Source organism: Catharus ustulatus, chromosome 7 (assembly GCF_009819885.2).
Source record: "Catharus ustulatus isolate bCatUst1 chromosome 7, bCatUst1.pri.v2, whole genome shotgun sequence".
Taxonomy (NCBI): Eukaryota; Metazoa; Chordata; class Aves; order Passeriformes; family Turdidae; genus Catharus; species Catharus ustulatus.
In genome coordinates, this window is record NC_046227.1 from 38,185,830 (window position 1) to 38,246,777 (window position 60,948).

The window sequence follows — 60,948 nt, forward strand, 5'->3', positions numbered from 1 at the left end:
GCCATCGCCTCACGGTGGAGCTGCTGCTCCCCTGTCCCGCCTGGGCCTCTCTGTGAAATCAAATTTACACAAATTTAGTGTACTCTGTAGAATTTGTGTGTTTATTTATTTGTAATTCTCTGGGATTATGTGTTGTATTATAATAAATATGATTTCTTTCTGTGGGAAAAAGATGTTGCCTCACGGTGGAGCTGCTGCTCACCCATCCCACCTGGACCCATCTGTGAAATCAAACTTACACAAATTTAGCATACTCTGCTGAATTTGTGTGTTTATTTATTTGTAATTCTCTGGGATTATGTGTTGTATTATAATAAATGTGGTTTCTTTTCTGTGGGAAAAAGCCATTGCCTCACGGTGGAGCTGCTGCTCACCTGTCCCAGCTAGGCCCAGCTATGAAATAAAGTGACACAAATTTAGCGCTGAATTTCTTTGTGTAGTTATTTCCTTGCAATTCTCTGGGATTACGTGTTGTATTATAAGGAATATGGTTTCCTTCTGTGTTGCAGTGTATAAAATAAAAGCCTGAGTCCCTCAGAGAGAGAACAGAATGCAGGAATTGAATTAAAGCCTTTAGAGAAGTTAAGATCCATTCAGCCATGCAGATATGAAGTAGTTTTAAGTAAGTAGGAAGAGACTTCAAGTGCCTCAAGAGAGTAAAAATTCCTAAAGCCTGGTTTAAAGTTCAGTAATTTAGCTCCAGACATAATGAAAACGTAGCAGAACATTGCTTGCATTTCTAGATAAAACAGAACCATTTCTGTGAATAGACAGAACTATATGTGTAAATTATGTGTAAGGACTACTTTCATACTTTAGAATTGAGCTCTGATAGGTGTCAGAAGAATGTTCTAGAGTCGTGTTTGTAGCTGATTGGATGATTTATGAATAAAATCTCCTGTATTGGGGTGAGAGATACAGAAGCAGGAAAGAAAAAAGCAAAAAGCATCCTGGACAGAAAGAGCCCTTGTGGATGGAGATGCACTTTATTAATTATGTATAGAAGAGTTCTGGAGAACCAAGTGTCAGCTTGTCACCAAAATGTGACCTCTGAAGATGGGAAAAATAAACCCACTTTGATTTCAGTGCTGATCATTCTGGGAAAGAGAAAGTGCTGGGAGGGAAGAGGCTGGAGAGGGACTGGGGACAAGGGATGGAGGGACAGGACCCAGGGAATGGCTTCACACTGGGAAAGGGGAGATTTGGGTGGGATATTGGGAATTCCTGGCTGGGATGGAATTCCCAGAGCAGCTGTGGCTGCCCCTGGATCCCTGGAAGTGTCCAAGGCCAGGTTGGAATAACCTGGGACGGTGGGAGGTGTCCATGCCCATGGCAGGGTTGGATTTGGGATCTTTGAGTCCCTTCCAATCCAAACCATCCCATGATTCCACATAGATAACTAAAGGAAAGAGTCCATATCCTAGACCAAGAAGAAAAATGAAGTGTATTACTTACAGGTTTCCTTTCAGACTAAGCTGAGGGATCTTTTAGCGCTCCCCTCAAAATTGCAAACAGACTTGCGCTCATTGGCCAAAAGATTTTGCATGGGTTGCAAATCAAACAACACTGAGTGTTCAAGACATTAATCCTCAAAAATTCAAAATATGCCAAATAGCTGGGGAAAGTGTAAACGCTGACTTTGTCACTTAGCAGATGTGGGCTCTGCTTTTGGAGAAAAAGCAGACAGAGCTGGATAACAGCGAAGCTCTGTGCTGGAATTGGGCTCTGTGAGCACACTCGAGGAGCTCTGTGCTGGAGCAGTCAGATTAAGGGGTTCAGAATTTTTGTTTTTCCTGGCTCCACAAAGGGAATCTTGGATTTCCCCTTGTTTGGATAGCGATCACCTCATGCCACTGAATTCACTGGGAGTTTTACCCACAGCATGGTTGTTAAGGCAGCTTCAAAAGTCCTTATCTGTTTTTCCAGATAAGTAGATGAAACTCTGACCCTGCCTTTGAGGGTTTATTATTATTATTTTTGTTATTATTTTCTGCCTTGACAATGGCTAACAATGTTTACTATTGCTTTATAAACACCAAGTTGGTTACTAATGAGTAAAAGGGAGAGGTTTGCTGGAGTAGCCAGGGAGGAGGAGGTGGTTCTGCTATGACCTAAGTCACACAGATTTTCACATTGAAATGTCAGAGTGGTGGGCTGCTCTCCAGTGACCGTGCTCATGTTGGGATCTGAAGGAGCTTTTATTTCCCCGAACTCCAGGGAACGAGCAACGTCAGCCTGGCTACACAGGCAGCTCTGGGATTTGAGCTGAACAATGTGTTTGTGCTTGTTTGGTACAGGGAATTTATTGGAGGTGCTGTCCTGGGCCAAGTTCCTTGACTTGGAAATGGGGTTCACTTGGAGTTGATGTCTTAGCGGATTTCTGGGTGAAAAGGAAAGGGGAAAGCGTGGATTTCATAACTCTGAGGAGTTTAGTTAAAGGGGAAAATCAAGGACTAAATACAGCATGGAGTATAGAAAACTTTACAACTCTCTGAGCTGCCTGCATTGATTCCAAACTTGCACTTCAGGAGCCTGAAAAACTCTGGATGAGCCCAGGAAGCTGAACTGGAACCTTGAAAAGAAAATCATGATTAGTACTCACCTACAGCAGGAAATATTCTGATTAAGCTGGAGGAAATTTCACAGCCATAAGGAACCTTTTGTTGGTACAAAAACTGTTTGGCCATAGCTCAGTTAAGAGTTTCATGACATTACCTTCAGAGAGGGAAAATTTGGGTTCTTTTAAAATTACAACAGATTCAAAGAAGGAAGTGCATAGAAATTAGATGCCTAATAGTGGTGTCTTCTCATCTCCAGGATTTCCAGAGTCTGGAAAATGGGCTGTGCTTTTGTAGTTTATTAGTACCTGAGAAAAAGGAAATAAATTTCCAGGTTCTTCTTGAAGGAGCTGCACGTTATCACACCAGCAGGACATAACCATGGTGACTGCTCCTCCCCTCCTCAGGAATCCCTACTAAATTCCTGAGGAAAAAACCCTACACACCTCAGGCAGACAAAGAAATCTTTCTGGCCTTGGTGCTGTGCCAGTACTGAGGAGCAGATTGGGATCTTACATTTATTGTTTTCTCAGGATCTCTAGGTGATAACTTAGCCTTCAAAAATCAGCCTGAAAATCCATCAGGATAAGAGTTCTGGATCTCACTGCTGAGGCACCAAAATCTGGAGTTACCAGTCCTTGGTGCCAACAAAACTCTAAGAACACGTGGATTCCTCAAGAGGTTTCCTATCCTTTAATTCCCTGACTTTCCTGAGTATTCATGCAGCCAGTCCAGGCTGGGGAATGAACCAGGTTCAAGATTAACCCAGAATAAAGCTGGGTTTAGCTGGCTCATTTGTCCTCTCCAGCTCATCCTGGGCTGTCCCAGGGGGATGATGAGCAGCAGGGTCAGCTCAGTGAGGGTGAAGGATAAATCAATTCAGGCTTCCAAATTGTGTTTTAAGGGGTCAATATCATAGGCAGCACAAACCCAATCCTTTTTTCAACTCTTTTTTTTTTTTTTCCCCAGCAAGGCAGAGGAGGAAAATAGACCTGACAAGGAACATCCAGCACCCTGAGTTTGATGCCAAATACCTGCCTCACACAAATGTGCAATTGCCCTCCCAACACAAGAGCAGGATGAATTGAATGTTCTCTATCAATCTCTGTCTTTCCCAGGAAGGATTCTGAAACGTGTCCAGCAGGAATTGGGGATGTTCCAGCTTCCCTGGGCTGTGTGTCCTGGGAAGCAGCACTATGAGGCAATGCCCTGGGCTAGGAATTAATCCCAGCACGGCTGCTGAAAGCCAACAATGCAGAAGGAATCATCTGAGATGCACATTGGCAGGCTTGAATCCCACTTCTGTTCTTTGGAAAATCACTGCATGTTAATGAAATCATGCAATTAAACTCATTGCAAATGGCACTGCTGGTGTTGCAGGGAGGATCAGCGGCTTCTTGAGGCAGAACAAATTCCAAGTGCAGCCCATTTTGTGCTGAGAAGATGGAAGTGGGAGGGCAGGGAAAGCGGGAGAGCAGGTGTGGAGATGTGCCTGACAAAAGTATTATTCTGTGGGACACAGGGAATGGCTTCTCACTGCCAGAGGGCAGGGATGGATGGGAGATTGGGAGATTGGGATGGAATTCCTGGCTGGGAGGGTGGGGAAGGGCTGGCACAGGATTCCCAGAGGAGCTGTGGCTGTCCCTGGATGCCTGAAGTGTCCAAGGCCAGGCTGGACAGGGCTTGGAGCAGCCTGGGGCAGTGGGAGGTGTCCCTGCCATGGTCTTTGATGTCCTTTCCAATCCAAACCACTCTGGAGTTCCATGATCTTATTAAAAAAACAGAACAAAACAAAACACCTTTTCTGTTTCATGCCAAACTCTGTAATCAGGATTTTGGAATGAATATAACTCCCAAGATAATCTTAAACTACCAAGATAATATTTTTGGTAATATTTTCATCAGTGCCTCAGTCTCTAGAAATTATTTTTTGAAATCAATTGTGACATTTTCCCTCTTTTTTTCTTGATTCCCCAGAATTATTTTATACAAATCCATTCTTGAAAGAAACAGTGAGTGTCAAGCCAAGAGAAAGTCTTACAAAGAAAGCCATGGTGCAGCTGAGATGAATTAAAAAGTGAATATGTGCAAATTAAAACTTCTACGTTTTGCCCACGTAGATATTTCCAGGAAGGAGAGTGATCCCAATGTTCTGGGGCTGTGGCCTTGTCACATTCCTGGGAAAACTCATGAGTGGTGAGGAAAGGTCATTTCTGAGAAGCTGTTAATGAGTGTGCTGGGCTGGGTTTATTAACACCCTGCTTTAGTTCATCCCACTCCTCAATCCTGACAAACCCTGGGATCTCATCCCTACATCCTGACACTCCAGAATTCATCTCCCAGTCCCCATCTCCCAGCCCTAAAAACCCAACAATCTCAGCCCAGCTCATTTCCAAGTGTTACCAATTACTAAAAACGGTTTAGTTTTTACAGGATTTCTTTAAACCCTGTTTTTGATGATTTACTGATTCTGGCTGAATTTACTTTGCTGTATCCTTCTAAAAGAAGTGGCTCCTAATCCTTAATTTTTAATTTTCTGGTTTAAATATGACAAGTTTCATGTTAATTCAGCATTAAATATCTACTCTGATGTTATTCACAGCCTTAAAATCACTGAATGAATTTGTGGTTTTATTATTTAATAATAATAATAATAATAAACACAAAACTAAGTTTTAGGGTGGAGAAAACTTTTTAAAAATTGGGTAAAAAGCAGTTATGGAAAGAAAGAAAATGTATTGAATTCCTCAGGAATTACCTTTCCCAGGATGAGTGTGCAGGCAGGAAGGGTCCTGCCTCAAAGCCTTGGATATTCCACAGTAAATTTTGGTAAATTTGTATCATCAGCTTTTGGGGAAAGATGATTCACTCTGCTTTCACCACCCTGCTCTAAATTCAGGATATTGATTTCTTTAATAGGATGCAGATGCTGCTTTTGAGGGATGAAGGAGAAGTTTCTGGGATGACACTGCCAGCTTGGGAGCTTTGAAAATCTGCTCAAGTTGGGCTGGGATTCCTGGAAGAGACCTGGATCGGCAAACCACTGGGTATCAAACTCCACTCATGTTTCACCAGGATGGAAGCAAGAACATGGAAAAAAAATAGGAAAACTAGAATAAAACAGAGTGAAACAAAAAAAGACTAATTTTCATTAGGGGAATCCATTGTGGCAGTGATATCAAGGAAAACTTTGGTTATCAGTTTTTCTGAGGTTGAATTTGAGTGTTTTGAGGTCATGGAATCATAGGAAGGCTTGGGTTGGAGGAGACCTTAAATCCTCTCATTCCAGGATCCTGAATTCAGGCTGAAGTTCCATCCTGCTTTTGGCTCGGATGCAAATCCCAATTTGTCACCTGAAACAGCCACGTTGGGTCTGTGACAGTGCAAAGTTTGCCTAAAATTGTAAACTCATGGATATCCATATTTAAATGCAGGAATTCTGCCCCAGTAGGGCACTTTGGTGCTCTTTAAAAACTCCTCACACTGAGAAAAAAAGTCTTTTTCACTTATTTTGTGAGAGCTGCACGAATTCTTGTTTCACCTTTTCATCTTCAAATGGCAAGAAATATAATTTTCCATTTCTTATCCCAGTGATATTTTTTTTTCCACAGTGCCTGGAGTGGTGTTTAATAATATTTACTCTTGGGCAAGATAAATATCAGAGGAATATTAATTAATTCCATTGTAAATAACAGGGAATTTGTGTTTTCCACTCACAAGCTGCTGAAGGCTCAGAGTGACTGGGAATGTTTAAGAGCAATTAGCTGGGTTATTTTGATCCATTTTTGACTCTTTGGATGTGGTGTTGATTTAAAAGGACTCGAGTTCATGGATGTATTTGTACAATGGAATTAATCTCACTGGAGGGGGTTGGTTTGCCTTTGGAATTGTTATTTAGGGGTGAAGTGTGGAAGATTAAGAGGAGCACAGGCAGAGCATGAAAAATAAAGGCAAATTAATGTTATAAAAATAAAATGTGATCAGTCACAATCTGCCAAGTGTGTGAACAAAGCAAAGGGGGATTTTAATAAATGTGTAAAGAGGAGGTTGAGGTAATGTAGAAATTACATTAATGGAGTGATGTTACCATGGGATAGGATATTCCATTTTATTTTATAATCAGAAGATTAGAGAGAAAATAGACTTTAAAAAAGAAGTAAAGGAAGGAGGGTTCCAGCTCCATAAAAAACCCACACACACCAGGATAATCTGGGAAGGAGACAGTGGCTCACAGGCACAGGAAATAAAGAAATATCCAAACCACAGGATGATTGGAAGAGGAAAGTGTGAGTTACAAATCATTTATCAGTGTTTCCATCAGGCTGGAGAGCTGGGATTGCCTCCTCTGGATACCCAGACCCCCAGCAGGACATTCCTTAGGGAAGATCCTGCTTGGGGCCACCTAGCTTTATTTCAGAAGAAATGAGATAATCCAGACTTTATAAACCCATTCCCAGACAAGTTGTGCAAGCAGGAATTTCCAGGACTGGGAGGCAACGCCAGGAGCCTGCGCTGGCACCACGCTGGGTGCTGCAATCCTGGAATTCCATGGGTGAGAAGTTGGGAAATGAGTGACAGAGATCTCACACACCCCACTAAAATAGATAAATTAACAGCACCAAAAAAAAGCTGATCAAATCTTGAGTCATTAGTAAAGACAGAAATTAATTTCCTCAGCAGCTGGAGCAGACAGTGGGAGGGAGGAGAGAAAATCCATGGGCAGGGGTAGGAAATGAGAGTTGCAGAAATGGAGGGGCATTTTAGAAAATAGTGCTGAGATAAATCCCAGGGTGTTACCACAAATCCATCTGAATTCAGGAGGAATTTAACCCAAAACTGCAAAGCAGATGAATTTGGTGCTTGGTTTCCATGAAGCCTTGTCTGACCAAGGACAGATTCCATCACCACCATATCAATGCTCAGGGTGATGAGATAATATTTGGGTTTTCCCTGTAGAAAATCCTTGGATTCAACCAGAAAATCTGGAATATCACACGAAATAAGGAGTGAAGGAACCTGGTGCTGATCTCCTGGAGGAGCAGCACATGGCACAGGGAGGGCTTTGTCCAAAACTGAGAATATTCTTTTAAATGAGAGTTGCAGACGTGAAGGGACATTTTAGAAAATACTGCTGAGTTTAATCCCAGTGTGTTATCACAAATCCATCTCACTGGGATTCAGGAGGAATTTAGCCTCAAACTGCAAAGCAGATGAATTTGGTGCTTGGTTTCCATGAAGCCTTGTCTGACCAAGAACAGATTCCACCACCACCATATCAGTGCCCACAAGGCAAAATTTGGATTTTCCCTGTAGAGAATCCTTGGATTCAATCAGAAAATTTGGAATATCACACCAAGTGAGGAGTGCAGGAACCTGGTGCTGATCTCCTGGAGGAGCAGCCCATGGCACAGGGAGGGGTTTGTCCTAAAAATCATTTTTTCCAGAGCTGGGTGCCCATCCCAGCTGGAATTGCCATGTGGGTGGACACCTCATGCCATGGGGGCACAGGAGGAGCACAGAGGTCTCAGCCTGGTTTTTGTGGAAGGAGCTGCTGGCAGAGCTGGAATTCTGCATCCCAAAGAATCCCAAGGAAAGATCCAGGACAGGCAGCTCCTGGAGATTCAGGGATTTCCCCTTTTCCCTGCACTCCAGACTCTTCCTGTGTTTTTATCATGATCCCAAAGGTCTCTTCCAGCTTTGGTGATTCTGGATTGTGCTGGAAAAAAACCACCCAAGGAGTTCAGTGCCCTCCAGCTTTTCCAAAGTGCAGAGTTTGGAGTGCTGGGCTCTCCAATTCCATCCTGGGGCTATAAATTCCTTTTTAGCTCCATCTACCAGGAATATTGATCACAGGGGACATCTGGATAATGGCTAAAAAGGTGAATTTTTCCAAATTATTTGTGAACCTGACTGAATTTTCTCAATTATCAGTCCCCAAAATATCATTTTCTCAATTTCTCATTCCCAAACTCATGGCAATATTCTCTTCTGAAAACTCCCAACCTGCCCATGCACAGCTTAGGGGATGAGAGGAATTGTGATTATTCCTTTCTCAGAATTAATTATTCCTTGCAGTTTATTTATTAATAATTATCTCTACTGTTAAATAATTATCTCTACTATTTCACACATGGGAGGATTTCTTAGAATTCCCCATTTTTAAATATTTATTCCCCCACAGAGTCTTTTTCCCCAAAATTGTCTCCACAAACTTGAATGGTCACTGGTGATTCAACTCCAACCTTCCTTTCACCACAGTGAAAATAATGAATATAAAATGCTTTAAAAATTCCTGCAGTGTAAATCCCAGATGTTTCATGTACGCCTGCCAGGCAGTAATATTTTTATTTTTAGCTATATATAAACATAATATATGTTATATAAATATATATTACATTAGGCCTGCCAAATCCCACTGGATGTTTTCATTTTGGATGTATTTTCCTGCTTAGGGCATCTTCTTGTCAAAGTCATTTTAAGTGAAAGAGGTGTTTTAAAAACCTGATTTATTTCTAAAGGACATTTCTCCAGCAGCAAATAAATATCTCTAATTTTATATCTTTATAGATAGATGATATATAAAGAAAGAAATAATATATAATAAATATTGTGAAAGGACATAATTTTTATATCTGTGATTATTTGGTGTTTATTTAACACCCAAATCTCACATTTCCTAAAGCCTAAATTCTGTAACCTTTGTATACATTCATTTTGCACTTGCACATAGGTGATATATAAAGAAATAAATAATAGATAATAATTATTGTGAAAGGACATAATTTTAAAATCTCTGATTATTTGGTATTTATTTGATACCCAAATCTCACATTTCCTACCTGTGCTCCTAAAGCCCTAAATTCTGTAACCTTTGCATACATTAATTTTGCACTTGCACATAGGTGATATATAAAGAAAGAAATAATAGATAATAAGTATTGTGAAAGGATTTTAAATATTTATAAATAATTTTAAAATCTCTGATTATTTGGTTTATTAATTAATTTAATCCCCAGGGAACATCCATTTCCTACCTGTGCTCCTAAATTCTGTACCTCTGATTTTTTCCATACATTAATTTTGCACTTTAACATTTTCACAAACCCCTCCCAGATTGTTGCAGTTGGCTTTGCCCTGGCTGGAGCTGCTGATTGTTTTTCATTTTTGGAGTTTCTGTTTGTCTTGGCACCCCCCACCCCATTACCTATTCCTCAGCACCAGGCTGAGCTCTCTGTTTATAACATTTTGTGCTTTTGTGACTGGATTTCTGTTGTTTTAAAATGGAACCACAGAAGGACCCCCCTGAGACACTTGTTAATTTTATATCTATTTTATATCCATCAATATATAAATTTTAAATGTTGATGGGTTCAACTCCTTTCTGAGAGCAACTGCCACTATAGGACTTCAAATATTTGCACTTGGCAAATGTTCAGGATTTTTATGAGTGAATCCATTCTTCTCTGCTCACATCTGCTCTTAATAATCCCAAATGTTTGGGGTTTGTTCGACTCTCACATGAAAGGTTTTGTTTGTTTTTGGTTTTTTTTTTTTAACTACACACAATGGTCGATTCTTGTCTCTCATTGATGTTGCAGATAAAAAAATGGGAATTGGTTTCAAGGAAAACTGGACTACAAGACAAAGGAGAGAAGGTTTAAAGAATATTTGGTTGGAAGAGAAAATCCTCTCTGAAAGATTAACTTAACCCTGGGACAATAAATTGTAACATCATTGGCCAAGAAGTTCTCACGTTATCAAATTCTTCTGGAATTGCATCATCTGAAGCCTATAAGGGACAGAAAAAGTTGGGAAATATAAAAAATTCTCCTGTCTTTCCTTAAGTGCAACAAAAATTAGAAATCTTGTGTGTAAACAACAAGATATCCATAAATATCCACACAGCACCACCTTTTCCAGCAAGAAATCCATAAACAGTGACTTTTCTTGTCAATCTAAACCCTAAATGTAAATATTTCACCAATTCTTTCCCCCCAAAAAACACAATTTCTGCATCACTTTTGGCTTTCACTGAGGCACAAGAGGAACAGCAGGTGAATAAACCCAAATCCCACGGGATGCTTCCACTCTGGATGTGTTTTCCTGCTCAGAGCATCTTCTTATCCAAGTGGAAAAGGTGTTTTAAACCCCCAAATTTGGTTTTTTTTAGGGGAAATTTCACCCCTAGAAACATCCCAGCATTGTCTGGAGCAGAGGTGACTCAGCCCTGCCCAGCCTGGACTTGGAGCTCCGTGGTTTTTTCTTGGCTTGGCCCTTCCAGAAGGATCAGGACACCTGGGAAAGGAGCAGGGACAGGAATGGGAATGATCCCAGAGGGTGGAAAAAATGAGCTGCAGGAAGGGTGGAAAGAGCAGGCTGCTTGTTTGTTAAAACAGGAGACAATTAAAATTGCAACATCATTTTTTCCTGCTGTGAAAAGGCACTCAAAAATTAAATTGCTAAAGAAAAACAAAAAATAAAAATAAAAAAATATAAGCTGAAGGTGCAGCAGGACAGTTAATACAAGAAGTTCTGGGGAAGGAAGGTTTATTTATTATTATTTATTATTTATTATTTATTATTTATTATTTATTATTTACTATTTACTATTTGCTATTTATTTATTACCCAGCAGGAATAATTCATGCCATGATAATTATTTCTGCCATTTGCTTGGGGTCTGAGGGTTCTGAAGTTCTCCATGGAACTCCTGGGAGAACCCTTCAATTTGTACCTCAGTTTATAGAAAAAAGTTTAAAAAACAATCAAATTGGTTTAAAATGGGAAAAAAATAAGATAGGTGGAAGTGTATTTTTTTTTAAAGAACACCAAGACCAAGTTCTTCCTCAAATATCCAGAATAAATCAGGTGTTCTTCTTGTTTGGCTGTTCTAAAACTTATCTCAACTTCTGGTTTGAAATGGTCTTCAGCTTTTCAGCCTAAATTTAAATTGGGATGGGATGGGATGGGATGGGATGGGATGGGATGGGATGGGATCAATGGGATGGGATGGGATGGGATCAATGGGATGATTTTATTGCCAGGTTTTTTCCTCTCTTTAGATTAAAAATCTCTTCCTCCGTTCCCAGGTTCCCCCCATGCAAATTCAAAAAGTAAATTCAATTCACAGCAGCTATTTTTAGTTTTTTTCTCATAAGAAAAAAACTTAATTCTCTCACTCCCTCTTTTCCTGCACTTCCCTCCAAGTAATTTTTTTCTGAATGAGATTATAGTTTCTTCAAAAAAAAAATTCCCAATGAAAGGCTTTTCCCTTCATTCCTCCCATTTAAATCCATCATTTCTGGGATTGTTCTCAGGATCATTGACTCAATTGTAATATATTCTATACCACAAATAATAAGCTAAGAATCCAAAATCCAAAAGCTAAACTTTGTCTATAAATATTCTCCTTGTGTATATAAATAGAAGAAGAAAGACAAGTTTAGGTGTTTGATATTTAAATTAATGCAAAGAGATTCATGACCCACATACACATATTTTTAAAAAATTCCTTCATCCTCAGTGGTTCATTGATTAAGCTCCTGTGTGTTTTTTTCCTCTCTTTTATCACTGTGGGTGTCACACCAGCTTGGGAATCACCAAATTTAGGGTTTACTCTGAGTGCTGGTGAAACCCAGAGAAAAACTTCCCAACTATTTCTTAATGAGGAAAGAATTAAGGAGAAAGTTAAGGAAAGAGTTAAGGAAAAAGTTAAGGAAAGAGTTAACCATTTATATAAGGTTTGTCTGGGATATATTTAAATGTGGGGAACTTGGAAGAAAGCTGAAGAATGTCAGCTGGCTGCTGTGTCAGGACTTCTGCTGGGATTTGCAGGTGGAAACTTTTCCTTTGCAGCTCCCTGGGAAGGGCAGGCCTGGGATGGGACTGCAAAACACTCATTGGTCACTGAAAACCTGTGCTGGACCTGCAGGGATTTTCCTGGGATCAACAAGGCTGGAAAATAATCCAGGATCAAATAGAAAACCTGTGCTGAACCTTGCAGGGATTTTCCTGGAGTCCTGGGATCATCAAGGCTGGAAAATAAACCAAGATCACTAAAAATCTGTGCTGAACCTTGCAGGGATTTTCCTGGGATCATCAAGGCTGGAAAATAATCCAGAATGAAATAGAAAACCAGTGCTGATTCCTTCAGGGCTTTTGATGGAGTCTCAGAATCACTGAGGCTGGAAAATCCTCCAGGATCACCCAAGCTGTGCTGAGCACTGCAGGATTTTTTTCCTGGGATCATCAAGGCTGGAAAATAATCCAGGATCAAATATAAAACCTGTGCTGAAGCCTGCAGGGTTTTTCCTGGAGTCCCATCCTCCTGCAGTGACAGATGTGGCTCAGCTGGAGCAGTGCTCCTGTACAAGGTGCAGTTTCCCTCCGGAGCTCCAGTGGTGATGTGGAGAAATCCGGTTTTCCTCTGGAGTCCAGTGGAGAAAGGGGCTCCCTTAGTGTCCCAAAACCTCTGTTTTTATCTTGGTAAGAAATGTTGGGCTCTTCCCCCTGGCTGGAGCAACTCCCAATGGGATGCAGTCATTTTATCAGTGCCACAGTGGGACTCAATGGCCATGAGCAGAAAATGACTGGCTGGAGGAAGGATGGGTTGTGAAAAGATAAAGAACACTGCCCCAGCTGGTTTATAAACCATGGCCATGAACAGGAGATATCCCATGGAGATAAAGAACACTGCCCCAGCTGGTTTATAAACCATGGCCCTGAACAGGAGATATCCCATGGAGATAAAGAACAATGCCCCAGCTGGTTTATAAACCATGGCCATGAACAGGAGATATCCCATGAGATAAAGAACACTGCCCCAGCTGGTTTATAAACCATGGCCATGAACAGGAGATATCCCATGAGATAAAGAACACTGCCCCAGCTGGTTTCAATGGATGCCCATTAGCAGAATATCTCCCACAGAGATCAGGATCACTGCCCCACCCTCAACACATCCTCTATTTTATCACATCCTCTATTTTATCACATCCTCGATTTTAACCCAAGACAGGCAGGCACAGACACCTCCACCCTCCCCTCCTGATGGATTTTGGATTTTGCACATCCCTGCCCACAGCTCCTGAGTCACACTTTCACCCCTGCTATCAGAATTCCAGGGCAGGCTTTTCCAAGGGCTGCTGCTGAGTGTGGAGCCCCAGATGATTTTTTTCCATCCCCTCCTCTTTGTCCTCTCCCACTCATCCACGAGCAGCTGCAGGGTTCACTTCCAGCCAGAAGGGAAGACAGGCAGACAGCTGTGAATCACACCTTAAATTCTGCTTTTTGGGGGAATTTTGGAGCTTGGTTCCCACTGCCAGAACAAAGAGCAGCTGCTTTGGACACTTGCAGCTTTGTGCTGATTTGCAATTACAGATCCCACGTAGGGAAACTCAAATATCAGTGCTGAATATTCTGTCCTGACTTCTTTCCATTGATCAGGTCACCCTGAAAATAAACCCACTGTGAAAATGAGTGCAGCGTGAAAATAAACCCAGATTCTCTAGAAAAGGAGAGGAGGTTTGAATGGGGATGAGAGGAGTGTGTGGGATATTTTAGGGGAATTTTTAAAGGGGGATGAGAGGAGTGTGTGGGATATTTTGAAGGAGAAGAGGTTTTAATGAGGATGAGGAGGAGTGTGTGGGATCTTTTAGAGGAAAGTTTAAATGATAATAAGAGGGAGTGTGTGGGATCTTCTGGAGGAGAGGAGGTTTAATTAAGGATGAGAGGGAGTGTGTGGAATCTTTTAGGGAGAAAATATTTAACTGAGGATGAGAAGAGTGTGGGGGATCTTTTAGAGGAATGTTTAAATGGGGATGAGAGGAGTGTGGGGGATATTTTAGGGAAATTTTTAAAGGGGGATGAGAGGGAGTGTGTGGAATCTTTTAGGGAGAAAATGTTTAACTGAGGATGAGAGGAGATATTTCAGAGGAGAATGTTTAAATGAGGATGAGAGGAGTGTGTGGGATCTTTTAGAGGAGAGTTTAAATGATGAGAGGAGTGTGTGGGACTTTTTGAAGGAGAGGAGATTTTTTAATGAGGATGAGAGGGAGTGTGTGGAATATTTCAGAGGAATGTTTAAATAAGGATGAGAGGGAGTGTGTGGGATCTTTTAGGGAGGAAAATGTTTAACTGAGGATGAGAGGAGTGTGTGGCATCTTATAGGGGAGAGTTTAAATGATAATGAGAGGAGTGTGTGGGATTTTTTGAAGGAGAGGAGATTTTAATGAGGATGAGAGGAGTGTGTGGGATCTTTTAAGGGAGAAAATGTTTAAATGGGGATGAGAGGGAGTGTGTGGGATTTTTTGAAGGAAAGGAGGTTTTAATGAGGATATGAAGGAGTGTGTGGGATCTTTTAGGGAGAAAATGCTTAACTGAGGATGAGAGGAGTGTGTGGGATATTTTAGAGGAATGTTTAAACGAGCAGGATAGGAGTGTGTGGGACCTCTTGGATGCTGCAAATGTTGTGACTGGAAGCACTCAGAGCAGATAGGCTGGCTCCTGGCTTTATTGTGAGGCTGAGGAGCGAGCAGAGCTTGGCTGGGGCAGTGTCCCTGCGCTCTGCAGCACACAGGGATGGGATGGGATGGATTCTTGGCCAGGCTGGGCAGGAGCAGAGCCAGCCATGAGTCACATGGGCCACTGCAGCCACCCCAGCAGTTGGGCAAGAAGAGCAGCAGCACCATTGGAGCAGCCCCTCTGACCTCACAGCTGAGCTCTCCATTTAAGATCTGGCTCCCAGATGTTGCAGGAGGATCGAGCCAGCTGCGGAGCCAGCCTGGAGCGGGAGCGTTCCCTCTGCGCCCTGGAGATGATTGCGCTGCTCCTCCTCTCTGCCCTGCTGTGCGAGCAGGCTGCAGCCTGGGGCTTCAGGGATGGAGTGCTGCACAACTCCATCTGGTTAGGTAAGAGATCTTTGCTTTCCTTGTCACCCTGCAGGGTCCCTGGGCTTGTCCAGCAGGGGAGGGATGAGCTCCCAGCACCCAGAGCTGAGCTCAGCCAAACTGTGCTCTGAAATTTATAGAAATCACTTCACCTGCAGATGGCTGTGCCTTTATACCAGCTTGCTGTTTGTAGAGTTTCACTGAACTGCAGGAAAAGCCATTTACTTATTTTAAAAGGTGATTATGCATTTCATCTGAATGTCTTTTCCTGCAGCAGGAGGCAAAGTGAAAACTGAGTTCATTAAAGAGCAGAGGGTTTGTTTTGAGGGAAAACGAGCCTGAAAAGAAACATTTGCCAAAGGAATGAATTACTTTCTGCATGAACATACTTCCCATGCCTGGGGTCCTGCATGTGAAACGAAATGATGTGGAAATAGCAGTGAGAATATTTCCTGGCTTTCTGGGGAAGTGCAGGAATGGGGATGTTTGGGCCATTGGTTTGTTCTCATCCTTTAGCAGCACAGAGATTTCCAAATGGCAACACAAAAATGCTGTGGGAATGTTTTTTTTTTTGTACCTCCAGTGGGTTTCAAGAGCTCTGAGGGTTCTTTTGCAGCTCGTTGTAATTATCCAATGCAACAGGGAGCTCGGGATGGAGGATGCCAAAATCAAGGCAATTTGTTTTCCAGACAAACATTTCCAAATCCTTCCTCCCCTGCTGCATTTCCCTGAGGGTTTTCAGGAGCCCCTGGAGCTGGCTGTGCTCAGGTGTCTCCTGCAAAGCTCCAGGAGCACAAACGAGGCACAGAAATTATTATTTTCCATTTGGCTGCACGTTTTTAATGACTTCTCTTTCCCCTCTCCCAAACCTGGGGCTGTGCCTCACAATTCCTGGGAGTGCTCAGGTGGGGAGAGCTCCAAGAAAGAGCAGCTTGGCAGCTCCAGGCTCCACCCCTGCTGTCCAAAAATTCGGGATGACAGCGATCATTTGAGCAGTCTCGTGAATGGAAGTCAAATGGAAGGGAAAAAAAAAAATCTTTTAAATGCTTAAAAATGGAGCAGCTGTGTGCTAATTGGGAGGCATCATAAAATTCTGTTTGGCTGCACCACTGAGCATTTACCAGGAGAGTAAATAAAAATAAACCAGGGGGTAAAAGAAACCTGATGGCTTTCTCTAAATAAACAAACCAAAGCAGAAATGCACCATCCTGTGTGAGTACAGCAATAACATTATTGAAATGAACCTCAGAGTGCAGTTAATTGAGTTTCCAATGGAATTCAGGGTATAAATGAAGATAAAATTGACAAACTTGCAGCCATCCACGTCATGCTTCTTTACATTTAAAATGAAATAACTTGAACAGTGAAAGAAGTCACCCCAATCTCAGCCTCACTGTGCTCGAGCATCTGGGGATGCACTGTGACATCTGAGCTTTGCTTTTCTGCTCTCCTGGTAAAGAACCAAACCCAAAATTCAGCAAAATAAGGAAAACACCTTCTCCTTCCACAAATCCTTAGAATATATATACATTTATAAATATATATATGTGTATTTAAAAAAACTGGAATTCTGGCTGCTGACTTTTAGCTTTTTCCTTGTCACAAACCCTCTCCTGTGCCTGTGTCACCTCCTGGTGCCCATGGAATTGTAGGGCTGCTCATTGTTGTGCCCAGGGGTTTGTTCTCAGCTGAGGAGGGGGTTTGGCACAGCCCTGCCCAGATTTGCTCCTGGGCTCGTTCCTGTGCCAGCTCTCAGTGCCCTAACCCCCTTTGTGAAATTCTCTGAGCAGCAGAGGACCCTGCCAGGAGCTCTACTCTGTGCTTAAAAGTGAAATATTCCTGTTGATGTAGAGTTCAGCACTGGTCTCATGCATATTGCAGGTGCTTGGTTTAGCCAAATTTCACGCTGCTCGTGTTTGTGCAGCAGGGCTGGGCTGGGTTTCAGCCCCTCCTGCAGCTGGGGGGGAGCTGGGGGTCGCTGTCCTTGCAGGGTCCTGCTGTGCTGGGCTCCAAGGAGGAATTTTGGGAATTGGAGCTGTGGAACCCACGGCCAGAAAAATCAACATTTCCTGCAGGTTTATCCACAGCTCAACTCCATGAATTGCAGTTGGGGTGAAGTTTGTGTGGAAATGTGTCCAGAGACACACATAAGTACATTTAGAGTAAATTTAATGCAAATGAAGAGCTCTGCTCTGCCCCAGCTCTGTGTTTGAGGATGAGTTTATCTCCCTGCACAGGAAATTGGAATTAAGAGGGAGGGGGAAAACATTGATGCCACCAGCTAATTGGGATTTTGTGTCACTAAACTGGGGCAGCCAGAGGCAGCAGCAGCTCCCAGGGCTGGGGCAGGACCTGTGTGTGCTCTGGTTTTTCCAAAAGCTGTTTTTCCATGGAGCAGGGGGAATGAAAGAGATGAGAGGGTGCTCACACCTCACAGGGTGCTGCTGGTTCCAGGCTCTGTGAAGAGCTGATATTCCCAGCAATATTCTGCAAAATCTGGTGCCTGTCCATAGTGATATTCCAGCAATAAGTGAGGATAAAACCTGAAAAATGATATTGCCAGGTGAATAAAAACCAACTAAAAGTGGTGAGTTTTCAGAGAGCTCCAGGAATTGGGTTCCAGTCCCCTCCCTGGGCCCTGCAGGATCAATAATGTGGATTCCAGGCTGTGCCCTGTGCTGCTTCCTGAGGGATTCAGGGATTTACCAGCCCTGCACTCACAGAGCTGATGGCTCTGCATTTCTCAGGAGCTTAGACTAATGAGGAACACTTCCTAGGAATAAATTCCTAATTAAAAAGGAGTTTTTGCAATAGGCCATGCCATGATTCCCCAGCTGGGGTTGTTCTGGCTCCTTCAGGAGGGTTTTTTCCTGTTATCCACACCACAGATATTCCCAGGGATGCTCAGAAGGAGGCTCTCCCTCTCCTGAGACTCTTGTCAGCATTATAATTTATTTCTCTGGGCTCAAGGCCAGCCACTACAGGTCCAAAAACCACCCTGGCCAACATCATCCTGTGTCTGCTAAGGGCTCTCACCATTCCCAACCACATTTTCTTTTTAAAGAAAACCTCCCCTAACCCAGCCAAAAGCTCTGACTCCAAGCAAGTCCCTAGAAAATACATTCCTTATTTTTATGCTACAAATAACTACTGTAAAAAATGCTCCCTGCTTCCATCTTTTCTCAGCCCCACTGGCTGGGCAGAGCTGCAAACAGCCATTCCTCTCAGATTATGCTAAATATAAGTGAGACCTAAACAAAAAACCCCTTCAGATGAGATCTGCAGAGACAGATTTCCACACATATGGCACCAGACAAGTGCAACATGCAGAGACACAAAACTCTCAGCAGTTTCTAGGTTTCCTTGGAAAGCTGTTTTATCTCAGACTCAGCACGGCAAAGTAAAAAAAACAACGAAGAAATCGAATTTTCTGCGCGGCAGAAATGTCAGCCAGCAATTGTTCTGGTCCTGCCCTGGTGACACACGCTCAGATATTTTTATTTGACATTTCCCCCTCCTTTCATTTCTGCCTCTCCTCTCTCCCAAGTAGCTGTGATTTTCTGTTCCTCAAAAAAACTCTCCAAGCTCGGTTCTGAACTCCTTTGGGTGATTTTCTGTTCTTCACAAACTCTCCAAGCTTGGTTCTGAACTTTTTTGGGTGATTTTCTGTTGTTCACAGAAACTCTCCAAGCTCTGAGCTGAATTTCTCCCACATCAAATCCTACATTTGGGTGTCACACATGATTTTGGGTGTCACACATGATTTTGGGTGTCACACACGATGCCTTTTCAGGCTATCCATAGACAGGTCAGACAAAATTAAGGGAATAAAAAGCAATTTTTAATATTTATTGGATATAAAAATTAATTTTATATTTATTGATTTTTTTATTATATATTTATTTTTATACTTATTGAATATTTATACATTTATTCAGGTACATTGGGTGTCACACACATCCCCTGGGTGTCACACACATCCCAGGGTGTCACACACATCCCTGTGGGTGTCACACACATCCCTTTTCAGGCTGTCCATAGACAGGTCAGACAAAATTAAGGGAATAAAACGCAATTTTTAATATTTATTGAATATAAAAAGTAATTTTATATTTATGGAAATTATTGTTATGTATTTATTTCTATATTTATTGAATATTTATATATTTATTCAGGTACATTGGGTGTCACACACATCCCTGGGTGTCACACATGATTTTGGGTGTCACACGCGATGCCTTTTCAGGCTGTCCATAGACAGGTCAGACAAAATTAAGGGAATAAAAAGCAATTTTTAATATTTATTTGAATATAAAAAGTAATTTTTTATTTATTGAAATTATTGTTATATATTTATTTTTGTATTTATTGAATATTTATATATTTATTCAGGTACATTGGGTGTCACACACATCCCATAGTTGTCACACATCCCATGGGTGTCACACACGATGCTTTTTCAGGCTGTCCATAGACAGGTCAGACAAAATTAAGGGAATAAAAAGCAATTTTTAATATTTATTGGATGTAAAAATTAATTTTATATTTATTGATTTTTTAATTATATTTTTATTTTTATACTTATTGAATATTTATACATTTATTCAGGTACATTGGGTGTCACACACATCCCTCTGGGTGTCACACACATCCCATGGGTGTCACACACATCCCTTTTCAGGCTGTCCATAGACAGGTCAGACAAAATTAAGGGAATAAAACGCAATTTTTAATATTTATTGAATATAAAAAGTAATTTTATATTTATGGAAATTATTGTTATGTATTTATTTCTATATTTATTGAATATTTATATATTTATTCAGGTACATTGGGTGTCACACACATCCCTGGGTGTCACACATGATTTTGGGTGTCACACACGATGCTTTTTCAGGCTGTCCATAGACAGGTCACACAAAATTAAGGGAATAAAAAGCAATTTTTAATATTTAGTGGATATAAAAATTAATTTTATATTTATTGATTTTTTTATTATATATTTATTTTTATACTTATTGAATATTTATACATTTATTCAGGTACATTGGGTGTCACACACATCCCTTGGTGTCACACACATCTCATGGGTGTCACACACATCCCATGGGTGTCACACACATCCCTTGGTGTCACACACATCCCTCTGGGTGTCACACACATCCCTGTGGGTGTCACACACATCCCATGGGTGTCACACACATCCCAGGGTGTCACACACATCCCAGGGTGTCACACACATCCCATGGGTGTCACACACATCCCAGGGTGTCACACACATCCCTCGGGTGTCACACACATCCCAGGGTGTCACACACATCCCATGGGTGTCACACACATCCCTCGGGTGTCACACACATCCCAGGGTGTCACACACATCCCATGGGTGTCACACACATCCCAGGGTGTCACACACATCCCATGGGTGTCACACACATCCTCTGGGTGTCACACACATCCCTTGGTGTCACACACATCCCAGGGTGTCACACACACCCCTTTGGTGTCACACACATCCCAGGGTGTCACACACACCCCTTTGGTGTCACACACACCCCTGTGGGTGTCACACACACCCCTTTGGTGTCACACACATCCCAGGGTGTCACACACACCCCTTTGGTGTCACACACACCCCATGGTGTCACACACATCCCATGGGTGTCACACACATCCCAGGGTGTCACACACATCCCTGGGTGTCACACACACCCCTTTGGTGTCACACACATCCCATGGGTGTCACACACATCCCTTGGTGTCACACACATCCCAGGGTGTCACACACATCCCATGGGTGTCACACACCCCATCAGCTCACGATGGATGATTTTTCCTGGCGCTCCCTTCCTGCCACCATTCCCCCTTCCCCTGGTGGAGGTCCAGCTGCTCCTACACCTTTGTGGGAGTTACTGGATGAGCTGCCAGCCATCCTCTGACGCTGTTTGTCCCCTTTTGTCCCCGCAGAGCGAGCAGCTGGCGTGTATCACCGCGAGTCGCGCTCCGGCAAGTACCGGCTGACCTTCGCCGAGGCCAAGGCGGTGTGCGAGTACGAGGGAGGGCACCTGGCCACCTACCAGCAGCTGGAGGCAGCCCGGAAAATAGGTCTGCAACATTCAGGGCACTGCTGGAGCTCCTGCAGAGGGTGGGCAGTGGGGTGTTGTCACAAATTCTGGGAGTTTTGTGGCTCAGAGATTTGTAAATCTGCGTTTGGTGGCGGAGCGCGGTGAGTGCAGGAATTCCCAGCTCCCGATATCTCTGCTCCAGGAGGACACAGGTGGGAAGAGGAACTCATGGAGCTGTTTGGGTGTTTGGAGTGTTCATCCCACCCAGCAGTGATCATGGAATGGGTTGGGTTGGAAGGGATCTCAAATCCCACCCAGTGCCACCCCAGCCATGGCAGGGACAGCTCCCACTGTCCCCAGTGTCCAACCCCAATGTCCAGCCTGGCCTGGGACACTTCCAGGGATCAGGGGCAGCCACAGCTGCTCTGGGAATTCCAGCCCAGCCAGGAATTCCCAATATCCCATCTATCCCTGCCATTCCCTGTGTCCTGTCCCTCCATCCCTTGTCCCCAGCCCCTCTCCAGCTCTCCTGGATCCCCTTTAGGTCCTGGAAGGGGCTCTGAGCTCTCCCCAAATCCTTCCCTTCTCCAGGGGAACATTCCCAGCTCTCCCAGCCCTGCAGCATCTCCCTGACCCCCTCTGGACTCGTTCCAACCACTCAACATCTTTTATTTCCATCAAGATATTTTCTCTGCAAGGGAATGAGTGCTGTGCTCAGAGTGAGGGTTCCCTCTATTTCCAGCTAACTCCCAATAAGTTCACTGGGAAAACAATAAAACATCCCCCACTCCAGACATTTTTTCACTCTGCTGTTGAGTCAGAAGCTGGCTGCCAGCACCAGCACATGTGAAAAGGGAATTTTTGCTTCTTCTGAGCCACTCAGAGCCCTAAGATGCCACAAATATGTTCCAGTTCCTCTCCATGAAGATGTTGGATGGGTCTCCCCCAGAGGCTGAGCAACATTGCATTCTTTGGCTGTTGGTGTTGAGTTCTCAGCCACAAAATGCATTAAGGGGATCTTTTTGTTTGGCAAGGAATCCTTGAGGCATTTCAGGTATTTAAATTGAAATGGAAAGTGTTTTAAGCAAGTACTTGGAGGTTTTAGCTGTCTGTAGTATCTGTCTGTAGTATTTTGTGTATTTTTAGAACTTAATGCTGAGAACTCTTGAGAGGGGATTGAGTAAATTTGTGTGGCTTCAAAAGGAAAACAGGGAACACCCCTGGAAAACTCATCCAGTGGATGATTTGATTACAAGTGCTGGTAGAGCACTTAAAACTGACTGCCCAGGGAGCTGTGCAGTCCATCTGGGTTTGATTTGGGCTTTCAGATGAATCCCATCGTGGAGAACACAATTCAATTTTATCCCCTGTATTTAAAATTATCCCTCAACCTCCTGTTCTCCTGTGCAGCTCAGTTTCTATCAGATACACCCAGGTCATTGAGCAAGATTTTGTTGAAGAAGAGCTCAGGATTGATCAGATCCACGTCTCATTTTCCCTCTGCTGCAGGATTCCACGTGTGTGCTGCTGGCTGGATGGCAAAGGGCAGGGTTGGTTATCCCATAGTGAAAGCTGGAGCCAACTGTGGCTTTGGCAAGACTGGAATTGTGGATTATGGAATTCGCCTCAACAGGAGCGAGAGGTGGGACGCCTACTGCTACAACCCCAACGGTGAGCACAGCCATGGGCTGCCCTCTTTTATCCTCTTTTATCTTCTTTTATCTTCTTTTATCCTCTTCTGTCCTCTTCTGCATCTAGCCCACAATTTATCTGAATAATCTGAAGTGTATAACCTGAGGTATTCTGCTTGCAACAGGTTAAATTTCGTGTTAACACTTCTGGTTTTGTGCCTGAGATGGAACAGCTCTGAAAATCAATTCTGTCTGGGACTGGCATCCTTAGGAGCTTGTCCTAGGGAGGAATTGAGAGGAATTGTTTCTTAGGAGGGTGGGGAGGACCTGGCACAGGGTGTCCAGAGAAGCTGTGGCTGTCCCTGGATCCCTGGAAGTGTCCCAGGCCAGGCTGGAACATCCTGGGACAGTGGAAATGTCCCTGCCCATGGCAAGGGATGAGTTTTAATCCTTCCATCCAAACCAGCCTGTAATTCTGTGGTTCTGTGGAACTCCCAGCAGTGCTTTGTGTGTCATTAGGTGAGAAGTTGGTCTCCAGAGCAGATCAGAATTCCAAGAGCACTGACAAGAACCTTGTCCCTGTCGAGATTTCCGTGGGTCTGGCTCTTCAAAGAGACAGGAGCAGTTGTAAAGTTGTTTATTGCAGGAATGCATCAGTCTCCCAAGAGTTCAAAGTCTGTGCTCAAAGCTAAAATAATAAAAGTTTTTATGCTTGGGCATAAAGTCCTGAGCAGAAGCAGCAATAGCAGCTCCCACATCTGTCTTCTTTTTCTTCTTCCTCCTTTTCTTCTTCTGTATCTCTCACCCCAACACAGGAGATTTTATTCATAAATCATCCAATCAACTAAAAACACGACTCTAGAACATTCTTCCTACACCTATCAGAGCTCAATTCTAAAGTACAAAAGCAGTGTCAGTCCTTACACATAATTTACACATAGAGTTCTGTCTATTCACAGAAATGGTTCTGTTTTATCTAGAAATGCAAGCAATGTTCTGCTACGTTTTCATTATGTCTGGAGCTAAGTTATTGAACTTTAAACCAGGCTTTAGGGCTTTTTACTCTCTTAAGGCACTTAATGTATATTCTACTTACTTAACTAAAACTTACACTTCTACTTCATATCCGTGTGGCTTAATATATTTTAATTTCTCTAAAGGCTTTAATCCTTTATTTCTTTTTTTTTTTTTTATTCTTTAATTTTTAAAATATCTTTAAAATTTTAAAATTTCTTTAATATATTTTAATTTCTCTAAAGGCTTTAATTCTTTAATTTCTCTAAAGGCTTTAATTTTTCAATTTCTTCAAAGGCTTTAAAAGAATCCCTGCATTCTTTCCCCTCTCTGAGGGACTCAGATTTCTGTTTTACACACTCCAGCCCCTCCACACTGCCCTGCAGGTGACAGCAATGCCCACAGCTCAGCCTGGTGTCCCTTCCCTCAGCAGGGGACATGGCAAACGTGGCCCCAGGAAGGAAAGCAAAGCTCAGCTTAGCTCTGTGCTGCTCCAGCCCTGCCTGGCAGAGCCAGGCTCAGCCCAGGCCATGACGTCTGCACAGCTGTGCTCATTTTGTTTGTGCTCCCAGGGCTGGGGCTTGTTTATGTTCATCAAATACTTGTGTGGGGTGGGGGCTGTTCCCAGATGTTCTGCACACAAAGGGAGCTGCAGAGAGATTCCTGCCCTTGGAATTTCTGCATGGACCAAGTCCTTTGTCAGCTTCTGCTCTGGGCCATGGGGAGTTGCTGTCCAGTTTGGCCAGAGCACAAAAGGGAAAAGGAAATCAGAGCTGCCAAAACTGCACAGCCACGAGTGTCCAGCACTGAAAGGATTTGTGTTCATGGTCTGAACTGTCCAAAACTTCACAGACCGGAGTGTCCAGCACTGAGATTTGTGTTCATGGTTTGAATTACCAAACCTGCACAGCCACGAGTGTCCAGCACTGAGATTTGTGTTCAGAGTCTGAATTACCAAACCTGCACAGACAGGAGTGTCCAGCACTGAGATTTGTGTTCAGGGTCTGAATTATCAAAACTGCACAGACAGGAGTGTCCAGCACTGAGATTTGTGTTCAGGGTCTGAATTACCAAAACTCCACAGATAGGAGAGTCCAGCACTGAGATTTGTGTTCAGGGTCTGAATTACCAAACCTGCACAGCCAAAGTGTCCAGCACTGAGATTTGTGTTCATGGTCTGAATTACCAAACCTGACAGACAGGAGTGTCCAGCACTGAGATTTGTGTTCAGGGTCTGAATTACCAAACCTGACAGACAGGAGTGTCCAGCACTGAGATTTGTGTTCAGGGTCTGAATTACCAAACCTGACAGACAGGAGTGTCCAGCACTGAGATTTGTGTTCAGGGTCTGAATTACCAAAACTGCACAGCCAAAGTGTCCAGCACTGAGATTTGTGTTCAGGCTCTGAATTACCAAACCTGCACAGCCACGAGTGTCCAGCACTGAGATTTGTGGCTCCAGAAATTTGTTAGGATACCATGCTTAAACAAAACAGAACTCCAGTGAGAATATTGCTGACATTTTTCAGATAGAACAAGACAGATTATATATGTGGTTTATACGTATCCTAGCTTGTTAAGAAATCAGAATTCTAATAGATTCAGAGGTAGAGGTCTGAGTTTATGTGTTAGCTTGTTGGAAAAACCCTACATACGAGAATTTTGGGGAGAGTCAGTGCTTCATGCCATTGCTTTCTGCATTACTTTGCTTTGCTCTCTGCCAGCATCTCCAACACCCAAGGAGAAGAGAGGAGCTGTGGCAGCAACACCAGGAACAACCCTGGCAGTGGCTCCTGTTTCTGTTTGGGACTTTATACCAGACCTTAGCATGGACTTTAACATCTGTGGCTGTGCCTTTGGGACTGGTGCACTTTTGCAATGAACAGCCTGTTAGTAACTCTTAGCTGCTTTAATCATTTGGAGATGACCCCACTCAGTTCTAACCTCACACTGTGAGATTCCCTGCAGACCTCTAGGCCAATGAAATTCAGATTGAAACTGCTGCTGGTTTCATTCCTCTCCTTAGGAAAAGAGTGTGGCGGGGTGTTCACAGACTCCAAGCACGTGTTCAAGTCGCCAGGGTACCCCAATGAGTACGAGAACAACCAGATCTGCTACTGGCACATCCGGGTGAAGCTGGGCCAGAGGATCCAGCTGCAGTTCCTGGAGTTCGATGTGGAGGAGGACACGGCGTGCCTGGCCGATTTCCTGGAGGTCTACGACAGCTACGACGACGTCAACGGCTTCGTGGGCAGGTACAGGGGGGTTCAATCACAAATTACAGTAATTTCACAATTATAAACTACACCTGATTATAAGTCACATGTTACAATACAGAGTGTGATCAAAGGTGTCTGTTCTGTCACCATCTGCTGAGGGTGGGGCAGTGATCCTGATCTCTGTGGGAGATATTCTGCTAATGGGCATCCATTGAAACCAGCTGGGGCAGTGTTCTTTATCTCTTGGGATATCTCCTGTTCATGGCCATGGTTTATAAACCAGCTGGGGCAGTGTTCTTTATCTCATGGGATATCTCCTGTTCATGGCCATGGTTTATAAACCAGCTGGGGCAGTGTTCTTTATCTCATGGGATATCTCCTGTTCATGGCCATGGTTTATAAACCAGCTGGGGCAGTGTTCTTTATCTCATGGGATATCTCCTGTTCATGGCCATGGTTTATAAACCAGCTGGGGCAGTGTTCTTTATCTTTTCACAGCCCATCCTTCCTCCAGCCAGTCATTTTCTGCTCATGGCCATTGAGTCCCACTGTGGCACTGATAAAATTACTGCATCCCATTGGGAGTTGCTCCAGCCAGGGGGAAGAGCCCAACATTTCTTACCAAGATAAAAACAGAGGGTTTGGGACACTAAGGGAGCCCCTTTCTCCACTGGACTCCAGAGGAAAACCGGATTTCTCCACATCCCCACTGGAGCTCCGGATATAGAATATAGAATATGCAATATACAGGATATAGAATATGCAATAGACAGAATATGGAATATAGAATATGCAATGTATAGAATATAGGATATGCAATATATAGAATATGCAATATATTGAATATGGAATATAGAATATGCAACATAAATACAGAATATAGAAAATGCAATATATAGAAAATAGAATACAGAATATAGGATATAGAATACAGAATATTAAATAGATAATAAATGACATATATACTATATTATGCTATAATACACTGTACTAAATATTTCATATTCTATATTCTGTATTCTATATACCATATAGTATATTATATACATATATCAGTCCAGTTTTGCTTTTACAGAGAATTTAAATGGATTTTGTTTTTCATCTTTCAGCCTGGGCTCACTCTTTTTTTCTTGTGAAATTCTTTTTTTTTCCCCATCTTTTGCATCATTTACTTCCTGCAGATGTTGGAAACTGCTCCCTCCTCTCAGTCTCACCGCGAGATGATGAAAAATCAAATTCTTTAACACAGAATTCCAAGCACTAAAAATCAATTTATTCCTTTGAGCCCCATGGGGCAGGGCTGGGCCATAATTCCCATTTTTTTTTCATCAGTGCAATTTCATTTTTTTCCAGGTTTTGTGGAGATGAGCTGCCAGATGACATCATTAGCACAGGTAATTTATTTGCTTTGAAAGCAAATTTTAAAATCCAAAATACATCTGAAAAAAAACCTTTAAAAATACGAAAAAAAACTGAAAAAAAACCCCTTAACCCCCCAAAATACATCTGAAAATAAATTTTAAAATCCAAAATATTTATCTGTAAAAAATGACCCCCTGGTGTCCCCTGCAGGCAACGTGATGACACTGAAGTTCCTGTCGGACGCGTCCGTCACGGCCGGAGGGTTCCAGATCCGCTACATCGCCCTGGACGCGGCCAGGAACTCCACAAACCCAGGGAAAAACAACTTTTTACCTGGGAAATTCGGGATTATGTGAGCACTGCAGCTGCACAACTCACAGACTGGATGGTGTCTAGGGTTACAATACAGGATGTGACCAAAAGTATTTATTCAATCACAATCTCTTGAGACCAGGTGGGGCAGTGATCCTGATCTTTGTGGGAGATATTCTGTTAATGGCCATGGTTTATAAACCAGCTGGGGCAGTGTTCTTTATCTCCATGGGATATCTCCTGTTCATGGCCATGGTTTATAAACCAGCTGGGGCAGTGTTCTTTATCTCATGGGATATCTCCTGTTCATGGCCATGGTTTATAAACCAGCTGGGGCAGTGTTCTTTATCTCATGGGATATCTCCTGTTCATGGCCATGGTTTATAAACCAGCTGGGGCAGTGTTCTTTATCTCATGGGATATCTCCTGTTCATGGCCATGGTTTATAAACCAGCTGGGGCAGTGTTCTTTATCTTTTCACAACCCATCCTTCCTCCAGCCAGTCATTTTCTGCTCATGGCCATTGAGTCCCACTGTGGCACTGATAAAATTACTGCATCCCATTGGGAGTTGCTCCAGCCAGGGGGAAGAGCCCAACATTTCTTACCAAGATAAAAACTGCAATTCTAGAACACCAAGTTGCCCTTTTTTCCCTGGACTCCAGAAGAAAACCAGACTTTTTTCCACATCGCCACTGGACCTTCGGAGGGAACCTGCACCCTTCTCCAGGAGCACTGCTCCAGCTGAATCACATCTGTCACTGCAGGAGGATGCAGCCACCATGGAATGGGACTGCTACCAACATCCTGACTGACTGACAGGTGTCAGGTTGTACTCTGACTGTGTCAGGGTTTGGAGTTTGTTCTTTGTAGTACTGTATTTCTATTTTAATTTCCCTAGTAAAGAACTGTTATTCCTATTCCCATCTCTTTGCCTGAAAACCTCTTGATTTCAAAATTAGAATAATAATTTGGAGGGAGGGGGTTTACATTCTCCATTTCAAAGAGAAGCTCCTGCTTTTCCTAGCAGACACCTGTCCTCCAAACCAGGACAGATGGTTTGGTCACCTCGGAGTTTTCCTCTTTTCTGTCTTGCTCGTGAACGGAATTAGAGAACAAACAATAAATGTGCTCACGTGGATCACAGGAAATTATTTTTTTCTGTACTCTAGTACAGAAGTCAAAATAGTAGTACTGTAAAAATCTCCAGAATTCTTTGCTACCAAAGACTGAAAAATTATGTTTCTATATAAACTTCTCATTTCTTGCACCACTTGAACTAATTTTTGTGTGACTGTTATCATAATCTTTAAACTTAACAGGCTCTTCTCTCCTTGAACAAATTTTTGTATGACTGTTCTGATCATTTTTATACTTAACAGGTTCTTCTCTCTTTATTCCCCTTGATTTCCATATATTTATTTGCTTTTTTTCCCCTTGCTCTCTACACATTATTTTTTCTGATTTTCTTCAACTGTCATGAGCCTTCAGCGTAAACTTATTTTTAAGACACAAAAATTCATCAGGTGAAGATTGGGAAGCAGCACAGGAGCAAAGATGGATCCACACTTTAATTTTATAGTCAGATCGAGCAGAAATTCAATGGATTCAGCTTTTCCTCATCCAAAGAGCTGCTGAAATAAAAAATTAAAGGAATTTCTTGCACCACTTGAACAAATCTTTGTGTGACTGTTCTGATCATTTTTATACTTAACAGGCTCTTCTCTCCTTATTTCCCTTGATTTCCACATATTTATTTTCTTTTTTCCTTCTGCTCTCTACACATTATTTTTTCTGATTTTCTTGAACTCTTAAGGGTCTTCAGTGCCAGCTTATTTTTAAGACACAAAAATTCACCTTGTGGATGGCCTGGCAGCAGGTGAAAATTGGGAAGCAGCACAGGAGCAAAGTTGGATCCACACTTTAATTTTATTGTCAGATCGAGCAGAAATTCAATAGATTCAGCTTTTCCTGTTGAAATCCTTCACTTAGTAAAAAATTAAAGGAATGACTTTGAAATGAGAATAAAACTGATAAAGCAGCAGCAGGAGGAGCTTCTCACCAAGACACCAGTGAGGTGTTGGGCGTTGTTTACACGGGTTTAAACCCCTCTCCTTTAAATTGCTTAAACTTAATCTTAAATAAAGGAGGAATTTAAATCCTTCTCCATCTGTTTGTAACTGAAGCAGCATTAAAGCTACCTCTGTTCTAATCACACCGAGTTTGCAGTGAGTTCTTTTTGTTTCTTGTTCCAGACTTCGTGTGTTTATAAACATCGTGTTTATTTGAAATTTTAATTTTATTTCTGGGTGTTTTCTTGAGATCTGCTGAATTTTTCCTATGAATTTCATTTTATTTGGAGCATTTGTATTCCTCATCATCTGAATTCACCAGGAATGGTTTTCACAACCAAATCAGTGCATTCCTGCTTTATTTCTTCTAACTCTCGATTGTTGAAATTAACTTTTTTTCTAGCTTTTATTGCAATTTCCCTGGGAATACAATCCTGGTTTCTGGCTGTCCTGAAGAACAGCTCCTCTCCTGGTTATTTCCAACACTTCATTCGTGCTCCACGAAACCACATTTATGGGATGTAACTGCACCTAAAATGTGCTTTTTAATCCTGCCACCTTGCGTTCACAGCATTTGTGGTACAACAAAATTCCCATTTTTTTTTTTTCCCAGGATCACCAAAAGCGCTTGTCCATATGGAAGAGAGTAGGAAAAGCATAAGGGGAATGTTAATATTTTATTTATGACCTCGGGGTGGGATTTTTTTTGTTGTTGTTTTTTTAAACTGGGAAGCAACAGGATTGATATGGAATCCTGGAATCCCCATGGGATATTTTTTTGGGAAAAACCCTTCCCAGGACAGGAATTCCCGCTGGCACAGGGAAGCCCTGGAGGTGACACAGAAAAACTCAGCCCTGGCCTGGCTCTATCTAAAAGCTTTTCCAACCCTTGGGATTCGCTGAAGGGCCGGGATTTCCGATTTCACCGCTGCTTGGATATCCCACACAGGAGGCTCGAGGAATTCCTGTAATTCCTTGTTCCTGTGGAGCTGGAGCTTCATTTCAAGTCATTAATTAAGGATTTGACCTGACTTGAGCTGACCTGCGGCTTCCTCCTGAGAGGCACTTCTGTGGGCAGGGAGCGCCTGGAGCTGGGTCAGGCCATGCTCGGGTCGGAAATGAGGGAAAGGCTCTTCCCGCAGAGGCTGGTCCGGCCTCAGGACTGCCGGAGCTTCAGGAGCGGTCGGACACCGCCCTCAGGGGTGCACCGGGTGGGATTTTTGGGGAGCCGGACATGGATGATCGCTGCTTTTTCCGCCGCTATTCCCTGAGCCCGGGATCTGGGGGCCGGCCCGGACCGAGCGCCCTCAGCGCTGCGCAGGCCCCGCCCCCCCGCGCTGCCCCGCCCTTCCCGCCGCGCCTCCACCAATCAGCGGCGAGGGGCGGGGCCGCCGCGGGGCGCGGGAATCTCCGCGCCGCGCTCCCATTGGTCGAGGCCCGCGCGCCGCCGGGCCCGCGCGCGCCGCCATCTTAGCGCGGGAGGCGTGCGGGGCTGAGGGGCGGCCGCGCTGGGGGGAGGCGGCGGCGCCGCCATGAGCGCTCCCGGCCCCGATCCCGATCCTGCTGCCCCCGATCCCGCCGCTCCCGATCCCGCCGCCGGCTCCAGCTTCGGCCCGCTGCTCCAAACCCTGGAGGATCCCTCCGCGCCGCCGGGAGAGCTGACGGACGCGCACCTCACCATCGTCAGGTGGGCGCGGGGAGGACGCGCACGCTGCCGGAGCGGCCTGAGGGCTCGGGCCGGGAGGGGAACCGGGAGGAGCGGGAGGGAGAACCCGGGCTGGGAGAAGGGAGGCGGCGTGGCCGCGGAGACATGCGGGGCTGGGGGGAGGGAAGGGAGGGAGGGAGGAGTCAGGGGAGGAAGGAGAGGAAGAGGAGGGAGGAAGGAGCGTGTTCTTCTTCCCAGGGCTGCGCATCCCCCCCCCTCGTGGGGGAATCCTCGGAGGTGGCTGAAGAAACTTGGGAAATAACTTATAATGCCGAAGCGTTGCAGCTTTATGATTGGAAGGCTGAAGTTTTTACTTGGTGTTGGAGCCGTGTTTTAATTGCATTTCTTTCTGGAAGATGCCTGTGCCTTTACCTGCATCTTTACGATTTTACCACGTGCAAGGGCACGATCTCTTCTCTCAGTGCCTCCCTTCTGCTCTGCAGTGACCTGCAAAGCTGTAGCTGCTCACATACCGGATTTTACAGGTTTCTAGAAATAAGTGATAGCCAAACAAAAGTCCTGGTTTAAGTATGAAGCAGCAACAGGTTTCTCAGGTTGTGTCTGGATGACTGGGCTTAGCTCAGGTTGGGTTTTGCAGTGAGAAACTGATAATTAACATTTTATGGGACAATTGCAGCTGTCCTGCAAGGATGTTCCTCACTTGTGTGCAAAGTCATCCTTGCTGCTTGTCAAGCCAGGATTTTCCTGCATTCTGGAGGAAAGTGCTTTTTCAGCTCCTGTGCTTCTGGTTTTCTAATTTGCAGCAAGTCATTCAAAGTTTGCATGCTAAATTTTAATGTTTTCATAGGAGCTGACCAAGAAGTGAAAGCCCTTAATGTTTTTATAGATGCTCTAGGCAGAAAGGACTTTGCACTAGAACACAGAATTTTGCTGCTGGAACAGACCTGGTGGCATTTTACTCTTTATCTCTTCAGTGTTGTGACAATATCCTTCAAGAAAATACCCTGGTGTGTGTCAAGAATTGAAAATTAAATAAATTACACTGTGTTTAACCTGGAAATATTGTTTGTTTTCCCTCCTGGCTCCTTGCAGTCGCTTCACTGGTGAAGGAGGCAAATCATTCATTGCAGATGTCAGGAAACACTTCCCTCAGCTCTGCAAGGTGTTCAAGGTAAGGCTCTTACACTTCACTGAACAAAAATATGGTTTTGTGGGCATTGAAGGACTCACATTTCAGTTCATTTATGGAGTCCCAGAATCATTAAGGTGGGTAAAGGACCTCTGAGATCATGGAATCCAACCTTTAGTGGGAATGCAGGGTGGTGACAGCAGGAAGGGGTTTTTGGCAAAATAAATCTTTTTTTTTTTTGTGGTGAGGAATTAGTGCAGAAAAAAAATAAAATGCTGGGTCTTGGATGAGTTCAGCATCCCACAGACAAATTTTTCAGCCAGAAGAGAGAGTGTGTTGTGGGTTAGAAACATTTCAGAATGCAGAATATGCAGTAAATGTCAAGAGTTTTTAAGGATTAATGTAAAGTTTGTTCTTAGCCATTTTTTCCTTCTGTTTTAGAAGCTTCAGAACAATTGGAGAGTCAAATGAAGGGACATAACATACACAACCAAAGTGAAAAACTTGGGATGTTTGGGATTTATTTCATTAAAGATGTTTTAGTTACAGAGAGCAAAAATGCCTTCAGCACCTCAGATTGTTTTATTGATTTTACTGATTTGGTGTGTACAGAATCCAGGGAGGATTTCCTGCTTGGGTGGATTTTCCACATCTTCCCAGAAGTGTTGCTGTTCAGACAATAAACTCAATATTTCTCAGTTACTTTTCTAACCTGAGATTCTGTGGATTTAGGTTGGTTTGTGTTTTTTATTTTTTTCCAGGCACACATTTCCAGTCCAAACTTGGAGCTCAGTAATGCAGCATTGCAGGCCTTGGGATTCTGCACTTTTAATTCAAGTAACACAGCTGAATTATCTGGTGAGCAAACAAACTGAGTATAAAGACATACATCAGAGCTCTTTATGGTTTTCTTAGCATTTATTTTAATTTTGTCTGTAATATGAGCAGTGTGATCAGTTCATTAATTACATCTTGTAACAAGTATGATGATAATTTTTCATGCTCTTGCACTAATTCTGTTTTGCTAACTTCTAGTTTCATTAAATGCTTTGGTAGTAATTAATTGTGTGGAATTAGTGATCAAAAACAGATAATGTGGAAAAAGGATTTGGGAGAGCTTTTCCACATTTTCCAGTTTTTTCTTTGTTCCATCAAATCATGGAGTGGTTTGAGTTGGAAGAGACCATTAAAGGTCATCTAGTCCAGCCTCAAATATTTCAGATTAATCTAAATTAATCCAAAATGGTATGACCTGCATTCCTAGAAAGTGCTAAATCCCTTTCACAAAAGGTTTTGGTTTTGAGCACTTGGGGCTTTGCCTCAGAAGGTTTTTGGTAACAGGAGGGGCATTTTTCTTCTTTCAAATTGGTTCTTTTGGATCTTCTCCATTTTTTCTGCTTCCTATTATGCAGAATTTCCCCTGATTTCCTGTGAGAATGAAGCATTTCCAATAATATCTGTTAGTATATCTTCCTTCCCTCCCATAACTCATTTTTTCTGACCAGTTGATAAATGCCAGTTGTGTTACAGAATGTCAGGCTCCAGAGGTCACAAAGCCCTGCAAACAATGGGCAGTTAAACAGGAGGGAGGACAAGCAGCTCCTGTACCTTTGGGTGTGCTTGTGGTGGGGGACAGGAGTGCAGAAATGTCCTTCTGTGACTGGGAGATCATTCACCCACAAAGTGCAGAATTGCAATAAATCACACTTTTCACCCTTGAATTTTAAAGGAACACATGATAGATCCAACTATGAGCACAGATGGAGAAAAGTCCTATATTAACCTTATTAATGTTTATGTAATGAGCTACAATTTTACCACCTTTGATAACAAAAAGGCTCCAAAATAAATTTATTGATGTCAATTTGTGGCCACTTAAATTCACTTAAAGAAGTTAGGGATAATTACATACTTAATCTTTAGCTGAGGTGTATTTAATTAAAACTAGCTTTTGATTTTATGGATTCTATTTGTATATAAAGTTAGGAATAAATAAATAATTTTTAGCTGAGGTATGTTTAAAGCTGTCTTCTAATTTTATGGATTCTTATAAAGGTAATACAGATGCACTGCATTATTAGTACTTGTACATAAATACATTTTCAGCTTTCTGGCTACTTTAATAGGAGAAAAACTGCTCCAAAGTGAGGCAGTAAATCACTGTGCCTTGCAGCTGAATGGATCCTGGGCAAATAGAAGTGAGCAGAAGGAGCTGGGATGTGTGGATCAGGATTTTCAGGGGTTGTGTGTTCTCCTTTCAGCCACTGAAAGCCAGGAGCTGCTGGCAGCCGTGAACAGCGTGGCTGTGAAATCCTCGGACAAAAACACTCGCACTCGGGCACTTTGGGTCATTTCCAAGCAGGCTTTTCCTCCAGAGATTGTTCAAAAAGAGGTGAGCTCCTTCACTTTCTTCTTGGTGGCCTCATTTCTCACACAGAGGAGGCTTCAGAAGTTGTTAAGAAGAAGGTGAGGTTCTTCATTTTTTCATTAGGGAGAGGAGGCAAATTCTGGTTAACTTTTAAATCTGAAGGTTATTTCCCATCCAGTATCAATTCTTGGAAAACCTGAGCCAGAAATTATTGCTACAAAGTGAGCAGTTCTATCAGACAGCAATAAAATACAACATGGGAGAAAGGTTATGAATATTCCAGTTTAAACCTGGCATAACCCAAACACAATCCTGGAAAATGAAATGACAAAAGGAAATAACTCCAGCTCCTCATGGAATTGGTGTCTAGGTGCTCACTGAGCTGTTCCCTTGTTTCCTCAGGTGTCCAACATTCTCTCCACCCTGGAAGCAATCCTGACCAAAGGAGAAGTTCAGTCTGTTGTGGTGGAATATGAAGCACTTAATGTCATTATACGGTGAGAGCTCTGCAATATTCACTTGTCATCCTTGATTTGGGGGGAAAACTCTTCTTACAAAACCTTAGTGGCACTAAATGTACTAAAGAAATGAAACTTCAATGCTCCTTGAGTTTTTGATTATGTTAATTACAATTTGTTACCTTAATATAATCATGCTGATGCAGAATTTAGATAATATTTTCATTTTTAAGGAATTATTTCCCACCTCTCACCTGTGTTTCCCAAGTCATGTTTTACATTTTTATTTCTAGAACCTGCCTTGAGAAATTCTCTACTATTTTTAGGGGGTTTATTTGAAAATAAGCACATAGGCAACACATTTCAGTGCAATATTTCCTGTAACTGTTGAAATTCCTGTTTAATTGCAAAAATGACTTTTTAGTGCCATCACTGTGAGTGCATTGTTCTGGTCAGCAGAACTAAAATATTCAAATTTTATCTTTATTAGTGTTAGTATTAGTAAATACATTGAGTTTGTATCTTTACTCTTTTTAAAGTTTAAGAAAAAGCTTTTGAAGTGGAAATCCATTTGAAGTAGTTCTTGTTCTGTGGCTTGAATAAAATGGCTTGAAAGGCAGAACTTTTCCTTAGTACAACAAATTCTCCATGAATTGTGGGGATTTGATTTGATTAGGGAAAAGGGGGACTTGACAAAATTCCAGGATTTCTAGGTACAGGCTAGCTTGAATATGTGCCAGATATTCCAATTTTTGGTGTGTGTGGGATGCTGGAAATGTGAGGAATTTTGTCCTGGTGTGTTTGGCAATGGGAAGATAAAATCAGAGCTCTGAGCAGCCCAGTGTTCATGGGGTCTGTGCAAACCTGGCTGGGGATTTTTCCAGAAGCTGCTGGGATTTGTTCCCAGCTGTGTGGGAGCTCCCAGGGGTGGTTCATGGCCAGGCTTTCCTTGGGCACTGTGCATTCCTGTCAGGCTCTCAGCTGCTTTGTGATAAAGCAGAATTGGGCTGAAACAGAAAGGACAGCTCTGAGGCTTATCTGAAATAACACTTGAACTTTGCAGTTTAATATAATCTCAAAATAAAACTGGTTAAAAAAAAAAACTGGAATGGTTTCCTATAAATCATGGATTGAATGAGAGCATTTATTGATGGTACAAAGGTAACTTGAGTGCCTGAGCTCTGTTGGAGATCTGTAAAGACTGTTTTAAAAATTATAAATTAACTAATTTGTTTCTATCTATTATCTGCATAAAAGACAAGAAAGTGTAGGGGGAAGGAAAAATATTCTAAAAATTTTATTCTAATTCTTATTTTTTCTTTTAATTTCTATTACTAAACTTTTTCTTTATACCTTTTAAAATTTAACCCTACTTTACCTTCCTTCTACCCTATATCACATCATAAAATAACTAAACAATTCTGATAAATACACTATTTAACCCACCACACAAATAAATACATTAACCAATAAATCTCAAATTAATGAATCAAAACCCTATTTTTTGAGGGTTTTTTTTTTTTAATTTTTTTTTTTTTTTTTAATCCAGCTTAGTGGAACAAACTCCAGCCCAGATGGGAGAAGAGGCTGTGAGGTGGGCAAAGCTGATCCTCCCTCTGGTTGTCCACTCTGCTCACAAAGTGCAGCTGAGAGGTGCCACTGCCTTGGAGATGGGGATGCCCCTGCTCCTGCAGAAGCAGCAGGAGGTGGCAGCTGTCACTGAGCACCTGATGACCACAGTGAGTGACCAAGCTGGGCCTTGGGGCAGCAGGAACAATTTTGGGAGGGTTTGGGGGTGGGGGGAATTAATTTAATTTCCTGTGCATTGACAGCGACTTAATGCCAGTGGTTTTGATTGAGGAAAAAAAAATGGGATTGTAAATATGGGGAAAAAATGCCCAGCAACAAGGGGATGGGAGAGAGAATTTGAGAGTGGAGAATGGAGGCAGGAAAGCAGAGGATTTTCCTTCCTTTAGGATCACCCATCCTGGGCAGCAACAGCCCTTTGGTGGTTTTGGTGAAACTTTTCACCTTCCCCTTCACTTCCAGGGCTGCCTTATTTATTTTGCCTTATTTTCTGCTGGAAAGCCCAAAAACCCAACCAAACAAGGTGGTGGTTTGGGGTCAGGGTATGTTTTGACTTTAGAGTTTAGTTCCTTCTTTAGAGTAAGAAATGCAAGTATTTGAGGAAATGGATTTTGCTTTGTTGGTTGCCACTGTCACAATAACAGCCATAAATTCCAACTAAAAATAATCAGATGTAGCAAATGCTGTGTGGAACATAATGAAATCCTTCTGATTTAGAAATAGTTGTGTCCCCAGACATTGGTATGAGTGTGTAGTTTTTAGAATATTTGAAATCTGTTTCTTTCTGCCTGCAGAAATTAATTTCAGAACTCCAGAAACTCTTCTCTGCCAAAAACGAGACCTTCGTGCTCAAGCTGTGGCCCCTGTTTGTCAGGTTGCTTGGCAAGGTAAACAGCAAGGCAGCAAATCTGTAGCAAAAAAAAGGAATTGTTAACAGCAGAAATGTGTTTAATTCTGAATTTCTTCCTACTCAGACCCTGCACCGCAGTGGCAGCTTCATCAACTCCCTGCTGCAGCTGGAGGAGCTGGGGTTCCGCAGCGGCTCCCCCGTGGTGAAGAAAATTGCCTTCATTGCATGGAAGAGCCTCATTGATAATTTTGCCCTAAATCCAGGTAGATTTAAAAAAAAATAAATAACCTTACTTGTTTTGCCTGGAAAAAATATTCTGTTAGCAGTCAATGGATTGATACCACTGGATATCCACATGATAGTGCATAAAAATTTATAGTGTGTGTACACAGCTAAAATTTTTTTTCTTGTTTTGTTTTCTTTTTGAGGCAAGGTGATAGTTTGATCATTTGTTCTATTCCTAATTTTTCTTCTGGGAGTGCTAGAAATAGAATAAAATGAGTCAATCTTGTTCTGTAGTGCAGTAATTTATCCAAACAGCAATGAAATAGAGAATAAAACATTCTGTGTCTTATTTTGGGTGGTGTGGTTTAACTGGAGAAAGGAAACACTTCAGGATTCCAGAGGTATTAAAAAAAGTTGTTTTAGAGGAGAACTTTTTAGTCAACCTGTGTCAAAACACAATATTTTTTACCTTGATTGTGCTTCTCTGTGTTCTGAAGAAAAAAAACTTAGTTTGTGGAGCACATGGGGCCCAACAGAGCAAGCAAGAGGGAGTTTCTTCTGTTTTATCACAGAATCCCAAAATGGGTCAGGTTGGATCCAACCTTCCTTCTCCACCAGGGTCAGGTTGGAATTCAGAAAATTTAATTTTAATCTTGGTATTGAAAAGAAACACTTGATTTTTCCAGAGTTGTTCTAGACAATAATTACAGCAGTAAGAGAATTTGAAAGGTTGAATTTTGCAAATTACTGTTAGTTCAATTTGAAGCTAAAATATACTGGGGAAAACCACAATGGTTTAATTAAATATTGCTGAGCTGTGATGTAATAATTTGTGTTTTGGATCTCCCAGACATCCTGTGCAGTGCTAAAAGGCTGAAACTGCTGATGCAGCCCCTGAGCTCCATCCATGTGAGGACAGAAGCTCTGGCACTCACCAAGCTGGAGGTGTGGTGGTATTTACTGATGAGGCTGGGACCTCACCTGCCCTCCAACTTTGAACAGGTAACCCTGGTGACAACAACCCTGATCCCCTCTGAGTTCATAAATAAATGTAAATATACCATAAAATATTCCTGCTTCATCCCTTTGTGCTTTATACCAAAATCAAACCCTCTCAAGGAACCAGTTTGTCCCTGTGTGGGACTTAAAGGAATTTTTGGGACTCACAGCCCCAAAATATTGGAGAGTCTGTGGCAATGTCCTGGGAGCATCTCTGGAAACCTCCCCTGAGTGCAGTCATTATAAATTAGTGCAATAAAAGCTCTTTTCCCCTTTCACCAAGGAATTGTGGGCTTGGGAAAGGCTGCCAGAGGGAAACTGAGGAAAAGAACACAGTTATTTAGGGAGATAGAAAAAGGATGCAGGTGTTCCATTTCCAGTCACACTGTAAGTGGAATGGACTTTATCTATTCAACACCTGGATTTCATTAAATTCATCTTCAAGATGGGAGGGAAAAGTATTTTCTTAGGGTTATTAAAATCTATTGCATCCCATAGGAATTTTTGTTGGATTAGACATTTCTAATTCATTATAAATACCCAGAAACTCAGATTTGTGAACAGCAGCAAGTCTGTGGTATTTGAAATTATTTTTTTATGGCTGTAGCTGTTGCTGGGACAGTCTGGGATATCTGAAATTATTTATGGCTGTAGCTGTTGCTGGGACAGCCTGGGATATTTGAAATGATTTTTTTTATGGCTGTAGCTGTTGCTGGGACAGCCTGGGATATTTGAAATGATTTTTATGGCTGTAGCTGTTGTTGGGATAGTCTGGGATATTTGAAATTATTATTTTATGGCTGTAGCTGTTGCTGGGATCCCTTTGCAGGTTTGTGTCCCATTAATCCAGAGCACCCTGAGTGTGGATCCTGCTGCTGCATTCCCAGGAACTCCCTCACGCCCCAACACCCCCAGCCTGGGCTCAGCAACCCCTGGGCAGAAATCAGGTACTGAGACATCACCCTGCTGAAATTCCCAGCTCCATTTTACTTTTCTGTTTCTCATGTTTCTGCTTTTTCATTTACAGTTGTTCTTAAAAACAGGGATTTTTCTGCATGGTCACTGCAGGGCTCAGAGGTCATGATTTATATGATTTTTTTATGATTTATGTATTTAAAATGAGGCTGTTGCAGTCATTATTTCAAGTTTAAAAAGTTGTGCCAATCACAGTTTGAGGAGCAGTTTTAATGTCCTGGATTGTGTTCTCTGTTGCAAGGGGGCTCTGGTTTGAAATCCTATTTTTCATGGATTAATTCATGTGCTATTGATAATGTGCTCTTTAATTTCTGTAGAATTTTTAGTTTCTGCCTGAATAGCAGAGACTCCTGGAATGGTTTGGTTTTTTTAAAGCTCATCCAGGGACACCTCCCACTATCCCAACTTGCTCCAAGCCCTGTCCAGCCAGGAATTCCTTCCCAGTATCCCATCTAACCCTGCCCAGTGATGATGATCCATCAGGAATTTTAATTCTTTAACCACATGTTGAAACCACATCTATTTGAGCTTTATATCTAAATATCCAATAAATAATTCCTGGTTTTTCTTCCCTTTCTGGAAGCATCTATGTACCATTCTCGTCTGCTAGAATTTCTTCTCTTCATTAATTCTGTAATTAGCAGTCTCAGGGTTGTCCTGAATTTGGGGAGTTTCTTGTGTTCCCTTCTTTAAACATCTGAGTTCTGTGAGATCTCAGCTGAATTGGTCAAAATATTTTGCAAAACCTCTTAAATTTGTGTTCCAGGTGACAGATTTGTACCACAGCAGTTCAGTGTAACCACAGCTTGCATGGAGATTTAAAATAAAATGTGGTGTCCCAGAATTTCCAATTTTGGGACAGATTTTATACCTGACAAAAAAAAAAAAATCTGAGCAGCCTGGCTGTCAGAGCTGCCTTCCAGCCAGCAGCACTCCGTGATTTCTCCTTTCCCTGGGGAATTTGGGGCTTTTCCCTGGAATGTGAGAGTGATTTCTGCATTTCTGTCCCCTGCCTCAGGTCCTTTTCCATTTGTGAGCCCAGGCACTCCCAGGATGGCCCTGGGCAGCCCAGCAGGAGTGCTGCAGTTCCCTTCCATCCAGCTGCTGGCCATCGAGATGCTGCTCCACTTCCTCATGGGACCGCAAGTTGTGGATTTTGCAAAGCAAAACAAACTCGTGCTTAGTTTAGGTACGGAGGTTTTATAATTTTAAAAATTAAATGTATTTCTATATTTGCATAATCTAAATGTTGTCTTATTGGACTGAAATTGTTTTACTTTTGAAATATTGTCATCTTTAAGATATTTTGATGTTAAAAATGATGTGAATACACGTAGTAATTTCACGATTATAAGCCGCACCATTTTGACTAAAATTTTGGTCCGAACCCGAAGTGCAGCTTATAATCAGGTGTGGCTGATATATGGACAGAGAATGAAAAGTTGCTGTTTCAGTTTGGAGGACAGGTGTCTGCTGAGAAAGGCAGGAGCTTCTCTTTGAAATGGAGAATGGAAACCCCCTCCCTCCAAATTATTACAATTTTGAAATAAAGGAGCTCTCAGGCAAAAATATGGGAATGGGAATAACAGTTCTTTACTAGGGAAATTAAAATAGAAATACAGAACTACAAAGAACAAACCCCAAACCCTGACACAGTCAGAGTACAGCCTGACACCCGTCAGGCAGGGTGTTGGCAGCAGTCCCATTCCGTGGTGGCTGCATCCTCCTGCAGTGACAGATGTGGCTCAGTTGGAGCAGTGCTCCTGTACAAGGTGCAGTTTCCCTCCGGAGCTCCAGTGGTGATGTGGAGAAATCCGGTTTTCCTCTGGAGTCCAGTGGAGAAAGGGGCTCCCTTAGTGTCCCAAAACCTCTGTTTTTATCTTGGTAAGAAATGTTGGGCTCTTCCCCCTGGCTGGAGCAACTCCCAATGGGATGCAGTAATTTTATCAGTCCCACAGTGGGACTCAATGGCCATGAGCAGAAAATGACAGGCTGGAGGGAGGATGGGTTGTGAAAAGATAAAGAACACTGCCCCAGCTGGTTTATAAACCATGGCCATGAACAGGAGATATCCCATGAGATAAAGAACACTGCCCCAGCTGGTTTATAAACCATGGCCATGAACAGGAGATATCCCATGGAGATAAAGAACACTGCCCCAGCTGGTTTATAAACCATGGCCATGAACAGGAGATATCCCATGAGATAAAGAACACTGCCCCAGCTGGTTTCAATGGATGCCCATTAGCAGAATATCTCCCACAGAGATCAGGATCACTGCCCCACCCTCAGCAGATGGTGACAGAACAGACACCTTTGATCACACCCTGTATTGTAACATGAGGCCTAAACTGCAAAGTAACTGATTTATTGGATGTGTTTTTCTTTTTTTTCTTGTAGAGCCTCTCCAGTACCCACTGATCAGTAGCCCTTCTTTTTTTTGTAAGCATGCCAGCACTCTGATCAATGCTGTTCAGGATGGCTTTGTTGCAATTGGAAAAGAAGTCCCTGGTAAGAATTCAGTGCTGAAATTTCAACATTTTCTGGGAAATCAAATGAGCAAGGGGAACATAAGAAAGCAACACTTTGTGTGCTATCAGAAAAAGCAGAACTGGTCTGACTTGCATTGAAATTTGAGTTTTGGCTTCAATCCAAAGCTGTCCTTTAGCACAATTTGTATTTTTGTTGATTTTTTAATGAGTGAAACCATGGTTACCTTGCAGATTGTTTGCTGAATGTTATCTGGAAGGACATGAATGGATATGTAAAAACAGCAATTGAAGCAGGTAAATGAATTCATCTTTAATTTGCCATTGCTCCCCAGTCACAGCTGGTTTAACTGCACCATAAATTGATGTTTCATTGCTTGGAGTTAATTTGAATCAATAATTCTGTTTTATTTTAAAGCAATTAAAAAAAAAAACCACAAAACCTCAAGTGTTTAGTGTAGAGGAATGGAGACAAAAATTAAAGTTTTTCACTCTAGTGCCTTTTTTCCCCTCACTGAAATTCTGTTCCATAGTAAAATGTAGATGTATAAAAGTTGTTTCCTGTTTTAAAAATGTCCTTTATCCAAGGAAAGTCCAGAATATTCATAATAATGCGAACTTTTATATTGAAAATCAAACAGAGAATGATGAAGCATCCTTTGGATGAATACAAAATTCCACAACTTTAATGTATCAAAATTCAAATTCTTAATGAAACAAAAATGTTTCCATTTAACTTGGAGGTTTTGATTTAAACTTTGAAATTTCATTTAAGTTATAAGCAGACTTTCTACCTGAATCTCTGAAGCCTTTTGTAAATTTTTACAAATTTACACAGAATTTTTTTTTTTGCTTTTTGCACTAAAAGTTTGATGCTCAGAGTGACTGGAAATGTTCTTTATTGCAGGAAATAAGAAAGAAAAACAAGGCTCAGAAATCCTGACCATGTTACTCCAGGCCTTAAAAAACACTGTGAGATCAAATTCTCTGCCTGTGCAGAAAATCCTGGTGAGCTTTTCTTGAAATCCATTTTCAGATGGGGCAGCAGAGTTGGGTACAGGGTTCTGTGCTCAAAAAAAAAAAACTTAAAACACTTTGGATGGAATTTTTGGTGGTTTTTAACTGAAGGGAATTGTTTCCATTTTGCTTTTATTTGTGGTGGTGCTTAAAGTATTTGAACCAGAAAAAAATAGAAATGTGGGGTTTTTCTCTCATTTTTTATTATTTTTTTAATAGATATCTGAAAAAATTTAGATTTTTTTTTCCTCTCATCCTGTATTATTTCTATACATGAATATATCAGAAAAATTATATTGAAATGTGTTTTTTCTCTCATCCTGTATTTTATATCTATACCTCAGAAAAAATACAATTAAATGTGTTTTGTCTCTCATCCTGTATTATTTTTATATATATAAATATATCAGAAAAATATATTTAAATGTGGTTTTTTTTCTCTCTTCCTGCTTAGTCTCTCATTGATATCACTGTCAAGGAGTTGCCTCCAAAAGTTTTGGGATCCCCAGCTTATCAGGTTGCTGATATGGATCTTTTAAATGTGAGTCTGAATTCATTCTGGGATTTTATTAATGCTGAAAGGTCAATTTGTTGTCAAATTATTTCATGTTCCAGAGGGCAGGCTTTGTTTACAGGCCTCACTTCTGAGGAGTCATTTAATTCATAAAATTATTGCAGAAAAAAAAAGGTTGTTAATCATCAATATCATGTTTTGTGTGCTGCATCAGAAGGGAGGAACTGATAATAAATAATGAAATAAATAAAGAAATAAATAAAATATGAAGGCAACAGTCCCAAAAAAGCTATGAAGAAATTCTGGAATGATGCTGAATTTTGGGGATTTGAGAAGGAGTGAAGTTTGAATTGGCAGATATTAAACACATTTTGTTAAATCCTCTCAACATGAGCACAGCTGAGATATTTGGGATAGATTTGAACCTTGCTGTCACCTGGGAGTGAGCAAATCCCAGGATCTGGCAGCACCTTTGCTTTGCAGTTTTCCTTTTTTTGTATATTAAAGTGTTAGAATTGACAGTTTTGAATTCAAATTTTGGAATTGTGACAATTAACAATTGTAAATTGTCAATATAGAATATATTAACAATACAATATGATATATATATATTATATATTGACAGTACAATATAGAAATACTTGTGGAAGTGAGGCAGCATTTCATTTGATTGTTGATAAAACCTTATTTTAAATTCTTGATTTCTCTTTTAAGGGAACTCCAGCTTTGTTCCTGATCCAACTACTTTTCCACAACAATCTCTTGGACTGCTGTGTGACAGATGAGAGGTAATAATAAATTCATTTTTTTTTCCCCCCCTCTAATTTCAGCTGGAAAAACTAAAACTCTCTGACCTGTGGAATTTGCTTCCCCAGATTCTTTGAGATTCTGGAAACCCTGGTGGGTTTTGCCCTGTCTGGCCCCACCTCTGCCCTGGCTTTCAGTGACTCTGTGCTGGGGGTCATTGCTCAGAGTGCAAAGCAGCTGGGCAGCAAGGAGCACCTCTGCAGGATGTGGAGCATTGTGGTCAATCCTCTGACTGAGTGGATTAATCAGGTAATTCATTCATTCATCACAGGACAGCTTTGGGCATTTATCTGAATGTTTTTAAGGAATTTTGTGTCTTGAAGGGATGCTGAAATTAGATAGCTTGGCATAATCCTGCTGGTAAAAACCATGGAAAGCTTTCCTCCAGGAACTCTTAAATACTCTTAAATACAGCTTATAATCGTGAAATTACTGTAATTAAACCAGAGTTTTACTCATGGTAGACATCTTTAGTGCAATAAAAGCCATATAAATTATAATTTTAAGAGATTTACTCTTATATTCTAGAAATACATTGAATATAATGTGGGAGTTGTTGAATTAATTAATCCTCATGAGTTATTAGATCCCAAAATCACAGAATTTCTGAGGGAAGTTTTAGGTGCTGTGAATATTTCCAGCAGTGTGTGGCCATCATTTCTGAAATAGTGAGAAATTCATCAGCCATTTCCTGATGGATTTGTTTAATTCTTAAACAGCTTTTTACCTTTGGCTAGCAGGATCCTCCTGAGCTTTGGGAAAGCAGAATATCTGATTTCAAACTGGGTTTATGGCAGTGAATCAGGAGCTGCCTGATTTGTCATCCCAGTTTTGCAGTTTCATTCATGTCCCAGTTTAAGACAAAATTTGGGAGGAGCCTTCCCAAAGGGGTCAGATTTCAGCAGCTCTTCTCTCAGCTGGTTTGGGAGATAATCTCCTTGGAGAAAAGTGGAAAAAACTCTTTATTTAACAGGCAAAGTATGAAAAAATGAATAATATGAAACCATAAAATTTTTTTTTTGTTGCAGAATAACGAGGTGAACCAGGGGGATGCCCTGGAGCACAACTTCAGTGCTGTGTACAGTGCTTTGCTGCTGCCAGTATCCCACATTTTCCCCACTCAGGGATTCCCACAGGTAACAATAAATGAATCAAATTCATTCCAAACAATTTTTTTTTAATAAAATCTCTGCACTCCCAGAGCTGGGTTTTGTACAATACCTATTTGTACCACGGATTTAAAACCCTAAACTTAAAACCCTAAAGTTTTGACAGAAAAATAAAATAAATTACAATAAAATAAAAATAAATCAAATTTTTCTCTGTGCACAGATATTGATATTTCTCAACTTTTCCTCTCTTTTCAAGCCAACTTTGAAGTCCTTGCTGCGCTCTTGGTCAGACCTGTACCGAGCTTTCGCTCGCTGTGCTGCTCTGGTTGCAACAGCAGAAGAAAACCTGTGCTGTGAAGAACTTTGTGCCAAAATACTATCTGGGCTAGAAGGTGAAACTCCAGTAGTGAGTATAAAACACATCCTTTAGCAGATTCTTTTTAAAATTGGAATTTACAGCGCATTCTTACATCTCATTTCTGCAGCGTGGAGTGGTTCGGGTGAGACTTAAAAAAATTTAAGAATTTTTTTTTTACTGACAGGAGTTGGTAGAGAAGTGAAAGAAGGGAGTAAAAATTATTATGAGGTTTGAATATTCAGATTCTAGATTTGTTTTCTAATTAATAATAATGGTTAGTGAGGGCCATTGTGGTTGTAAAGGGGATTTGTCCAGTGAAATGTGTTTATAAATATCACAAAGCTAACTGCAGTTAGGAACATGGAACCGTCAGCCTTGTACACTAAAATGGAAAGATTTTACTCCTAAAGCTGAATAAAAAAGAAATATTCTGAAAAAATCATTCTTTTTGTTACCTAAATTGCCTGTTCCCAAACTCACACCACAAGGGGAAGGGAATGAACATTTAATTTGGGATTAAAAAATCCTTCATGCTTAAAGTTCACTTGGGAAAAAAAATCCTGTGAAAGAAACAAAAAAATGGAATTTGAAAACCTGGAATTTACAGGATGGCAGCATTGGAACCTGCCTTGGATGCTGCTGTATCCTGACAATAAAGATCATTTCCAAAAATCAGTCATCACTAAACAAGCCAAACTTAATTTAAAAATTCAGTGTGAAACTTTTTAGCTCACAATGAGTGAGCTTTTAAACTTTTAAAGCAACTTTGGCTTGATTTAGGTGGATTGAGAGGACAAAAAACAACTTTGATTTTCTGTGCACTAAAAGTTATTTGTGCTCTGATGTTAATGGCAACTGAATTGTGGTGCCTGTCACGACTTTTCAAGGCTTTGTCCTTCAGCACAGTGACCCTTGAACTTGAATTTTATTTTATTGATTTCTCCCAAATGTGGCCCCTTCTCCCAGCTCTTTGCTGCTTTGGACACCATTTCTGTCTGAATTCCTGAAATGACAAACTCATCCTCAGTGTAAAAATGGATTTTAAATGGAATTTTGATCAGCCTGACCTGATCATGCAGAACAATTTCATTCACCTTTCATTAAAAGTTGTTTTTTTCTCTCCTGAACACCCAATGTGATTTAATCTGGGATTGTTGCTCCTTTGAGGATTGATTTTTGTTTCTCCTGATTGGTTTCTGCTTTTGATATTTTTTTTTCTGCTTGATTTTTGTGTCTCCTGATTGATTTCTGCTTTTACTGGTTGGTTTCTTTTTTTTTTAAATTGGTTTTTTTTGTTTCTGCTGATTGATTTCTGCTTTTGCTGGTTGATTTTCTTTCTGATTGAGTTTTGTGTCTGCTGGTTGATTTTTTTTCTGATTGATTTTTTTTCTGATTGATTTCTGATCTCTGTTTCCTCCCCAGGTGTTTCCCATGCTGGAAGGTCTCACCCACCTTGTGTCAGTCATGGTTGACTGCATCAACTTTGCCCCCTATGGGACAAAATTCCAGCCCAAAAATAGATGTAAGGAAATACTTTTAAAAAAAAAATTGGTGTTCCTGTGTGTGGCATCAAGAGTTGGTTAAAAATCAGAGTTTAACAGAAGACAGAGGGTCATTGTGTATAAAATATTCTTTTTTTGTTGTTTTCTATTCCCACTTAAACTGCTAAAGCTGAGGAAATAATTTAAAAAAAAAAAAGCATAATTGAGTAAAAAGGTATTTATAATTTCTCTGCCCCATGGGAATTTGTTCAGGTTGTAAAATGCAGGAGTTTTTATTTTTTGTTAAAGTTAAAAAGTGTTGGGCTGCTGAAGGAATAAAATGGTTTAATTGGAAATGTTCATAATGAAGTAAAGACTTCATTTACAAACACATAATTGAAGTGAAAACTTCACTTCCAAATAAATAAACTAATAAAAATTTATATTTCTGCTTCACTCCTGTTCATCTGTTCCACAATTTGTGTATCTGAGGAGTGGATATTTATTTTCAAGAGGCATTAAAACCTCAAAAGCAGAGTCTGAGCAGCCAGAAATAGAAATAAGAACAGAAACCAGATAAAATTATGCACTGAAATGAGTTTAAGCTGTTAAATCAATTTTTAAACTCTTTATTTATAGATGAAATTTGGCAGTCTGAGTTCTGCCTCATGCAGACTCAATGTTCTTTTGTTGTGTGGTATGTTAGTTAAGTAAAATAAATCCAATTTCAAATGGAATTTTTGCATCTCAGCCCCGCAGACCCCCACGGACTGGGCTAAGAAGAAGAAGGAGCCCCTGGGCAAGCTCAGCTCCCTGTTCAAGCTGCTGCTGCTGCTGCTGAGCTCCTTCCACGAGCTGAGCTCTCAGGAGGAGCTGGCAGAGCCCCTGGGGGCCCTGGGACCCTCCCTGCTGGGTGCCCTGCATGCCCTGCTCAGCCACATCGCGCTGCCCTCGCTGCTGGGAGCCGCGCTCGGCATCTTCGGGCAGCCCCTGGCCCTGTTCTACGAGAGAAACAGGTGGGTGTTGGGAAAAATGGATAGTGTGGGGAAAATAATGGTGAGTGGTGGGGAAAAAACAGGTGAGAGGTGAGGAAAAATTGGTGAGAGGTGGGGAAAATAATGGTGGTTTATGGAAAACCAGGTGGGTGTTGGGGAAATGGTGTTCTACGAGAGAAACAGGTGTGAGTGTGGGGGAAAAAATGGTGTTTTATGGAAAAACAGGTGAGTGTTGGGGAATGGGGGTTATGGAAAAACAGGTGAGTGTTGGGAAAAATGGTGTTCTATGAGAGAAACAGGTGAGTGGAGAAAATAATGGTGAGTGGTGGGGGAAAAAATGTTTTTTTTATGGAAAAACAGGTGAGTGTGGGGAAAAAAAATGGAGAGGTGGTGGTGGGAGTGGGGTTTATGGAAAACCAGGTGAGTGTTGGGGATATGGTGTTCTACGAGAGAAACAGGTGAGGGTGGGGAAAATAGTGGAGAGTGGTGGGGAAAAAATGGTGAGTGGTGGGGAAAATGGTGTTCTATGAAAGAAACAGGTGAGTGGTGAAAAAACAGCAGAGTTATGGGGAAATAATGGTGTTCTATGAGAGAAACAGGTGAGGGTGGGGAAAAACTCACAAACTCACTTACGATGATATAATGAACCAACAAAATAGAAATTAATTGAATTTGTTTTGGCAGGCTCCCTGAGGCCCCCAAGGTCTACAGCAACCTGAACAACAAGGTAACTCTGCTGCAAAAATCACTGGGGGGATGTGGGACAGCACAGTTCTGCTGTTTATTCTGTATAAAAATAAAAATTAGAAATGAGATGAGGGTGGATTTAATGAGATAAAATGTTTAAATTTTTGAGGAGCACTCAGCTGTTGGACTTTGTGCTGTGACATTTCGTGCTGCAATAACAAACCTTAAACTAAACTAATCATTCAGGTATTACAGATTTTAGTGGCAAATTTTGACATGAAACCCCTGTTGGTTTGTTTTTTTTGTTCTCCCTGAGCTGGAGAAGCTGCTGGCAGAGATCCTGCAGTGCCTGCAGTGCCACTGCCCGGGCTCCTGTGACTCGGAGCTGCTGCAGCAGCTCAGCCCCCTGCTCTGCGTGGCCTTCCAGCACAGGAACAAGCAGCTGCGGCAGCAGAGCGCCCAACTCTGGAACTGCACCTTTGCCAAGGCCTCCTCACTCACCTACCCCCAGGAACTCAAGTAAGAAACTCATTTTTATTCTGCACACCTTCCCAGGAAGAGCTCACAAGCTGTTCTGGTTCTTTATTCGAGCTTTTTTTCCTCTCGTCAATCTGAAATTCTCTTTTTGTTTTTTTTGTGGAACAGGTCTGTGTTAAGCCAAGCCAAAAAGAAAATCCCTCTGCTGCTGCCTGGTTTTGAAAGCATTGAGATGTCTGAGGAGTGCAGTGGCCCCTTCTCTGACATGGTGAATATTTTTTTGGGATTTCATGGGAATTTGTTCATCAAGGAGTGAAAAGTCAGTTGGGATTTTTAATCAGATTGAGCTGCAGTGGTTTCATGTTTAGAATGATAAACTCTGCTGGATTAACACTGTCAGAACACTCAAGTGGTTCTTACACTTCCTGCATTGTAAATTTTGGCTTCTAGGAATTTATTTGAAATAATTTTTAAGTTGTCCTCTATGTCATTTAGAGGAAATTTGTGAGTGTGAGATGGTTTTATTCTAGGAAATTACCACAGGGTGGGTTTTGTGAGTTTGGAGTTCCTTCCCACAGTGCATTCAGTGTGGTTTTGTCTGAATAGATGGAGAATTCCCAGCTGGATGCAACGATCGGTGGGATGGATGTGAAGGTGGGCCAGAAACGAGATTCAATATTGGCACAGACAAGTGAACCAAAAAATGATGGCAAAGACAAGTCCAGCAACGTGCAAGCAACCCCTGCCAAGGTAAAGCTGTCCTGGAATCAAATCCAGCAACTTCAGGACAAAATCTGCACTTTGGTGGTGCTGAAATATTTTTTTTTTCCAGCACAGTCTGATTTAAAATTCCTGTCAGAATTCTCTGGGTGTGAGGGTGGTAAAAAAACCCCTCAGTCCTCACTGTGGCTGGAGGTTGTGGCAGATTTGGGGTTTGGTGGGTTTTGGGCTGGGCAGATCCCTCCCAGAGAGGGAATTGTGTCCCTCAGGAATTCTTGATTTTCAGTTCCTCTCTTGTTCCTAACCCAGGATTTGGGTTTTTATCTTTCTGCAGTTAAAACTAGAATTTTCATCTCCTAAGACAACAAGTGAGAAGCTTCTGGAAGAGGAGAAATCTGTTGATTTTGTGTTTATTCCTCCAGAAACAAAACCAAGAATATTGACAGAACATCAGAAAGAAGTGCTTAGGTCAAAGAGGTCTGTCATTTATTGTTTTAAATTGATGTGAAATGTCATTCCTTGAGCTTGACTTAACTTCAGTTCCTGTTTCTCACACCACCACAGGTGACTGAGTCTTGTTCTTCCATCCAAGTTGAGTTTAAAGCTAAGAGAGTTCTTTGCTTTGCTGTTTTAAAGCAACCAAATGATCCTTGCAATTGCATTTCCTCTTCTGGTTAAATGCACTCTAGTGTGTTTGGAGTTTGGGAATTTGAGTTTAGATTTTTACTTTGTGACTTGCGTGTGAAATAAAAAATTTTTTTTTCATAAATTCTGGAAATGAAAGGATTGGGCAAAACAATCTGAGGAAAGGATTTCTTGAATCAGTCAGAAATTAGGATATTCCCAAGACTCATCTTTTTTGCTAAAGAATCTTTGGAATGATCTTTTTAATGTGAGAAGATAACATTGGAGTGCTTAGGCAGCAGAGGCAGGGTGAGCAGGATTTGTGGCAGGAACTCCTTGAGTTGTGGTGGATTTATTGCAGAGAGGGATCCCAATGAGAGCTTTTATCCCCTAAAAATAAAAATATAATACAGCTGAAAATCAAGTCCATGAAATGAGGAGCTGATAATTGCAGAGAGGAGTCTGACTGCCATTGCTGCTGTGTTCCAGAGCTGATATTCCTGCCATGTACAACACCCTGGATGCCTCCCAGGACACCAGCTCGTTTTCCCAGTACACCCAGAGCCAGGAGGATTCTCTGTAAGTCAGGAGTGCCCAGTGTGCTCCCTGTTGTCTCCTTTGGCAGCAACCCTGATTTCAGTAATTCTCTTTTAGGGAGGTGCCACCTTTAGTGGAAAATGCCAAAGAAGAACCTGCAGACCAAGCTCAGGTAATTTTCCATTGTCTGATGTGATTAAAATAAGAGTTTCTGCCATAACATGAGAGGTTTTGGGATTTGTTTTCCATTCTCAGCACCAAGTGAGAGCAAATTTAACACCACTGCAGTGCTGGGTTCTGCTTTATATCCTTTATTCCTGACAGGCCCAATCATTAGGTGTTTGAATTCACAATGGGAGGTTTTGTGTGAGCAGTTTCTCATCACTCATGGGCCTGTGCTGCCACAATATTTTATTGGGATAAAGATTGTAAACCCTAAATCCCCTCTGGGGAGGAATTCCTGAACAGCTGTAGTGCCAGTCAGACCAGGTAAAATACAGCAAAACTTCAAACATTTTTGGAGTTCTTTGGTTTGGAATTAAATTATTTTTTTAAAAAAAAGTGTTGTTTCTAACTACCAATAGATAATAAATCATTTGGAGAAAGGGTGGTTAGAAAAACCTTGCAAGGGTGATCAGAAAAACCTTGTGGGTGTTTTATTTTCTATTGCACTGTTAGATTATATTCATAAGACAAGCACAACTGTTCCATTTGATTCCTAGGACAAACACTTTGCTGTTGATGTTTTGGGACAGGAGGAGAAGGCGGAGAGTGAAGGATGTCACTCAGAGGAGAGCCCGGCCTGCAGCGGCGAGGGGGAGGCCAAAAATGAGACAGCTGAGATGATCCCAGAGGAACCATCCATTGGAGAGGCAATGGAGACCAGTTCTGTGGAAGCAGCTTCCCAGGAGGCCCCAGCAGAGAAGGAGGACACCTCAAATGTCACCAGCAGCTCAACCTCCAGTGACATCATCTCCGGCACGCCCCAGCCCGTGAGCCGGCGCCAGTCCTTCATCACCCTGGAGAAATTTGGGTCTGCAGAGAGCAGGCCCTTCAGCCCAGCCCCCCTGAGCTCTGTGCTGGAGCTGCCTGGGACTGTTCCTGAGGCAGCCCCACAGGAGAACAGCAGTGGCAGCAAGGCCAGTGCTAAGGCAGAGAAATCTGGAGAGGAAAATAAAGACACTCCCAAGTGCGAGCGCAGGGTGACGCGGCGGCAGAGCAAGATGGAGCTGCAGGGCAATAAATCCAAGCTCCAGGGCAGGTCAGAGGAGTCCCTGGCCTCTGACAGCCTGGAAGGCAGTGCTGAGCTGGGCTCTGCAGGGGAGGATGCCCTGCTGAGCCAGTCCCAGGCTCTGCCCTCCTCAGAGCCAGACAGCCAGAAAACCGAGGATGCAGCCCCAGAAGCGGAAAATAGCCAGGAGCTGGACATGGACTCGAAAGAAAACACCCCCCCAGACAGCAGCAGCTGCTCTGAGCAGACCCCAGGGGATGAGAGCCAGGTGCCAGCAGCATCCCCTCACCAGAAACAGCTCCGGCGCTCCGCCAGGAGACGCCCTGAGACTCTGGAGAGCTCAGGGAGCCAGGAGAGGGAAGATGGGCTCCCAAAGAGAGACAGGAGGAAAGAGGAGGTGAAGAAGGAGGATGGGCTCCCAAAGAGAGACAAGAAGAAAGAAGAGAAAGAGGATGGGCTCCCAAAGAGAGACAAGAAGAAAGAAGAGAAAGAGGATGGGCTGCCAAAGAGAGACAGGAGGAAAGAAGAGAAAGAGGATGGGCTCCCAAAGAAAGACAGGAGGAAAGAGGAGGAGAAGAAGGAGGTTGGGCTCCCAAAGAGAGACAGAAGGAAAGAGGAGGAGAAGAAGGAGGATGGATTCACAAAGAAAGACAGGAGGAAAGAGGAGGAGAAAGCCGGGCAGAAGAAGCTGTCCCAGGGGAAAGGAGATGGATCCCAAAAGCAGAAAGGAACTCCTGGGAAAACAACAGAAAGCACGAAAGAGAGCAGCCAAGCTGAGAGAGTGGCAGAGGAGAGGAGCTCCAGGGACTCTGCTGCTTGCAAGGGCCTGGAGGAGGAGGGGAGCAGAGGTGGCAGGAGGGCAGAAGATTCCCCCAAGCCTGAGGGGGAGGCTCAGGGCAGCCTCAGCACTGCAGGGCAGAGGGTGGAGCGCCCACGCTACCACACCAGGAGATCCTCCCAAGGTTTACTGTCCAGCCTAGAAAACTCTGAAGCTGACAGCTCTGAGGGCAAGGAGGAGAGCACAAAGAAAAAGAAAGCCATAAAAGTGAAGAGTAAAAGCAATTCTCTTGAAGGAAAATTGAAAGAGGGACAGGCAGGGAGCCAGAGCCTTGAGGAATCTTCCCAGGAAAATGAAGCCAAGAGTCCAGTGGAGCCAAGTAAAGGTGATGCTGAGGTCAGCACGGTGCCAGCTGCTGCAGAGCCAGCTGCTGCAGAGCCAGCTGATCCAGGTGGCCTGGAGAGCCAGGAAATTCCTGCAACTGCTGGAGAAGCTGTGGGGTCTGGCAGCTCTGAGAGTTCAGGTGCTCTGCAGGACACCAGCGTGGAGCAGAGCAAGGGTGATGCATCCATGGAGTCTCTGAGCAGCCCCTGCGTGTCTGAGCAGGATGGGAAAGCAGCAGAGGAGAGCAAACAGGAGGAGAAGCAGAGCAGCCCAGAGGACTGTGCAGAAGCAGCTTCAGATGCTGAGCCCTCCTCTGTGCAAAGCCATGTGTGCCAGAGCAAGAGAAGCAAAAGGGTGAAAAAAATGAAGAGCTGTGATTGCTGCTTCAAAAAGCCAAAGCAGCAGGTGACTGAAGAAAAGTTGACTGAGCTAAAGAAGGAGGAAGATCCTGAGCTGGAGGAGGCTGAGAGCAGCCCAGCTCAGACACCTGAGGATGTTTGTGGTCACTCAGACCTGGAGGAGAGCTTGGCCCTGGCTCCATGTGGGATGAGCACTCCAATGCACACTCCCAAGGAGCTCAACACCTTCAGCTTGGAAAGCCAGGGAATGGCTCTGGAAAACCTGGAGGGCAGCAGCGTGGTGGTGGAGGAGGAGAAACCAGAGAATCCAGAGGGTTCAGCTGCTGAAAGCACCGAGTCCATGGAGGAAATCAAGGAACCTGCTGAGCAGAAAGAGCAAACAGAGCAGGTTCTGCCTGAGAGTGTTGCTGAAGAGCCCAGGGAGAGCTGCCTGGACTCAGGGGACCAAGGGGAAGAACCAGCAGCTGCAGAAAAGGAAGAAATAAATGAAAATGGACAACTGGAAGAGGTGCCTGAGGAGCTGAGTGTTGACAGCAAACCTGAGGAGAAAGAGATGAAGGAGAGAGAAGGAGATCAGGAGGTTAAAGAAGCTGAGACCTCTGCTGTAGAAACTTGTGTTCCAGATGAAGAGATGAAGGATGAATCGGTGAAAACTGAAATAAAAGTGCCTGAGAATGTGGCCTTGGCAAACACGAGCGTGGATTCCCCTCTGAAGGTGGAAGGGGGGCCCCAAGTGCAGGTGGCTGAAAGCCCCACCAGCCTCCAGGCCCGCTGCACCTGGTCCCCCTCAGCCTCCCCCTCCACCAGCATCCTGAAGAGAGGGGTCAAAAGGAGCCAGGAGGATGATTCCCTGTCCCCTGCCAACAAGGTATTTCATGGGAGTTGGGTGGCGCTCAGCACAGCTGGGATGAGGAACTGGAGTCATTCCAGATGTGCTGAATTAATGGTTTGCTTTGTGAGTACAGTAATTTCACAATTATAAACCGCATCATTCTGACTAAAATTGCGGCTTATAATCAGGTGCGGCTTATATATGGACAAAGAACAAAAAGTTGTGTTTTAGTTTGGAGGGCAGGTGCCTGCTGAGAAAGGCAGGAGCTTCTCTTTGAAATGGAGAATGTAAACCCCCTCCCTCCAAATTATTATAGTTTTGAAATCAAGGGGCTCTCAGACAAAGATATGGGAATAGGAATAACAGTTCTTTACTAGGGAAATTAAAATAGAAATACAGCACTACAAAGAACAAACCCCAAACCCTGACACAGTCAGAGTACAGCCTGACACCCGTCAGGCAGGGTGTTGGCAGCAGTCCCATCCCATGGTGGCTGCATCCTCCTGCAGTGACAGATGTGGCTCAGTTGGAGCAGTGCTCCTGTACAAGGTGCAGTTTCCCTCCGGAGCTCCAGTGGGGATGTGGAGAAATCCGGTTTTCCTCTGGAGTCCAGTGGAGAAAGGGGCTCCCTTAGTGTCCCAAAACCTCTGTTTTTATCTTGGTAAGAAATGTTGGGCTCTTCCCCCTGGCTGGAGCAACTCCCAATGGGATGCAGTAATTTTATCAGTGCCACAGTGGGACTCAATGGCCATGAGCAGAAAATGACTGGCTGGAGGAAGGATGGGTTGTGAAAAGATAAAGAACACTGCCCCAGCTGGTTTATAAACCATGGCCATGAACAGGAGATATCCCATGAGATAAAGAACACTGCCCCAGCTGGTTTATAAACCATGGCCATGAACAGGAGATATCCCATGGAGATAAAGAACACTGCCCCAGCTGGTTTATAAACCATGGCCATGAACAGGAGATATCCCATGAGATAAAGAACACTGCCCCAGCTGGTTTATAAACCATGGCCATGAACAGGAGATATCCCATCAGATAAAGAACACTGCCCCAGCTGGTTTATAAACCATGGCCATGAACAGGAGATATCCCATGAGATAAAGAACACTGCCCCAGCTGGTTTCAATGGATGCCCATTAGCAGAATATCTCCCACAGAGATCAGGATCACTGCCCCACCCTCAGCAGATGGTGACAGAACAGACACCTTTTATCACACCTTGTACTATAACCCAAGACAGTGGCACTCAGCACAGCTGGGATGAGGAACTGGAATCATTCCAGATGTGTTGAATTACTGGTTTGGATTGTGAGTAATGTCACAGAAAAGTGAGGTTTGGGGTTGGGATGGGCCAGCACTGACAGATTTGATTTGTGAGGGGTTTTCTTTTGAAACAGAGCCCCAGCTCTGTTCTGCTGCCTGGGTCACTGCCAAAGCAGGAGCAGCATCTCGGGGTTGTGCACAGAGATTCCTTTGGGAATCCTCACAGCCTGCCCTTGGCTGAAACATTCCCTGTGTCATTCAAGAGCTTCAATTTCAAACTGAAATTTTTTGTCTCCTCTGACTTCAGCAAGCTGTGCTGGGTCGAGTTCCCACTCCAAAACCTCCTTCTCTCCTCCCCAGATCCGTCGAGTCTCTTTTGCAAATCCCATTTTCCAGGAGGGCCTGGCAGACGACATCGACAGGAGGAGTCCTGTCATCAGATCCCATTCCTCACCCTCCTCCAGAAGTCTTAAAATCCTCTCTAACATGCAGGTCAGGGTCAATGCTGTTACAGTGTCCTGTGTGTCCCAAGTGTTTGTGTGTTTAGCATGATTTTGGTGCATGTTTGTGGTCACTTACACACAGTTGTAAGAGCTGAGGATCAGAAGTGTAAGAAACAAAACTGCTGTAGCATGACTCGTTCTGTTACTCTGAACTCAAGTCAACTCTGAGGTTTCAGGGGCTAAAATCTCACTATTAACTGAATTCCTACTGTTAACTGAATTCCTACCATTAACTGAATTCCTACCACCCTGAGATGTTTTTTTCCTCTTTTTCTATCCAGCACATTACCACTCCAACCAAAGGATTTCTGTCCCCAGGATCTCGTACCCTTAAATTTAAGAGCTCAAAGAAGTGTTTAGTAAGAAGTGCTTTAGTTCATGTTTCTCTTCTATTTATTTTTTCCTGTATTCAGTGTGTGGCAGTTAATTTAACACTTTGCCTGTGTTATCCCAGATCACAGAAATGGCCAAGGAATCTCTGCCGTGCCTTACGGAATTTGTGTATCCTGCCTTGGCTGGCTGCAAAGCTCCTGTGGATGTCATCTTACCTCAGATCACATCCAACATCTGGTGAGTGAGGAGGTGACATTTCAGTAGAAACTGAGCTCTTACTGAACCTACAGAACCAGAATTTCAGCCAGAATTCCTTAAGAGGGTTGGGCTTGGTTGGGTGAGGGGGAGACTTGACTCTTCTGGAATTCTTCAGGTATTTTTTTGGTGTCTGAAAAGCTCCCCAGGGAGTTTGTGGATTGATGATCCTGTGGGTCCCTTCCAGCTCGGGATCTTCCCTGATTCTGTACCAATAACCCATTTTCCCTCCCCTGCTGCAGTGCCAGGGGTCTGGGGCAGCTCATCCGAGCCAAGAACATCAAGACTGTGGGAGACCTGAGCACTCTGACAGCTCTGGAAATCAAAACTCTGCCCATCCGCTCCCCCAAAGTCTCCAATGTCAAAAGAGCCCTGAAGGGATACCATGAGCAACAGGTAAAGTGGGATTTTAGCACCCAGGCAGCCAATAATGATCTCAGTAATTGCAGGGGGAATGAGGTGTTTTTTTTCCTTCATTAAAAACATTCAAAATCTAATCCCTGCCTGCCTCAGTACCATGAATTCAAGATACAGGTTAAACTATTATTATTAACAGGAAAAATGATTGGGTTTACTATGAGGCTAAAATACATCTCACTGTGTAATGGATTTTTTTTTTTTTTTTCAATCTGAAAATGTTTTCCCAAAAATGCCCAGGTGAAATCTCGGGCGCTGGAGGAGAGCTCAGTGTTTGAAGATGCTGAAAAACCTGGGAACAACGTGGAGGAGAAACCCCTGGGTGGAGATGAGGAAAAACTTGCAGCAGGTACCTGCTGGTGGCTTTTTGCTTTGGGTTTGGAGGGTTCTGCTGTCTTGTCTTCATTCTCAGCTGGTGGGAACACCTCATCCTTTTGTTTTTATTTTGGGTTTGGTTTTATTCTCACAATCCTGATCATGAAAATTCACCCTAAGGGTGGAGTGCCTTTGATGGCAGTGTTTCCTATGGGATAAATACTCTGTACAGGCTGCTCAGAGATGTGATTCTGTACAAAGCCAGCTGGAATTCTGCTGAGATTTTGCTGCATTCTCTCCTTTCCTCCTCCCAGATTTGGCGGAAGCCCCCCCGAGCAGCGAGCAGCCCCCGGTGGATCTGCTGGGGCAGATCCAGGCTCTGGCTGCCCAGCTGAGCTCAGAGGATCTGCATGGCTACTCTGGCAGGCAGCTCTTTGAGATGCAGGAGAAGCTGGCAGGGATGGCCTCGTGCATCCTGAGGAACCTGCAGGCTCGCTGGCACTCCCCTCCCCACGAGGGCCCCGAGTAGCTGCAGCTCCCCAGGAGTTTGGGTACAACACTTTTCTCCCCATTTGTTTTCCTTACTGCTCAGTTACTCCTTAAATCTGCATTTTGTGCTATAGGATATTTTTCAACACCTGGATAAATTTGCTCTTTTTGTTTTGGTTTTTTTTGGTTGTTGTTGTTTGGTTTTTTGTTGTTGTTTGAATTTTTTTTTCTTTTTCATTTTTTTTGTTATTTTTTTTCCCCTCCTAATTTGTGGGACCGTTTCCTCCCTGGCACAGGTGTTCCTATGGGATTGCTATGCATCTTCCTTTCAGGCAGTGCAACAAAACCTGACAAAGCTGTGCAATAGCAAAGACTGTGAAAAACCAAACCAAGAGAGTAATTAAATTATTTTTTTCAAATCCAAAGTGTTCTTAGTGCTGCAGACTCTTGCTGTGGGGTGAGAGCTGCCAGCTCTGCCCCCTTCCCAGCCCAGCTTTGGAGCTGCTGAACTCTGCAGCAGGAGGTGAGCTGAGCTTCATTCCTTCCAGCAGGAGCCTGGGATTTGTACTGGATCTATTTTTCCATGTATTTTTGTACAATTCAGGATGAGGAGTGCTGAGGAAAATGTGCTTGGATGGGAGAAAGACTCTGCAAAGCCTCCCAGGCTTTGCCCCATGGCCTTTGCTGGCAGCAGTTCTCCTTGTGGGAAGAATTTTTTGTCTTTTTTTTCCATGGGGAAATGGATGAGTTGGACTAGAGCTCTTTGTATATTGTGTACAGACTCACAGCAGATGTTGGGTAATAATTTATGGAGTTTTAATTGCATGGACTGCATTGCTGCTGCTTGGAGACCTTCAGCCAGAATTCCCAGTTTTCCCTCTGGAATTCTGATCTGTATATATTGGACTGTAGCTGTGCAGATGGATGTTTATTGAAAGGAACTGCTGCAGGTGGTTTTAGACCTTTTACATGGGCAAATAAAAGAGCAAATAGTTCCCAGACTTGGTTGTGGCCTCGTGCTTTGGTGGTTTCTGGGCTTCTTCCCTTCTGCTTCCCCTCAAATTTGGATTCCCAAGGCTGGGGGAGACCTTGGAATGTCATCAGTGCAGGTCCTCAAAACTCATGGAGAAAAGGAACAGGACAAACAGCCTGGAGCTCTGTGGGTTTTCTTGCTTTTCTGAGAAATTTTGGTTCCAGATCTGCATCCATAGGAGAGTTCAGCTTTACCCTGGACAGGTAAGGATGTTCCTGACTCATGGGAAGGGTTGGGAAGGGTTTGAATCCCAGCTGGCTCTGCTGGCAATTCCCTCTGAGCTCTGAATTCCTCAGGGCTGATGCTCCAAGCCCTGCTGGATTTGATCTGTGTGAGACACAGCATCCAGGGATTTTTATTCCCTCCTTTCCTGCTACCAGGTGCTGCAGTAGATGAAGCAAAAAAAAAAAAAAAAAGTGTGAAATAACCCCAGATCTGAATCCTTCCCTTCCTCTCTAGTTTGTGGGATGAATTCCCTTTGCCAGCACCACAGAATCCATCCATACTGCAGAAACCTCAGCTTTATTCATCACTAATTTACAAGAAATCACAA

At 42.8% G+C, this 60,948-nt stretch overlaps 2 protein-coding genes across 3 annotated transcripts; both read left to right on the forward strand.

The window, feature by feature from the left end:
• Nucleotides 1-15,223: 15,223 nt before the first annotated feature.
• TNFAIP6 (TNF alpha induced protein 6) lies at nucleotides 15,224-28,253 on the forward strand. The gene is made up of 6 exons (XM_033065436.2): nucleotides 15,224-15,466; nucleotides 21,413-21,550; nucleotides 23,020-23,181; nucleotides 26,182-26,410; nucleotides 27,728-27,768; nucleotides 27,947-28,253. The coding sequence occupies exons 1-6, from the start codon at nucleotides 15,304-15,306 to the stop codon at nucleotides 28,090-28,092; spliced, it is 879 nt and encodes a 292-aa protein (XP_032921327.1). The 5' UTR covers nucleotides 15,224-15,303; the 3' UTR covers nucleotides 28,093-28,253.
• Nucleotides 28,254-31,645: 3,392 nt separating this feature from the next.
• On the forward strand, nucleotides 31,646-60,363 carry RIF1 (replication timing regulatory factor 1). Of its 2 annotated transcripts, none has more exons than XM_033065069.1 (35): nucleotides 31,646-31,806; nucleotides 32,878-32,956; nucleotides 33,676-33,772; nucleotides 35,176-35,306; nucleotides 35,685-35,779; nucleotides 37,290-37,479; nucleotides 38,122-38,214; nucleotides 38,302-38,440; nucleotides 39,253-39,404; nucleotides 40,231-40,348; nucleotides 41,395-41,565; nucleotides 42,777-42,887; nucleotides 43,100-43,162; nucleotides 43,773-43,873; nucleotides 44,337-44,423; nucleotides 45,111-45,184; nucleotides 45,272-45,452; nucleotides 46,232-46,339; nucleotides 46,572-46,721; nucleotides 48,096-48,195; nucleotides 48,906-49,170; nucleotides 49,834-49,876; nucleotides 50,153-50,355; nucleotides 50,482-50,581; nucleotides 50,920-51,063; nucleotides 51,368-51,510; nucleotides 52,147-52,236; nucleotides 52,312-52,366; nucleotides 52,917-55,814; nucleotides 57,411-57,542; nucleotides 57,835-57,912; nucleotides 58,008-58,123; nucleotides 58,384-58,537; nucleotides 58,799-58,907; nucleotides 59,188-60,363. In XM_033065069.1, exons 1-35 carry the CDS (start codon nucleotides 31,652-31,654, stop codon nucleotides 59,400-59,402), a joined length of 7,140 nt encoding a protein of 2,379 aa, XP_032920960.1. In that variant the 5' UTR covers nucleotides 31,646-31,651; the 3' UTR covers nucleotides 59,403-60,363. The 2 variants fall into 2 exon arrangements, with proteins under 2 accessions (XP_032920960.1, XP_032920961.1); XM_033065070.1 differs by having other exon boundaries at nucleotides 52,950-55,814.
• The last annotated feature ends 585 nt before the right edge of the window (nucleotides 60,364-60,948 follow it).

Excerpts from the sequence above, each read along its gene's own strand:
- TNFAIP6 (XM_033065436.2), top strand. The coding sequence starts at position 15,304 with ATGTTGCAGGAGGATCGAGCCAGCTGCGGAGCCAGCCTGGAGCGGGAG. Across the intron at positions 21,551-23,019 it reads GGAGGCAGCCCGGAAAATAG|GATTCCACGTGTGTGCTGCT; the intron begins GTCTGCAACATT and ends CCTCTGCTGCAG. Across the intron at positions 27,769-27,946 it reads AGATGACATCATTAGCACAG|GCAACGTGATGACACTGAAG; the intron begins GTAATTTATTTG and ends TGTCCCCTGCAG.
- RIF1 (XM_033065069.1), top strand. The coding sequence starts at position 31,652 with ATGAGCGCTCCCGGCCCCGATCCCGATCCTGCTGCCCCCGATCCCGCC. Across the intron at positions 31,807-32,877 it reads GCGCACCTCACCATCGTCAG|TCGCTTCACTGGTGAAGGAG; the intron begins GTGGGCGCGGGG and ends GGCTCCTTGCAG. Across the intron at positions 51,511-52,146 it reads GAAGTGCTTAGGTCAAAGAG|AGCTGATATTCCTGCCATGT; the intron begins GTCTGTCATTTA and ends GCTGTGTTCCAG.